Here is a 72089-nt window from a genome sequence, read left to right as displayed (position 1 = left end):
AGCGGGCTATTGGTCTTGATGATGATAGTATGCGCCAGGAAGTATGGGCGAAGGCGCCGAGCGGCGAGGACCAGAGCGAAGGCTAATTTTTCGAGCCCAGTGTAGCGAGATTCAGCATCTTTTAAAATGTGACTAAGGAAATACACAGGCTCCTCTCCGCTCGCCCTCACCAATGCTGAGCCGATTGCCTGCTCGGTCGAGAATAGATAAATACAAAGTGGCTCCCCAATAGTCGGCTTGGCCAATACCAGGAGAGAGTTCAGATATGCCTTCAAGTCTTCGAACGCCCGATCACATTCTTCATCCCAGTGAAACTTAGTGGCCTTGCGCAAGATTTTGAAGAAAGGGAGGCTCCGATCGGTAGTTTTGGAGATGAATCTGGACAAAATTGTCATCCGTGGGTCAATTACACTTCCTTGTATTTCTTGGGCGACATGTCTTGTAAAGCTTTCACCTTCTTGAGATTTGCTTGATTCCCGCTCGGTCACTATCTTGAAAATGCCCTCCTTTTGCTCGAGCAGGCACTTCGGGGATTGAGCTTGACTCCGTATTTGCGTGAGCGTTCGGAAGGTTTCTTCCATGTCCTTGAAGAGATTGGCCGCTCAGACGGACTTAATGAGAATGGCGTCATAAACTTCTAGATTCCATGGATGCTCTCTGAATACTTTATTCATCAATGATATGTGGCCCCGTTTTCAATCGAGCGGCATCACATTATAGCAATAAGTGCGTTAGGCATCCCGGTGACTTTTCTTGATCTTCACGGGCGTGACGCGGTGATAGCCGGTGGCGTCGAGCTTCTGATTAATTCATGACCGGTAGTAGAGTCCAGTGATCTATCCAGGCGGGGATAAAAGTCTTCCAGACAAGCTTTGTTGAGATCCACGAAATCTGTATACTCTCCACTTGTTGTCCGCTTGGAGACTAATACTACATTCGCCAACCAAGAATTGCACTTGGCGTATGGCGGCCTCGGCTTCTCCACCTCCTTGGGATGATGGCATTCTACTCGGTCTTGAAATCTCTTTTCTACGCTTTGCAGTCGGTGGACATGCAACTCGTCTTGCGCTATGCTCGTGAAATTCGGGCAGCTCATGTGTCGACCAGACGAAGACATCATGATTTCTTCGGAGGCATTGGATCAGCTCCTCTTTCTGCTTTTCCTCCAGATCGGACGCAATAAAAGTCGTGGCCTCCGATCGGGTTGGGTGAATCTGCACTTCCTCCTTTTCTTCATAAATTAAATAGGGTGGCTTTTCAGTGATGGCGTTTACCTCGATCCGGGGCGCCTTCCGAGCGGAATTGGCTTCTGATTTGCATCGCCGAGCTGCTAGTTGATCTCCCGTGCTTCTCCCACTTTGTCCTCCACGGGGAACTTGATCTTCGATGGAAGGTTGAGGCGACCGCTCGGAATTCGTTGAGCGCCGGTCGTCCCAAAATGATAAGGCGAGAGTCGACCACCACGAAGTTTGTTGTCCTTGTCCTCTGGCGGCTCTTCTCCCGGTGAGATAGTAGGATCTGTCAAATGGTGAACCGTCCAGTGAACCCGTGAGGCGGAGTTGTCATGGTATGACTCGGCTCGATCAATTTCGGTGATCGAGCGCTTCTTGAATAAGATGTTGGTGAGCTCCAGTGTCAACAATATACGGTGAATAGTGTAATTGGCTATTCAGCTTTGATGAGCGAGCATCGTGGTTACTTCAACTCCTTCCGGTCCCGGGCCGAAACTAATTCGGTCCTTCCGCTCGATTCTAGGCTACAGTTAGCTACATGATGGAGCTGTAGGACGCTTGCCTTTCTAGCTCGATTGGAGTCTCCCGGTATTCCGCCAACAATAACGTTGATCTCGCCTCGGGAAGTATTGCTTATTTTCCTCTTCCGGCGGACGATGGGAGACCGTTCTCTGGGCTTTCGGCGATTCTCACCTTGGAGAGCGATGCCGTCGGGGTCAATTCTGTCTGGCTGTGTGCTTCGTCCGATCGGCTTCATGAGTTCTCTCGTGGCTTTGTCGGAGGGAGACCGTCGTCCGCATTTGGGCGGGATGAGTCACGAAGGAAGACCGACAATCCCTTGTCTTGTGCGTATCCGTCCGTGGAAGGAAGGAACATCGGGGTCCATCTCTTCTTTGGCTTGGGCAGCGGCAGCCACTTCTTGGGGACTGGCGTGGGGATCGGATTGCTCGGGCCCTTGGTCCTCTAGGCGGTGATGAGCAGCGTGTTGTTTCCGCTCGGGGGGCCCGCTCGGTTGGAGTTTCTTTTTCCTGGCGCTGCGCTTCTTCCACGTTGATGTATTCGTTGCCCGGTGTAGCATGTGATCATAGTCTCGGGCGGCTTTCGGATGAGAGATCGGAAGAAATCATCCACTAGGCCTTGTGTGAAGGCATTCATCATGGTTTCCGGTGGCCGTTGGAATGTCCATCGCCACTTGGTTGAACCGTGGATGTAAGCTTCAGGCGATTCACGGGCTTCTTGCTTGACGGCAGCAGGCTCACGCTCGTTTTACGGTAGCGTAAATGGTGGAGGAAGGCGTTGGAGTCCTTGAAGCTTGTGATGGATCCGTCCAAGCCTCCTCGAAACCAGTTGGCGATCCAGGAAGTGGTAAGAAAAACTCGGCATTTTACTCCATACGTATTGATGGGCGTGGCGGTATCAAACTTACGGATGATCATCGGGTCGGTTGTCCATTATACTCGCCAAATCGTCGAGGCCGCGTAGTGCCGGCCGAGGGGCCTGGGGAAATTTCTCTGCACCGGCGATTGGTGGGCATTTCGATGACGCGCTGGGGGCTCGGGCGGGAGGCGGTGCTGACTGCGGGTGGCGGCGATAGAGGAACGCTCCTCCTCTCTCTCTCTGGCATGGAGGATCCCTCTCTCTGGCGGCGGATCCCTCCCTCATTTTTTCTCTCCTGCCGTGCTTGCCTTAGGATCACCCCAAAAACCCTCCACCTCCAATTACGCATATGCCCCTCTTCTTTCTCCTAATCCCTTCTATGCCATCACCTGTGATCCGGATCACAAGCCTCCCCTTCAAGTCTAGTCGAAGGAGGCGTGAGTCTGACTTACTGGACAGTCTATTGCAAAGAATTGAACCACTCTCAATGTCAAAGCCAAATCGCTGAACCAATAATATAATGTCGCTCGAGCGGTCGCTATAATAGTGGTGTCATAGGAGATGGTAACGATACCGAGCGGACCAAGTCTGTAATCGAACCAATGCCGAGTGCGCATCCGCAAAGATACCGACCGGACGATCGAAGTGCTATCGATCGGATGGATAGATGCTAGACGAACGCTGTCCTGCGAGCAATCGAAATGATGCCGATCGGATGGATAGATGCTAGACGAACGCTGTCGTGCGAGCGATCGAAATGATGCCGATCGGATGGATAGATGCTAGACGGACGCTGTCGTGTGAGCGATCGAAATGATGCCGATCGGATGGCTATGAAAGTGTTGGCTGCGCAGCCTCAAGAATAGTCCACAGGCGATCGTAAGGTGCCGGCCCAGCAATCGAGTAAAACTAAGTGGCTGATGCCGTACGGGCGTATCATGTGCAAACAGAGCTGGAGTGTCATGAGCCGAACGGACGCAAAGCCCAGAGATCCTGGTCCACAACCAGTGGGGGTACTGTCCGTGACCATCGGTAATAACTCAACCCCGAACGAGGGAGATAAAAGGCTCCGGTATGCTTCATGACACGTGAAAACCGCTCGGCCCCGAACGGGGGAGATAAATGCTCGCGACGATGGCTCGACCCCGAACGGGGGAGATAGATGCTCGCGACGACGGCTCGACCCCGAACGGGGGAGATAGATGCTCGCAACGACGGCTCGACCCCGAACGGGGGAGATAGAATATCTGATAAACTCGTCCATGTAGCAATCTTCAAGCCGGGGTTTTATAGTCGCCGGTTTGACTCTACGGTTTAATGTCTGGGCTAGACGGTCTTCAAGCCGGGGTTTTTATAGTCGCCGGTTCGACTCTACGGTTTAACGTCTCGGCTAGACGGTCTTCAAGCCGGGGTTTTTATAGTCGCCGGTCCGACTCTACGGTTTAATGTCTGGGCTAGACGGTCTTCAAGCCGGGGTTTTTATAATTACCGGTCTCACCTACTATTGGCTGACGGGGTTTATAGTCCGTCCGACTCTCACGGCTGCACCGGGCTAACACGAGGGCTAATTCAAACCCGCCGATCGGCTCGGGTTCACCATCGAGCCCGTGGGCGCCCACGGCTCAGATATAATCCTCGCGATCGGCTGGGGTTCACCATCGAGCTCGCACTGGATATAATCCGCCGCCCGACCGACGGGCCGGTCTTCGTCATCGAGCCCGCAGCTCGTATATAATCCTCGATCGGCTCGGGATCTTCGCCATCGAGCCCGTGGCGGCCACGGGCTCGGATATAATCCTCCGACCGATCGGCCGGGGTTCACCATCGAGCCCGCATGGATATAATCTGCCCGCCGATCGGCTCGGGTTCATCATCGAGCCCGTGGCGACCACGGGCTCGTATATAATCCTCCCACCGATCGGCTTGGGGTCTTCGTCATCGAGCCCGTAGCTTGGATATAATCCTCCCGCGATCAGCCGGGTCTTCGTCATCGAGCCCGCATCAATATAATCCTCCCTACCGATCGGCCTGGGTTCGCCATCGAGCCCGCGACCACGGGCTCAGATATAATCCTCCCGGCCGATCGGCGGTCTTCGCCATCGAGCTCCGCACGGATATAATCCCGGCCGACCGATCCGGGTTCATCATCGAGCCCGGCGCCCACGAGCTCGTATATAATCCTCCCACGATCGCCTGGGTTCGCCATCGAGCCTGTAGCTCGGATATAATCCGCCTACCGATCGGCTCGGGTTCACCATCGAGCCCGCATGGATATAATCCTCCTACCGATCGGCCGGGGTTTCGCCATCGAGCCCGGCTGAATATAATCCTCCGCCGATCGACTGGGGTTCGCCATCGAGCCGCGGACCACGCTCAGATATAATCCTCCTACCGACGGCTCGGTTCGCTATCGAGCCCGCACCGGATATAATCCTCCCAAATACGCTCGGGCTCGCCATCGAGCCCGTGGCAACAACGGCTCGGATATAATCCTCCCACCGATCGGCTCGGTTCACCATCGAGCCTGCAGCTCGGATATAATCCGCCCACCGATCGCTGGGTTCGCCATCGAGCCTGCAGCTCGGATATAATCCGCCCGGCCGATCGGCTCGAGGGTCTTTGTCATCGAGCCTGCAGCTCGGATATAATCCTCCCGGCCGATCGGCTCGGGGGTCTTCGCCATCGAGCCTGTGGCTCGTATATAATCCTCCCGGCCGATCGGCTCGGGGGTCTTCGCCATCGAGCCTGTGGCTCGTATATAATCCACCCAGCCGATCGGCTCGGGGGTCTTCTCCCTAGGAACTAATGCAAATCATACAACTGACAGAATAAATAACGGGAAAACTGACCGGGGTCATGAGAATGGCAGAACTCTCCGGCATCGTCCATCTTCACGTTCTAGATCAGGCGCGTTCCCACAGACGGCGCCATTTTGATCCTGTCCGAAAGCTGAGAAGACGAACCTGCCGGTATGACGTGTCTGGAGGGTTGACCGCATCCTCTTGACCCGGTGGTGAGCTGTCCTCTACGTTGACCAGATCGTCAGAAGTCCTCCGGTCAACTGTACCTGCAGCCAGTGACCGGGTTGCCCCGGTCTCTGGTACCTCGGTGCTCGAGGCGGATCCCACAAATGCATAAGTAGTCGCATAATAACATGATAATAACAGAATAGTGAAATAAATGCAGGAAAGGTAAGGTAACGTACCCTGGCCTCGGGGGGGGCGCCCTCGGATAGGTGGATGAGCTGACTGCGTCGTCGTGACCCCGAATAATAGATAAATGTCCACTAGGCGAATAGCTGGCCATGATGACTTGAAGCCGGGCGCGATATGGGTCCGCAAGGCAACACGCGGTCCGACTATAACCTAGGCTCGCAAGCCGACATACAACAGCGGCACGAAGGCCGAATACACTCTCGGCTCGCAGGTCGGCATATAGACATAGTACGATACCTGAGCCCTCGGCAGGCGACTGCTCGGAGGGTGACGGTGCTGCCCGGAGTTGTCGGCGGCTGCGACAATGGCTACCAGAGATGACGACGCGGGACGCCGGAGGTGCTGGCCGCCAAAGACGGCTGCGGCAGTGGCTACCGCAGGAGATGCCGGTAGCGGCAGCCTCCGGAGGAGGCACATGGCCGGCGGGAGGCGCTGACGGCCACTGGAAGTCACGGCCGGCGGAGGCACTCACTGCCGGCAGTATGGGAGAGGTGTCAATGGTCGCCGGTAGCAACGGCGGTGACATCCACAGCCACTGGAGGTGGCCTGGGGCGACGACAAGGGTCGCCGGTGGCAATGCCAGCAGCTGGCGCCTGCTGGAGGCGGCAGCGATTGCGGGAGAAGGCGGCAGCGCGTACGCTCGCTAGAGACGGCAGATCTTCCATGGCATCGGCGTCGGCGAGTGGAGAGGAGGGAGGAAGAGGTGGCTCGTCGGCAGCCATCCTCGAAGGAGGCGGCCATGGATGATGAAGAACCGGCTGCTCCTTTCCATGGCGGTGGAGGCCATCCTGCTACCGCAGGTGGTGGCGGCGGAAAAACACGAAGAAAACCCTCCCCCTGACTTTCACACGAACCGGCTACCAAATACCCCCAAAACCCTCCACCTCCGAAATGACGCATATGCCCCCTCTCTTCTCCCTAATCCCTTCTATGCCATCACCTGTGATCCAGATCAACATATAAAAAAAATTATTAAGTAGAGAGAAAAGTCGTAAAAAAGCTTTAATTTTTAAAAGTTAACTTTTTAATCTTTTTCTTTCGAGCTCTCCTAAAAGTAGCACTTAACTTTTCTTTTTTTTTTTCAAAAAAATGTGTTTAGCTTAGAAAAAAAAATCTTAGCTAAATACTTAACTTAAAAAAATTTCTAAAAAAACACAGCTAAATATTTAGCTTTAAAAATAATTTCTTTGAAAAATACTTAACTAAATACTTAGCTTTAAAAAGAATTTTAAAAAACCTTAGCTAAATACTTAGCTTTGAAAATAATTTCTTTGAAAAATACGTAGCTAAATACTTAACTTTGAAAAGAGTTTCTATAAAAAATACTTAGCTAAATACTTAGTTTTGAAAAGAATTTTTCTTAAAATTTTGAAGAAGTAGTTGAATTTGAAAGAGCTTAACTTATAAACATTCTTTTGAAATATAGCCCCAAAAGAAAACTTCATTTAAAAAAAATAACTCCTTATTTTTCTCTCTCTTAAAAAATTTAAGTAATTTGTAGGGGATAGTGAGCTTAAATAATTTAATTAATGACATGATTAATGATTATGACCTTAAAGTCTAAATATATCAAACATATTCAGTTTATGAGTTTGTGTGAGATGAAGTTAAGTTAATTTCTAAGTTGATTTTAAGTTTGAGAATATTATTTCTTCTTTTATAAATATTTAAATTTGAAATTTAAAACTGAATATTTAAGTTTAAATTTTGAACAAATATTTATTTTTGAATTTTAAAAATATTTAATTTTGAATAATTAAAATTTGAATTTTAAAACTTTTAATTAAGATTTGGAAATAGTTAAGATTTGAAAATGATTAAGATTTTGAAGTTTGAAATTTGAAAATTAATTATGATTTAAAAATTAATTAATATTTAAAAAATAATAATATTTAAAAATAATTAATATTTTAAAATTTAAATTTAAAAATTAATTAATATTTAAAAATAATTAAGATTTAAAAGTTAATTATGATTTTAAAATTAATATTTGAAAATAATTATGATTTTGAAATTAAAATTTGACAAATAACATTTAAAAATAATTAATATTTTAAAATTAAAATTTGAAAATTAATTAATATTTAAAAATAATTAATATTTAAAATTAAAATTTAAAAGTTAATTATGATTTGAATATTAATATTTGAAAATAATTAAGATTTTGAAATTAAAATTTGACAAGTAACATTTAAAAATAATTAATATTTTAAAATTAAAATTTGAAAAATTAATATTTGAAAATAATTTGAAATTTGAAATTAAAATTTGTAAATTAATTATGATTTGAAAATTAATATTTAAAAATAATTAAGATTTTAGAATGAAAATTTGACAAGTAACATTTAAAAATAATTAAGATTTTAAAATTAAAATTTAAGAATTAATTATGATTTAAAAATTAATTAATATTTGAAGATTAAATTATGATTTGAAAAATGAAACTTAAATCAGATTTGAAAATTAATTAACATTTAAAAATAATTAAGAATTTGAAATTTAAAAATTAATTAAGATTCGGTTTATGTTTGGTTAACTTTGATTAAGTTTAGGTTAACTTTGATTAAATTTAGGTTAAGTTTAATTAATTTATTTTAAATCTAAATCCATCTCACCCTTTTTTTAGATTGTTAATCTGAGAACCTTATCTATTTTGTGAGATGGTTAATTTTATCTTCAATTTAGATTCAAATCTAAGGATTGATTTATACATAAGTTAGACTAAGATTAAACAGTTAGTCAATTAAACATTCTTTTCAATAATTAGCTTCCAGGCTGTGACGAGACACTATGCTTGCTTGGATATTAGAACAACAACTATTTCTAGACAAAGTCTTTTAAAAAATTAAATATTTAATTTTCTTTCTGAGAATCCTAGGTCTAACTAAACAAGTGTCGATCAAACCTAAGTCCTTATTTATCCTAATCTAAGCATGTATAATGAAAAGGCAGTAAATCAAGTATCAATCAGGTTTATCTAATAATAAAGATAATCTTTCTATTGACTCTTCCTGGGTCATAACCTTGATAAGTTCTATTAAGGTATTGGATTTAATCCTTAAAAATTCAATATTGATCAAGTTCAACTTGATTAGTTAGGTTAGACTTGGGGACTCATGCTTGGACTAGGTTCTTAGTTGAATGAGTTGCTAAAGACAAGTAAGATTTGAATCGATGTCTAGTCTTGTACCCAAGTCTGGTTTGATTGTATACATCCCTTTGTTTTCCAAGAATCACCTCAAGGTTATTGGGTGAACAATTCTAACGCATTCTTAAATTCTTTGACTTGAGTTTTCATATTAGAATTTTCTTCCTCAAGTTGTTGGACTTGGGTCGAATTTTCACTTTGAACTGGCTCAGTCAAAGGACTTGGGTTAGTCTCCCCTTTAAGAGATTCAATCTCTTTTAGGAGTGCCTTGATCCAGATATTGGACCTAGTTAATTTTCTTGATAAGTAAGAAATTAAATTATGAGATCTAGTTAAAGAATTACTTATAGTGGATTTAGAACCTTTTGAACTGGATACGAATCCGTGGCTTCGCTCAAACTCAACTTTCAATTCTGTCTCAGACTCTGATTTAGTCTTGGCAACATGGGCTTGTATGGGTAGAGTAAGGAAGCTTGCTTGAGTTTGTTCTTCTTCATTCGACTCTTCCGATGACTCAGACTATGTTGCCTTCGACGCCTTCCTTCTTCCTTACTTTTGGTTTGGACATTCAGGCTTGTAGTGTCCCTTTTATTATTGCAGCCATAGCAGGTAACTTTGGACTTAGCCTTCATGTTCGATTGAGTCACCTTCTTGATCTCTCGTTTGGTGAAGCCCTTCTTCTTCTTGTATAGTTTTTGTACCAGTTTCATGAGCTCGATTGTGATTTCATTGTTTCGGATTTCGTTTGGCGCTTGTTCCTAGACTCTTTGGTCTTGTTTGTACCTACAACCAACGTAATACCTTTTTTGGCCAAAGGTGCATTAGTCTATTGGTGCAATTCAAATTATGAAAATAGTTCATCTAGTCTAATTAAAGAAAGGTCCTTGGATACTTTTTAAGCATCTACCATCGATGCCCACAAGGTATTCCTCAGAAAAGCATTTAACGCGTACCTGATGATGTTGCGATTCTCCACTTTTGTCCGATCTCGTGGAGGCTGTTCAGAAGATCTTGGATGTGAGCGTGTAATTGGCTCGCCGACTCACTTTCCTACATTTTAATGTTATATAACTTATTTAATATTAAGTCACATTTACTTGCTTTTGCATCAGAGGTGCTCTCGTGTAGTTCAATCAATTTCTCCCATAACTCATTAGCGTTATTGAAGGGGCCAACCCAGTATAACTCTTCTTTGGTTAGGCCACATTGGAGGGTACATGTCGCTTTTGCATCCGCCTCAATCTTCCTCTTTGATTGTGCTTCCCACTTGTCGCAGGGGATGAGTACTCCATCTTCGGTGGGAAATGTGAATCCGGTTTGGATTATGATCCACATTTCCACTTGAGTCTTGAGATGATACTTCATTCAACTCTTACAGTAGTAGAAAACTTCCTCGAAGAAAAGAGGCGGGCAAGCGGTACTGTAGCCTTCTTGGTGGGCCATTGATAGAGAATCTCACACATAAAAAAAATAAAACTTGTTCCAAGACTTAGTCTTGCATTAGTAGTGTGTTAGAAGAATAAGGCTAAAAATCGGCTCGAGTGGTGTTTGCACCAATTTTGAGAAAAAAATAAAAAATAATAATAATAATATTATGATAAATTTTGTCAAAAGGGTTATTTCACAAATTCTTACTAATGATGAAAAAATAAAAAAAAACAAGAATTTTTCAAAAAAAAATGGAGGGAAAAAAAACCAAAAGTGTAAGAATAATTTCTAATAAAATATGATATATAATTTTTTCTTTCAAAAATGAACTCATTGCTCGATTGGTGGATTCACCAATTCAGAGTGGCCTTACTCTGATACTAATTGTAGAATCATTACGCTAGAGGGAGGTGAATAGCACTCGTGGCTTTCACGTTCGTTTAAAACAATCGAAGAACAATCGAGAGAAAGAAGCAGAATAAGGAAAAGAAAACAAACGCAATGCTAACATGCTAAGATTTACTTAGTTCGGAGTCTGTGGCGACTCCTCCTCCAAGGCCTGCACGTGAGAGTGCTTTCGATGGATAATCACTAATCAATCGTAAAGAGTAAAAGTACAATTTCAAATGATTACAAGTAATTAGAAAAGTAAAGAATATTGATGCCTTTAGAGAATGCAATCTTCAGTGTAGTCGTCATCGGAGCAATTTTTCAGTGTCGTGGAGGCATTTTTGAGCAGCACACAAAAGCAGAAGTTGTTTGAAATATTGTGTTTGAAGTAATAGTCAAATCCTCCTTTTATAGCCACTCCGGGCACCTGGAATCTCCCCCGGGCGCTTAGACCGTGACATAGCCCCGTCAATCAATGCGCGCCAGCTTGCTGTGAAGATTTACTTTCAGCAGTCCGGGCGCCTCGAGAGACTCAGGGCGCTCAGATAGCTAGGGCGCTTGTCTAGGCGCCCCTCCAAGGCCCCTCTTCGCTGAACGCATCCCGGGTGCCCAGAGCAGCTCAGGGTGCTCGGACTCCCTCTGGGCGCTCAGACCATCATTTTCCACCCTTGCATTTTCTACAAAACAAGGTTACTCCAGGCAAAAGATGACAAGTTTTGACAGCCTTTGGACTGTCCGGTCCTGACTTTAAGTTTCGCTAAAACTCTAGGTCGGACCGACGCCTGTTGTTCCCTCTTTGGGGAACGCGTCCTCACCTACTCCTCTTAAGAGAAATTACCTTTTGTCAGACCAGTCCTCCAGTCTGTCTAGACTTTTATTCAACGTTTGAGACTTTAGGACTTCATGCTGAATGTCTGCTCCACGACCCGTCCAGTCTTCCACTTGGTGTCCGCGACCCCCAAGATTTTCACCTAGAGTCTTCGACTCTAGGATTTCACCCAAAGTCCTTGACCCACCAAGACTTCGCCCAGTCCCCTCGACTAAGACTTCGTTGCCTAATCGCAACTAGGACTTTCCATTTGCCTAACTACAATTAGGATTTTCCTTTGCCTAAGATCACTTAGGACTTTCCTGTACACTTAGTTCAACTTATTAGACAACAAGATAGCTGTAACGACCCACCTCCTACTAGCTAGGCTGTGAGGTCGGATCATCACATTATGCTGTGCTAAGCTACTCCATGACCATCACTAAGTCTAGATGCGGAAGCTGTACTAATTGAAATCTTTGCTGACTGCTACTAAATTCAATATTTACACTCAGATCACTATATATTTTTTTTATTATCAATTATATGCTAAGGAGTGTAATCTAAGCTGTACATGTCATATATTACATTCCCCCATGGTCAAGGAGTTGAACTAAGGGTTTACAGCTGATATCAGACCTCCCAATCGATCGATTAATCGATTGGAGTAGTCTGATCGATCCACTGATCGACTTAGCTCGCTACTGTGCACGAGGCTAGATCTGGATCGATCGGCTGATCGATTCATCTTGATCAATCGATCCAATGATCGATTCAACGTGCTACTGTGCACGGAAGTCCCGTCTAGATCGATCGGCTGATCGATCCAGCCTGGCCAATCGATCCAGTGATCGATTCCAGGGCTTTCTGTTCGCGACAGAACACGTCTGGATCGATCGGCTGATCAATCCAGCGAACTCCTGATCGCGACATTAGCTCCGATCGATCGGCTGGTCGATTGAACTTGGCCCAATCGATCGGCTGATCGATTCCAGAGCATACTGTTCGCGTAAATCAACCCTCAATCGATCAACTGATCGATTGAGGTCCCTCTAATCGATTGGTCGGAGTTTCTGATTTCACTGCAAAACTCTGATTTCAGAGCTCGATCATACACAACTCAATATAATAAACCTAAAATGCCTAGAGAACATTGTAATAGGTCTTCACTAACATTATGCATGATTTACTACTCATCAATATGCTAGCTAGTGTCCTAGGCATGACATAAGCATAGTTTCATAATCCAAAATTCTTAAACATTCTAGAGGTGCATAAACATTAAAAGAATAAAAGGTTCTAGTTCCTTAAATTTGCTAGTTCCCAAAGGTCTTCATTCTAGGTTCCTGCCCACACACATCTTTGTAGCATTGACCTCCAGCCTCCGCTAGTCCATCTTTCCCTTACCTTTATCTGCAGTATAAGGAAAAGAAAGTATCTGTAAGCTTGTGAGCTTAGTAAGAAACCATCTACCTCACAAAACATGCATACGATGCAATGTATGTTTTTTAAAACATACTATTTGAAACGTGTGCTGAACATGCTAAATCATGACATTCTGGCATGCAAAACATAGAAACCAAAAACTAATCATGGCTATAACTGAAATGTCATTAAGCAAAGACTAAAGTGAAACATACTGAGCTAAACTAAAGTTGAGCTAGAACCGATTTTAAAATATAATCACCTAACTGATTGTGAATTTGAAAGCTATTATCATACTAGATAAAATACATAATCATGCTGCTGATGGGCCCGGCAACTGTACTTACTGTGCGCGCATCCCTAACTAAACCCGGGGTTGTAAATTTTGAATCTAGTAGGGTTTACTAGGTTATCTAAACCTAGGGACGACTGTGGGAGCCCAACTCAATGGACATCTAGTCCAGTACAATGCCACTGCTGAAAATAAAATACTGGATATAGCTGAATTTTTCTTATCTTGTTATTTCTAGGTTATCTGAACCTAGAGCTAGGTTGTCTGAACCTAGAGGCGACTATGGGAGCCCACCCATTGGACCGTAGTCCTATATAAGCTGTAATAACACTGACTGCACTAATTAAATGCTTCTCTTGCATTTAACTAAGCTATTAAATGCCTAAGTTGCATTTTAAATGGGCTGCACATACTATCGAGCACTTGGTGTGCGCTATTGCTCACCCTATGTGCCAAGAATCCATATACTACTAAACTAAAGCATGAAATCATACGAGAACTACTTATACTGCAGGTGAGGGGTTTCTTACCTCCTGTGCTAGATTTCTTACGATTCTAGTCGCTCGTTTTCCGGTGGAGACGATTCCCTCGACGATCCTCTTGCGTCTATGTGCTCTTCTCGCGGAGAGGAACGCCCTCGTATCGGAGTCGTTGCCGGAAGGTGTTTTTGGAACCCTTGGGACGGAACCCTAGTCTCCCTTGGCTTGGGCGTCGAGAGGATGAGGGAGAGAAGAGGGTTCGGCGGAATTAGGTTGAGGAGAGGAAAAGTCACGATCCAAAATAACTCCTCACTTAATTATTTTCTTTATTTATATTAAGTGGTTAATTCGCCCAACTTAAGTATAAATATAATTGATTCTCTTTTCTTTCAGCACGACCCTGCTGGGTTCACTTGGTTACTAGAGTCCACCATAAGTCGTAGGACCCAATAGGTCTCGGGTTCATTACCCGCGTAGGCTATTTTACGTTCCTATTTGTTTTTGCTACTTCCGCTACTCTAAAAATTCTGTAAAAATATCCTAAAATTTCAGAAAAATACTAGGATATTTCTAATAATTATTTTGAGAATTTTCGGGTATTACAATAGCTTAACTTTGAACCCCTTTGATATTATCAAAACATAGGTTCGATCGTATGGTTCTCCTTGCACTAACAATCATCACGTTCAATCCACCTAAATTAATTAGCTTGCCAACTTAATCAATCGTTCGGATTGGACTCGTACCACCTTGATGCTCTCGTCCTTCTAAAATTACTCAACTTGATCAAACAACTAAGTCAATCATCCTCACCCTCGATTGACTCTCAACCCTTGTGCTTGACTTGATTTATTAGATTAGACTATTGGGTCACTCAACTGAACTGACACGTTCAATTAGAGAACTTAGTTTGATCTGCTAATAGTCGAATAATCTAGCTTATGAATAGGGCGGTAAACAAGTCAAACTGAGTTAAATTTTATGGCATTTAAGCTTGTTTGATAAGGTAACTGAGTCAAGCCAAGCTGAGCCTAAAATGAACTAAGCTATTAAAATGATTGTTTAAGTTTGACTTAGTTTCTTTTTATGAGCTTGAGCTTGGCTCATTTAGATGTTATTGAGCTCTTAATTCAAACTTATTTGATTGTTTGGAACTTTTATATTTTAAACTTGTTTGATTAGTTATTGAACTTGATAATATAATTTTTTTTGTTCATTTTGAAAGTTTTTTTAAATTTATTTAATAAGTTGATAAGAGTTTTATTGATAAATATGATTCATGAACATTGTTTACAAATATTGTTCATGAATACTGTTCGCAAATATTGTTGATGAGCGTTGTTCACAAACATTAATGAGCTAAACACATATATGTTTTAAGTTTGTTCGTTTAGTTAAATAAGTTGTTTAATTTAAGATTGTTCATTTAATTGATTTTGTGTATATTGAACAAACATAAAAAAACTATTACCAAGTCAAATAGTAAACTTATTGACAAACATTCAATTCATTTATAACCATTCACCTTAACTTAGGGTTATTTTAGTCCAATTATTATTATTTTATTAATAGATGCATGAAGATCAATGGAGAGAGAAAATTTGTTAATAGAGTTTTAAAAATGAGTAAAAATTAAAAGGTGTTCTGGTTGGCATTACCTTAGTGTTACATTGTGCATGAAACGTTTCTCGCCGAGCTCGCCTCCATGAAGTTACTTCTGTGGTAGTAACATAAAGCAATTACAACCTTTTATTGCACGCAAGTAACACATATAACATCCAAGTTATAAAAGGATCAGAAGAGGAAGAACACGGTATGTGATTCAAATTGGTATTTGGTTTGTGAAAGCTTGAAGGACTCTTCAGTTCATCTGTGATTACTCTTCTATCAGTAAAGCATGAAGAACACGATTTGCTAGCTATCATCGAGTAATGTAAGTGTTGACATTTGATTTCGTTTCATACTTTAGAACACGCTGCAATGGTATTAGAGTTAATTTAGATTAGCATAAATTGTAAAATCATGGTGAATACCTCTGTTTGATGTCGAAATAATTACCAACGGAGTATTGCTCCATGGAGTTTTGTCATCGCCAAGACTGTCAAGGACACCAATGACTACCCAAGATGGCTTGCGACCGACGTCTATGGCAAACAAGCACCGAGAACCATGTTAGAAGGCTGGCAATTGACCGACCCCCATGTTTGTCATGGGAAATAGGGCACGGTAGAAAAATGACGAAGCACAGTATTTTGATTTTATTAAATCAAAAAGGAAAATAAATAAATTCATTTCTCTCAAAATCCTTGTCAAAGAATTTTTTTTCATTGAGAAATTTTAATCAATTAATTAATTTGTTTAATCAATTTATTCAATTGAATTGATTAAATGAAAATCTGATCAAATAAATAGAAGATGAAGTTCTATGAACCCGTTTCATCAGGTTGGTCTAAGCAAATCCTCATCTGGTTTAAGCTATTAGTTGGTTTAACCAGATTAATTAGGACTGTTTAATTAAATGAGCTTAGATAAATAAAAAATAACTAAATGCCCCAATTAGATTAGTTCTAATGCGGACAAGGGACTAAGCTAATGCTTAGGATCCGGTTTCACAATCAACTTGTCCAGTGTGTTAGTCAACTAGAACTCCTCAAAGAAAATTTATTTTTCTTATTGCTGAAGTATCATATGTATGTGTATATTGAGTTAAACCGATTTTGTTATTGGTTTGTGAGTTTTATAGTTACATTACTATTTTTAATTCTAGATGTTGTGGATGATATACACGATGACCCGTCATGATGTGTGACAGAATAAGCTATGAGAGGAGATTGAGTATGATCTAGTTTACATACTCAAAAGGACACATTAGATGGCTTGATCGACTATTCTAGAAGCTCGAGCAATAAGAGTTTTCCATCCTTTATAATTACAGGATCTGGGCTTGGATTCGTTCACTGTCAAGGAATCCAAAGGTAGTAGCACACCATATATGGAGACACTTTGAAGGACGTATCTCATATGTACAATTGTGTATGAAACTATTTCACCATGAGTTCCCTAAAGAGGATCCTGAAGAATCCGAGGAGGATCTTGAAGAGGATCCAGAAGAATCTAAGGAGAATCTCGAAGAGTCTAAGGAGGATTTAGAGGAGGATTCTAATACAGACCAATTAGAAAATCCTGAAACTGATTTACCTAAGATTGCCTGAGCTAAATCTAGAAAGATAGGACTTGTGATGATTACTACTATGCTAGTGTCTTTCCTAGTGGGAGTAGTAATGTCCTATTAAATACAACCACCAGTGTAGTTCTAGTGGGAGTAGAGTTAGCTTATCTAGCAAAGTAAAGTTTAGTTGTTATTACTATCACTATGTATGAACAATTTTGAGCTTATATTAATAAAATTATGTAATAAAAACTGTTGTTATGTACAAACAATGCTATTTTAATGAAAAGTTATGTTATACATTAGTGAACTTGGAAAAAGAATGTTATGTGTTAATAGCCTTAATAGAATGATTAGTTCATTCAAATAATAAGTTCATTTTATGATTTGTTCACTTAATGATTAGTTCATTTAATAGAATGTGTATAATAATATTGATCAATGTTGGTTAGATTGGATTATACAAATGATGAGTGAAAACATAGTTGTCACTTGATTTTATAAACCAACTCAAATTAACATTGAGTCAATCATAAATTATATACATGTGAAATACACTGAATTACTAAATAATGTGTTTATTTATTATAGATTATGGCAACTAAGAACATCATAGCTGAACTCAATAAGGGAGAGAAATTATATGAGGATAATTATAAAATCAAGCACTTCAAGATACAATACGTTCTTGAGGAACAAAAAGTTCTAAAGACTATAAATCAATTCATGAAAGAACTTGCTGATGCTTCTACAATACAACACTAAAGTGACCTTAATGCCTATAAGGCATGGAAAAAGAAAGACTCCACTACTAAGGGAATATTAATTAGTTCAATAATGGATGACTTGATATTTGAGTATGAGCCATTACCATTGGCTCATGCTATCTGGGTAGCCCTTTAAGAGAAGTACAGTGGAGTAAGTCTTAGTAAGCTTTGCCAACTAACAATTAAGTTTGACAGCTATAAAAAGTACTAAAATGTTACCATGACCCAACATCTGAGGGAAATGACTAATATGATTCGAGAGCTTAAGACTGCTGGTCAGGAGTTGACTGATGAAAAATAGGTTCAAGCAATAATTTGTTCCCTTCCTGGTTTTTGGGGACGATGAAACCAAATCTTACATGATGAAACTATCAAGAACTTGAGGCAAAGAGAATAGAATCAACAAGGATTTCTAGTTAAGCTTTTGTAGCTGAAGGTTCTAGTTCCAAGAATAAGAAAAGATGATTTAAGAGAGGAAACGAAAAGGGAAAAGAAGCTAGTGTTGTTTCTAGGCAAGACCAAATTAAGAAGAAATAAAAGAAATATGGACAAAAACCTAAAAGTAAGCTGACTTGCTATAACTGTGACAAGCAGGGTTATTTTGCTCGGTATTGTACTGAGCCGAAAAAGGTAGATTCCTGTTTTATCTTCTTTCCATGAACATATGTTGCAAGTTTAGTGTTTGTTGATTCTTATCCTTTATGGATTATAAATTTAGGAGCAATGAACTATATAGCTCATGATCGAGCTACATATGTGAAGTACTATCGAGTACCAGCTGATAATAAATGGATATATATGGAAAACAATGCAAGGATTGAAGCAAAATGAATTGACACTTGCAAACTCAACCTACATGGCGGATGTACCTTGTTTCTATATTATGTCTTATATGCTTATGAAATTTGATAGAATCTAATTTCTGTTACTAGTCTTCTTGATTTAGGTTATTGTGTAAACTTTTATAGTCATTGTGTGGAATTTTGGATTAACTCTATGTTAATTAGGTATGTTTATGTAACAAATAGTTTCATGGTTCTTGATGTAGAACCAAATAATAATTATGAAAATAATGGTTATTTTTCAAACATTACTCTTATTAGTGATGCTGATATTAATGATGAAGTTTGACATGCTAGATTAGGACATATAGGATATGAATGAATGAATAGATTAGCTAAAGAGAGCCTGTTAGACTCTCATGCTAATATTAACTTATTTGTATGTGAGCATTGTCTTGCTGGAAAAGCAACTAGAAAACTATTTAGTAAGGTTATTAGAGCTGAGTCAATATTGTAATTAATTTATTTGGATATTTATGGTCCAATGAATATGAAGGCTAGAAATGGAAGTTCATATTTCATTATATTTATTGATGATTTCACATTATTTGGTCACGTGTATTTGATTTATCATAAACTTGAAGCATTAGATTACTTCAATTGTTACTTAAACGAAGTTAAGAATCAATTGAAGAATAATGTCAAAACCTTACGCACTAACCGTGGAGATGAATATTTGTCTGATCAATTCAAAATAATTTACAATAATAAAGGGATTATTAAATAACTCACTATCCCTAGAACTCCACAGCAAAATGAAGTTGCTGAAAGAAGAAATCGAACTCTTCTAAATGTGATTAGATCTACGATGACCCAAGCTAATTTGCCTATTTCTTATTATGGAGATGCGTTATTAGTTGCAACCTATATACTTAACTAGGTGCCTTCTAAATCTCTTCCATCTACTCCATATGAATGTTGGACAGCAAAAAACCAGATTTGAATAATCTGAGACCTTGGGGGTAAGCTGCTTACGTTTATGATAAGACACACAAATATGAAAAATTATGACCCAAAGGTAAAAGTGTATCTTTATAAGGTATTTCAAGACTTCTAAGGGTTATGTCTTCATTGGTGAGCAATTAGTTGTAAACATCTTTGAAATAAAGTCAAAAGATACTACTTTTCTTGAAAATGAGTTCCCAACACAAGGTACAATTGATAAAATGATTCCTCTATTTGTAATAGAGGAGGATAATATTCCTTTATCAATAAATAAGGTGTCAGGAGAGATGTCTGAATCTAGTCAACATAGTGGGAGAAATTTGCTAATAAATAAGTCAATTTCTTAACAGTCTAACATATGAAGAAGTAGTCATCAGATTATTTCTCGAAGAAGATTTGACATTGAGAATAAGACATTGATGATTCTCCTAGTTGACGATGAGGAACCTTGAACGGTTGAGGAAGCTTTGACATGCTCAGTTAGAGAAGAATGAAAAATTACAATGGATGAGGAAATGAAGTCCATGAGAAAGAATTAAGTTTGGGATGTAGTCGATCTTCCTCCGGGCTAAAGGACTATTAGGAATAAATGGATTCTCAAAATCAAGAGAAAGACATATGGATTGATTAATCGATACAAAGCTTGTTTAGTTGCAAAAGAATATACCCAAATAGAGGATATTGATTTTGAAAAGACATTCTCCCCAGTTGTTAAGTTTGTGTCAAACGTGTTATTATAGCTATAGTAGGATAATTTGACATGGAATTACATCATACGGATATAAAAATGACTTTCCTTAATGGTAATCTTAACGAGGAAATCTATATGATACAGCCAGAAGGTTATATTGCTGAAGACCAAGAGAATAGATTATGTAGACTTAAGAAGTCGCCTATATATGAGCTAAAATACGCATCAAGATAATGGAACCTAAGATTTAATAAAGTTATTTTGTCTTATAGTATTGAAATGATCTATGAGGATTATTGTATTTACCTAAGAAAGAAAAAAGGAAAGTTTGCCATTTTATCATTATATGTTGATGATATACTAATGGTGGTAAGTGACATAAAGTATATGATAGAAGTTAAATTGTGACTTTCATCATAATTTAATATAATAGATATGAGAGAAGTTAAGTACATCTTAGGAGTGAAGATCATTAGAGATTAATCAAAAAGACTTTTGGGGTTGTCTTAAGAGGCTTATATCACTAAGGTGCTATAACACTTTAATATGTCAAATTACAACATTGAACAAATACCTGCAATGAAATGTACTATTTTGAGCAAAAGTATGTATCTCAAGACTCCTGAAGAAATAGGCGAAATGAAGAAAAAAATTATATGTCATTGCTATTGGTAGTTTAATATACATTATATTGTATACTCGTCCTGAAATAAACTATGTTATTGGTTTAATTAATTGTTTCCAGTTAAACCCAGGATCGAGACATTGGAAAGCGATGAAGAGGATATTTAGATATCTCAAAGGGACAAGGGATTATTGTCTCTGTTTCTAAGGATCAAATATGAGCTTGAGTAGTTACATAGATACATATTGGGTGGGGGACCTTGATGACAAAGAATCCATATCTAGCTAAACCTTCTTGCTAAATGAGGTGCCATTTCACGGAATGTCAAGAAACAAGCTTGTGTAGTGCTGTCGACAATGGAAGCTAAATATATAGCTTGTGCAACGGTTGTGCAAGAGACTGTCTGTTAAGAGGGTTCCTAAAACATCTGTAAATTGCTGAGAACAGTGGGAGTCCTATTATAGTGTGCTATGACAATCAAGCTACTATAGTTTTTTCTAAAGATCTCAAATATCATAGTAAAGACAAATATATAGAAATTAAGTATAATTTTGTAAGTGATATTATTGACAAGAAAAAAGATAGTTCTTGAGTACATCCCTATATGTAATATGCTTACAGATCCTTTTACTAAACCATTGACGAAAAGTTATTTCAAGGACATGTGAAGTCTTCAGAACTTCGAAGAATGTAACATTATAAAGATAATTAAATATATGAAAAATGTCATGATCTATTCAATGTATATATTTTTGTTATATTTGAATAAAGTTTCGATAAGCATATTGGCAGGTTGAAGTTGGTCCACTCACATTGACAATCATCTTTATTTATTAAGTATAAATAGAGATAAGACTGTTACTTATAGGATAACATATATAGCTGTGAATAGAGACATACTCATAAGGTTACCATGATAATTGTATCAAGATGATATTATTTCTATAATGATCGGAATAAATAAATTCATTATTAATTAAATCTGCTTAAGGCCAAATTGGAATTCATATGTTGAATTCAGGATTAGACATTAGGTATGTCTAGATTGAGAAAAATATACACTCTTTTTAGTAAAGAGAAAAATATCGTAGCATATGATTCATACTATATGTGCTATGACAACAATAAGATAGTAGGAGAATGGATCCTTTCTTGTCTACTACGTGAGATCCTTGAGATTATAAGTTAATCTCAATCTTACCCTAAGTGACTATTTAGCTGTCTACTTGAAGTTTTAATCAATGTTTGTTACTTTAGCATATTTTTTATTGTCTATGAATGTTTTGGTCTATGAAGCATAATGTAGGATCAAGACGTGCTAGAGGGGGAGGGGGCGAATAACACTTGTGGTTTTTTCATGTTTTTCGAAAAACACAGAATGCACAGTGGAAATAAAGAAACACAATCGTAAACATAAGTAGTTTTACTTGGTTTGGAGCCTTTGACGACTCATATTCCAAGGTCCGCGATTGTTGAACGTTTTTATTGTCAATCACTAATAGCTCGAATAATATTACAATTTGAAGTCACTACAAGAAAAAAACTAATAGACAATGCTTTTAAAGTGTTGTCTTTATGCCTGAAAAAGTGTTGTTAAAGGCACTGTTGTTAAAAGTCTGCTCAATGACAACGCTTTAAAGCGTTGTCATTTGTAGCGAAGACAACGCTTTTCCAACGCTTTTAAAGCGTTGTTTTTGGTAGAAAAGACAACGCTTTTGCAACGCTTTAAAAGCGTAGTCATGTTTTGCAAAGACAACACTATTACAACGCTTTAAAAGCGTTGTTGTTTTTTTACAAAGACAACACTTTTTGCAACGTTTTAAAAGCGTTGTCGTTTTAAAGAAAAAAATAAAACAAAATTATTTAAAAATCATTATTTTTATATTTACGAAACTATTATTTTTCTTTTACCATGTCTAGATTCAAATTTTACATATAATCAACTCAGCTAATGATTTCAAACTCATAACAAAATAATAGAATTCTGACATTGAAGTAATATTAGTATTTAATTACATGAGAAGCTAGTAAATATCAAAATTAACACTAATTCTGTTTCAAAGTAGATAGTGATATTCACAAATAAAACAAAAGAGTACAAAATAACTAGCAGACCTCGAAGCCAACAATCTATTTACTTCTACTAGCTACACTAAAAAATTATTATCGGCTTGAGAACGGGACAAAACTGTTGGTGCAACCTTAGGTCAAGGTTGACCTGGTTAACCCGACTCGAGGTGACTTGACTCGAGTTGTATTTTGATGTTTGACTTGGAAGATTGTCGGTGCAACCTTAGGTCAAGGTTGACCTAGTTGAGTTGCATGTCGATGTTTGACGAGAAGAGAGTTGTATTCTTGATGTTTGACAAGAATAGGTGTTTGGGAAATTGTAGGTGCAATCTTAGGTCAAGGTTGACCTGGTTGACCTGATTCGCGAAAAGTCCAAGTATGGAGACTTGGCACTGGAAAAGTCCAAGTACGGAGACTTGGCACGGGGAAAAGTCCAAGCAGGTAGCTTGGCACGCGGAAAGCCCTGGTGAGTGAAGCCAGGCAGTGGGAAAGTCCTAACTGGGATGTTAGGCAGTTGGAAAGTCCTGGTGAGTGAAGCCAGGCAGTGAGAAAGTCCTAACTGGGATGTTAGGTAGTGTGGAAAGTCCTGGTGAGTGAAGCCAGGCAGTGGGAAAGTCCTAACTGGGATGTTAGGCAGTTGGAAAGTCCTGGTAAGGGAAGTTGACAGAAAGTCCTAATCGGATGTTAGGCGGTGTGGAAAGTCCCGGTGAGTGAAGGCAGCGGGAAAGTCCTAACCGGGATGTTAGGCGGTTGGAAAGTCCCGTGAGTGAAGCCAAGCAGTAGGAATGATGTTAGGCGGTGGAAGTCCTGGTGAGTGAAGCCGGGCAAGGGAAAATCCAGATGGATCAGGGATGATCAGACTTCTGGTGTTGGAAAGTCCAAGTAGGTCAAGGGAGTGATTGGATACTTGGCACGAAGAGGGAAATCCAGATGGATCAGGGATGATCGGACATCTGGTGTGGAAAAGTCTAAGTGGGTCAAAGGGATTGACCGGACACTTAGCGGGGAGTGCTAGCAGGTCAAGGGAGTGACCGGATGCTAGGCATGATGTACCAACAGGCCAAGGTTGACCGGATGTTGGTGTGGAAGCCTTAGGTTTAGGGCTGAGAAGTTTGGATCGGGCTGCAAACCGAACCAATGATACATGGCTCATCTGATCGGTCTGGTGACCGATCAGTATGCTACTGATGGTTATCTGATCGGTCTGGAGACCGATCAGAAGGAGATCAGTGGCAAACTAGCGGAGAAGAGAAGCCTGATCGGTCTACGGACCGATCAGGAGGTTTCCTGATCAGTCCATGGACTGATCAGGGACGGAACAGAAGCGAAGGCTTCTTCCCTGATCGGTCTGCAGACCGATCAGGATGTTGCCTGATCGGTCCACAGACCGATCAGGGTTCTAGCCGTTGTGACGCAACGGCTAGTTTCTTCGCTGTTTCTTCTTCGCAGGTATAAGAAGACGAGGGCATCTTCTGTGCAAACTCTCTCTCTCTTTCTTTTTTCCTGCTAGAACTTCTGTTCTTCTGCTGCTGAGCTTTGATTGAGCTCGCCTCCGAAGCTTCGCGTGAGCTTCCAGTCGTCGACCAGCTGCTGCGTTTGGGTTGTGAAGTTGCTGCTTCACCTCCAGTCGACAAGAAAGCAAGCAATTGGTAGAGTGCTATTGTATTCATATTGTATTGCTTTTCTTACTGTTCTTGTACTCTTTGTTTGCTGTTGCAAACGTTTGTGGCGAGGTTTCTCCACCCACAAGGAGTATATTGTATTAGCCGGTTCTCCGGGGGCTCATCCACCGACGGATTGACTGGACTCGTCCACCTTACGGACACGCCGAGGAGTAGGAGCCCTAATCTCCGAACCTCGTTACATCCTTGTGTTAAGGTTTGGTTTTCTTCTCTTTCGTTTCTTTGTATTTTCCGCTGCGCTAACACATTTTGTAGAAAGAAACGACGATTTGGGGTCGGCTATTCACACCCCCCTCTCTAGCCTCCGTACGAAGGATCCTAACAAAAACAATACAGTAATTACTACCACAATACTGAAGAAGTAGCTTGTCTTTCTCAATCTAATACAGGAATAAGCAATTGGATTTTGTCTAGGATCTTTGTGAGCTTCGAACAGATTGAACAGTTGGCCTGAAATATAAACAAAAAATTACAGTGAAATATTTTGAACTAAAAAATTACTTCTACTAGCTATTTTCTATAAATGAACCAAAACTCATTACTCAGAAATGAAATGCTTGCAGAAAGAAAGAAAGAAAGCTTGCAGAAATGCAACGTTTCTTCAAACTGCAAAAAGAAAGCTTGCAGAAATGAAACGCTTTCTTCTCTACAAACGCTTTTTTGCAAAAAGCACTGTTGTTGCAGAAATACAACGTTTCTTGAAACTACATAAATAAAGCTTGCAGAAAGAAAGCTTGGCTTGTAGAAAGGCAACATTTCTTCAAACTGCATTCTAAAATGCATGCAGTTTCTAATATGCATTCTAAAATGCATGCAGTTTCTAAACTGCATTCTTCAAACTGTGCAGTTTCTAATATGCAGAGAAAGCTTGCAATTTCTCCATTCTAAAATGCATACAATATTTCTTCTTTCTAAAATGCATATAGTATTTGCAGAAAGAAAGCTAAAATGAAACGTTTAGAATATGAGCAATTTCTCATCAATTACTGAATCGAGATGCTCCTTAGTGTACTGATCTCGACTGTCCTGTATCCCCTACAAAAGTAGCAATAATATGTTTCAAGTCCATACATGAGCATTACTGTATTTCCAAGTGATTGCAACTATGATCTCCCAAATCTGTAAAAACATGGACGACAACAAGCATTGAAGAACCACCTCCGTCGCACCGGGAGGCGAAGAGGTTCATCATACCTGCCAGAACATAGAGAAATAATATCGTAAATATCACAAATTCCAAATAACTAGAGGGAAAGAGTAAAAAGGAAAATCCAAGAAGTTTAATATCCAATACCATGTGGAACATGTAGCTGTAGAGTTCTGGGGAAAAGGAAAAGTGGCTTCAGTCACCTAGCTTTAGAGTTAAAAAACAGTCCTGAAGACCATGCCGCAAGTCTCTAACCTTTGCAATTTGTAGTGCAAGAAATGACATCCATACAAACACAAGCAGGCCGAGCTCCTTCCAGTATATATTTTAAAGAAGTGGAACCTGCATTTAGAGACATGAAGTCCAGTAAGTTAGAGTTAGCAAATTTGGAAGATGGAAGCATGGATTTCACAAATGTGCTGACATACTGCCTCCAGTTCTGTTGTCACTGCTGCACCTTTTTGTTCAGTGTTAGTAGGAGTCATAGGAAGAGGTGCATACTCGATGTCTTCCCGCTCTTCAACAAAGATGATTTTCATATTGAGCAACCTGCCTTCAAAACCAAAGAACATTGTATCAACATTTATGTATCCTTACCCCATTGGGTACCAAGCGTTTAGCAGCCTCCTGAAATAATCAACAAACAGATGAGAGTTAATGAGTTGCACAATATTGATTGAGAATTAAAAGGATCTTACCCTTTTAAGAATTGTCTCCAGTTTCCATGTGTCAACACCTTTCATGAAAGCCTTGGTCGAGGTCCCTAAATTGTTCTAGCCAAAGGACATCAGGAATGACCTTTCATCTTTAACTGAAGAGAATGATCATCCACATTGAATGATAAATTACCGATAAATAGGACAATTAGGAGGACGGTGACCATCCAATCAGGAAAGACACCATTAAAAATGACGCCGATGCTGATCCCTAGCATAAGCATGGGTTGAATGAGCAAAGCTAGATCATAGTCAATGACGGCCATATGTAAAGATGGATGCCTCAACTTAAGGTTGTAGTAAACAGTAGAACCAGCTGCACCCATAATCATGCCTGCCCATGAACATTAAGATTTCATTACTCAAGAATGAGTTCATCTTGTCACGTAACCATACAAAAACTTGGCCTCAGTGGCATAAAAAACACACGCCACAAAAACACATCGATTAACAATGAAACAAAAGGAATGCATAGAAATCCAAAATACATGAATTTAGGGGGTAAATTTTCTTACACTTTGAGATTGCTGTAGTAGACTTGGGATCAAAACCAACGATGAGAGCGAGCATGGGCATGAAAATTCCACCCCCACCAACTCCCCCGACACTACCAAATGCTGCTCCAAAGAACCCAATCATGGAACCTACCACAATTTTCCACCCGAATTCCATGGGCTATCGCCAAAAAGTGAGGGAAAAAGCCTTCATTAATCACAAAACCTGATCGATCTCATGCGAACAACCAACCAGAGAAAGAATGCAGAAAGTTTACCGGCCAAACAGGTTTGTAAGAATTTTTATCAATCTGCCATAGAAAAAGAAGCGAGTTTGCAATATAATTAGATTCAATATCCTCTTCCTGAACAGTATGCTTTGTCCCCCTCAACCCCTCAATTCTAATGCTCCGCTCCGACGACACCACCGCTAATGATACCAAGAGGCAAACTAATCCAAGCACGGCCTCCGACCCCAACTTTCCCATCCATTTCCATTCCATCTGCACGGTTCCTCACCTTTGCTCGTTCGTCGTGAGCTTTGGCTACGAACGCAACGAAAGATCCTAGCTTTCGCTTTCTTGGCAGGTTATATCAAATGCCTAAATAAAAACATCAACGTTATGGGATTGCGACCAATTTCGACCCTTCCATAATAGCAAATCGCCGAGCAAGGAACAGAATAAGGAACTCAGCCAGAAAGGGAGGATAATTAAGAAGATGGCAGAGGCCAGGCGACACCCTCGGGGAGCGAGCAGAGAGGTTTAAATAATTAAAGTAGTTTCTTGAATATGAAATCAGCAAAACCAATGGAAAACCTAAAGAAATGAAAGTTTGAGACGTACCATCTCCGATTCTTGCGGGCGACGTCCTGGACCTTGCGCTTCTTCTTCTCCACAGTGTTCTCGAACCACCTCCGTATCTTGCACTCCTGGAGCACCCCCGCCTTCATCACCTCCCTCGTGAACCTCCACAGCAGTGACTCATCCGGCTTGTCGTCGGGGATCACCACATGTGCATTGTAGTTCCCGCCCTTGGCGTAGAGAACGTTCTCCCAGGCCAAAGCAGGGAAGCATATTCCGACGATTGCAGCCTCTCCCGTCGACGAGGGCCGAACGTGGGCGGCGCTGTTGATGGGGCGTGGGAGGAAGCCAACATCTGATTGGATCGAACGCAAAGGAAGGAGAGAAGAGAGGAGAGGAGGCTGAGGGGAAGGGTTTTTCTTGGTGGAAAGTGGAAGCGGCGGCAGGGAAGAGAGGAGGCCTCAACACCGGGATCTGCCGTGGTCGATCGCCTCAGCACCAGGATCTGCCGCTTGACGAAGGTGTGGTCTTGACGGAGAGGAGTTCGGAGGAGTGGTTCGCGGAGAGGGGTTCGCTAGAGAGGGGTGCCGGAAAGGAGTTGGATGGAGAAGGCCGCGTGAGATGAGGAGTTGGGAGAAGGGGTCGGGATAAAAACGATCGAAAGATAGGAGTTGGGAGAAGGGTTCGGGTTTTCTACTCCTTACCTAGATCTAACGGTTTGTATTAATCAAGATTTAGATGAGAACTTAACAATAGACAATACTTTTTAAAAAACGTTGTCGTAGACACTAAAAAAAAGTCTAATAGACAACGCTTTTTACGAAGCGTTGTCTTTGACCCGTAAAAATCACTAATAGACAACGGTTTTTAAAAAAGCGTTGTCTATTAATAAGAAAATAATGAAATAAACAACGCTTTTCACTAAAAGCGTTGTTAAAAAAAAATAGACAACACTTTTTATAAAAAGCATTGTCGTTTAAGTGTTGTAGAATCCCAATTTTCTTGTAGTGAGTATAATTGCTATAAAAAAAATTTAGTTACTGACAATAAAAGAATAAGAAGATGTTTGTCAATTGTTGAAGCAGCGGTTAGATGTTGAATCGTTTCAGAGTAGCGCATAGGAGCTCTAAATTGTTGTTGAAGTGCTTGGTCGAGACCCCCTTTTATAGCCAAGTTGAGCCTAATCCAGATCCACTAATCTCGGGATTAGGTTTGACTCGACGTTGATCAGTCGACTGATCCTCTTGATTGGTCGACTGATCCCCCTGATTGGTCTACTGATCTCGCTTGAATCTGCCCAGCTTCCCATACAAATGCTGCCACTTCAGATAAAGTCTTCGTTTAGTTGAGCGATCCCGCCGTTCGATCGACCAAACCTTTGACGCTCCTTAGCTTATCTGGTCCGATCAACTCGGTCTTAAGTTTACCCATCGTTCGGTCTACTGAACCAGAGGTTCGATCGACTGATCCCTCAGTCTACACTTTATCGCGAGCTAAAATATGATCTTCTAGCTTGGTGGTTCGATTGACCAATCTGGACATTCGATCGACCAAACAAGGCACAATCCGAACCTATAAAATTGTTAGTTTCATGTAAAATAGAGTTAGAATAATAGGCAAGCAATACATAAAAAGTAACTTTGATAGTCTCTGGACTGTTCGGTCCTGACTTTGAGTTTTATTGAAATTCTAAGTCGGACAGACACCTACTGTTCCCTCTTCGAAAAACGATTCCTCACCTACTCCTCTAAAGAGAAATTACCTTTTGCCAGATTGGTCCTCTAGACCGTCTAGACTTTTGCTCAGTGTTCGAGACTTCAGGACTTCATGTTGAACGTCTGCTCCACGACTCGTCCAGTCTTACCTGGTGTCCGTGATCCCTAGGATTTTTACCAAGAGTCCTCAACTCTAGGATTTCGCCCACAGTCCTTGACCCACCAAGACTTCGCCCAGTCCCCCAGACCAGGACTTCGTTGCCTAACCGTAGCTAGCACTTTCCAACTGCCTAACCGTAGCTAAGACTTTCCTTTGCCTAAAATCACTTAGAACTTTTTTGCACACTTAGTTCAACTTATTAGACAACAAGACAGCTTAACTTTGAATCACTTTGCCATTATCAAAACATAGGTTTGATCATTTGGTGCTCCTTGCACCAATACATAAATAGGAAAGTGACTGATTAGAATGAATAGATTATAGTTAAAAAGAAAGATTAATATTGATTTACATCTTTGACATTTATTCACTATCAACCAATTACATTTTTTGTTGAGTACTTAAAATATGATTATGAATAATTGTATTGATTAGAGATGTGGAATATGTTCTCGACATAATAATTATTATAAGGGATTGAAGATATTTATATTGATGTAATGATTAATCTAGGGTAAAGGCAAGTTTTTGATGTCTCAAATTCATTTTATAGAGCAGTAAAGTTAAGTGTAACAATTTTCTTAGCAGTAATTACTCATTGTGTTTGCTATTGCACGAACCATTTTCCCTGAAGTATGAATTGAATGTTCTTTCATAGTCTTCGTTGTTGGGGTTGCAATGTTATAAATATAGTCCCACATTAAAAACACATAGGAAAGATCATAAATTTATAAGAAAAAGATATCTCTATTGGTACGAGACCTTTTGGATAGAGTTCAAAGGCAAACCATGAGGGATTAGGTCCAAAGTGGATAATATCATACCATTATGGAGATATCTAAATTCTTTTGGTCCTGACAATTGGTATCAGAGATCAAATTGCTAGAAGGTCTAATCACCGACTGTGCACAAGAGATATGGTCTAATCGAGCTATGTGAGTAAAATATTAACTTTGAACAAAGAAAGTGGGAGCTCTCATGTCTAGATCAAGAGGACCCGACACCAGACAAGAAGTCCCAATTGCGACTAAGCAAGGAAGTCCTAGTAGGTCGATTGGATCTAAGGGCAGAAAGTTCTAGTTGTGCCTAGGCAAGGAAGTCCTAGAAGAAGTCCTAGTTACGGTTAGACAAGGAAGACCTAGTATATCGGTTGGACTGAGGGGCAGAAAGACCTGGTGGGTTGAGAATCGGATGCCAAACGGATAGACTTTCCTCTTGAGGGGAACCCTATAATCCTTCGTTTAGGGGGGATTGTTGGGATTGTAAGTCCCACATTGAAAATATTTAGGAAAGATCATGAGTTTATAAGAAAAAGATATCTCCATTAGTATGAAGTCTTTTGGGTAGAGCCCAAAAGTAAAACCATGAGGGCTTAGGCCCAAAGTGAATAATATCATACATTGTGGAAATATCTAAAGTCTTTTAGTCCTAACATTTGGAGGTCAGTTATATGGATTATTTTATACCATTGAGCTCTATTTCCTACTATATCATCATCTATAATTAAATAAATTTTATTTTATTTTATTGTTACTAATCAAGTCTTTTTTTGTGTTTCTCTTTCTCGTTTGATATACATATTTGTCATAGTTTCAAATCGCCTAACTGGAGTATTTATTAATCGTCTAAGTACATGTCTATAACATCTTAAATGTGTCTCTCAGAGTATTACTACGATAGTAATATAAGGCAATTACAATCTTTTACGGCATGTAAGTAAAGCATATAATATCCAAGTTATAAAAGGATCAAAAGAGGAGTAAAGCATATAACATCCAAGTTATAAAAGGATCAGAAGAGGAAGAACGTAAGTAAAACATCTGACATCCAAGTTATAAAAGGATCAAAAGAGCAAGAACGTAATGTGTGATTCAAAATCAGGATTTGATTTATGAAAGCTTGAAGGACTATTCGGTTCATTTGTGATTGATCTTCAGTCAATAAAGCACGAAGAATATAATCTACCGGCTGTCATGTACGGGTTTACATTTGATTTCGTTTTATTCTTTAGAACATGCTACGTATGTTTTTAAATCATGAAAATAATATTTTTTTTCATTAATAGAGTTTTAAAAATGAGTAAACATTAAAGTGTTTTTTAAAATCATGAAAATAATATATTTTTTCATTAATAGAGTTTTAAAAATGGGTAAAAATTAGAAGGTGTTTTTTTAACCATGAAAATAATATATTTTTTCATTTATTGTCATCAAAACAATCAAAACGACGTATCATTTCATCTCAATTTATTTTTACGATTGATCAAATACAATATTTATATTATAGAACTATAATCGTTAAAATATAATATTATTAGTATTGATTCCATATTAAAATGTCCACGTCTTAGCTACTATGATTCTTGTAACTAATATTAAGGATATTTTTTAAAATATAAATGTGCTAAAATGGGCTGAAATGTTATTTTGATAATAATAAAAAGCATCTTTTAAGTATTCCAATAAAAAAGGAAAGTTTTTTTTTTTATTTTCTTAAAAATAAATATGCTAATTGCTTATTGTACTTAAAAAATATTTTCTAAAACAGCCTTATTTGTGATTAAATAAATAACTCTGGATATAATTCCTTTGATATTTCAGGCCTTATCCATTTCGCCAATAAACTACCAGATACTGTCAGAGCGCATAGTAATTACTAAATGAATGAATGAATGTGAAGTTGAGTGGGTTCCACCTCGTTATTATCTTTTAAATTTCCAGATTTTCACACACTAAAAAAGGGATTTTTTTTTTATCTAAAGCCAAATTTAGATATATATATTTTTATTACTAGATGGCCCACTAACGAATTTATGTAGTGTTTTAGTGTGCTAGAAGTGGCCCATTTAGTATCACGGTGGCGAACCTGTAAATATGAAGTTTCTACAGGGACTAAATTTACGGGATCCCAATTGAAAGGGGAGCGAGCTGCCTCGTCGTGCATTTTGATTCCGATCAAGTCGGAGTTGCTTTTCGTTGTGTGTGTATTTTGTTCGTGCTGCTCCGCTCGTCGCCGTCGTCCTCCGTGTTCTTTTCCGTGATCACCTCGAGGCTCGTAGGAGATGTGGCGTCGCTTCCTGCCGCGGAGCTCCTTCTTCTCAAAGAAGGCGTCGTCGTCGATCGGGGCGACGCCCAGATTCCTCTCCACCAACTCGGTACTCCTCTCTCGATCTGCGATCCTTTTGATGCCATTTTGGTTCTGATACCGGATCTCAGCTTGACAAAGGAGCCTGGTGTTTTTAGGCCATCCGCTTTGCATGGCTCGTCCTCGCATTTGATGGCGGAGGGAAGAAAAAAAATGTCACTATTGCTATGCTTTTCTTATTCGATCTATGCTCACCGATCCAGTATTAGACGCCGCAATTTGCCACTTTGTGCCACTGATTAGGGATCTGTTCATGTATTTTGATCCAATTTTATGTAATTTTTGATAAAATAATTTTACAGTATATTTCTCCGAAGCTTTATTTTAATCATTTTTTGCCTTTACATTCAAGCTCTGTCCGTTAATCTTGTTAACTGGTTTTCCTATCACCAATATTTGTTAACAATTTATGAGATTGATATTCATTTTCATAGTAATACTGAACGGTTGCCTTTTGATGAAAGGTTGGGAGTTCTTCATACACTATCGTAGATCACACATATGATGCAGTCGTTGTGGGTGCTGGAGGTGCTGGCCTAAGAGCAGCCATTGGACTCTCAGAGCATGGCTTTAACACAGCTTGCATTACGAAGCTCTTTCCAACTCGTTCTCATACAGTTGCCGCACAGGTGCTTAAAGCTAGTACTTCATCCTATGTTTCTTAATTTGTAAATCAGAATTTATCCACTATGTTCAATCTTACATGTTGTTCCATTTTATGCATGTATTTGTAGTTATACGGATGGAATAACTACAATCAAATCCTTGCTAAATTGCTCCAGCATATCTTAATATCATTGGTTTGGTGAGCCATTAGGTCCTTGTTAGTAAGTTACATTGCCAATTTGTAAGATGGTAAGAGGGATTGCGACAATATAAGTGAATTAGCTAAATATGTAGGTGCAGGTCCGACACAACATTTTTTTTTAGCTTATCAAAGGAACTAATTATGTGGTTTGAGATTATATGATTTATTTGCTTCTGAAGTTATTTCCGTTATCAAATGCAACAATTCCTGTGTAATCCATTTTGCCGGCTTTGGACAAACTAAAACAATTTTGAGAGCTAATTATTTAATAGTTAAGAGAAACCAGTTCTTTTATCTATACCCCAAATCAGATGAGATTCCAAGTGTGAAGGCATCATCCTTATTATTTTTCTAATAGGATTGGTTGCTTGTACTTGAATATGGGTTTTTAATCAGATTTACTCTCGCTATTAGTTTGGAGAATAAACTGAATCATGGCGATAAATCATATACAGGGTGGTATAAATGCAGCTTTGGGTAATATGTCCGAAGATGATTGGAGGTGGCATATGTATGATACTGTCAAAGGAAGTGACTGGCTAGGTAACTAACTTGCTAGAGCGATCTTTCTATTTTATTTAATCTCATAGCATGTGCTGATATTTTCCAAATTTTCTACTTTGCTTTGGCAGAGTAAATAGAAAATAATAAATCTTTATTTCTAGATGAGTCCAGACTTTTTTTTATCTTTAGTGTAATTTGGTGGATAGTGAGATGCTATCACTCTTTTGTCTTTTGGCTCGCTCACTCCTACATCTCTGTGCCATCCTGATGTGTTGCTTGTTGACTTCTGTCAGGCGATCAAGATGCCATTCAGTATATGTGTAGAGAAGCACCAAAGGCAGTAATTGAATTGGAAAATTATGGATTACCTTTCTCTCGGACAGAAGATGGGAAAATCTATCAACGGGCTTTTGGAGGTCAAAGTTTGAATTTTGGAAAAGGTTTGTAACTTAACTCACATGATCATGGTGAAAAGTTCTGCAGATTTCTAGTGTCTAATGACTAATATACCATTTCAATTGGTTGACATATCAATAGGTGGTCAGGCATATCGTTGCGCATGTGCTGCTGATCGAACTGGTCATGCCCTGTTGCACACACTATATGGTCAAGCAATGAAGCATAATACTCAGTTTTTTGTTGAATACTTTGCTCTGGATCTTATCATGGGCAAGGATGGTAAGTATATTTTTTTAATCTTTTTTTTGAGATTCTTATAAAATAAATTAATTTGGATATTTTCATTTTTAGTTCTTTACAATTAGCAGACATTTTCCATGCTCTGTTTGTACTTTTGTTTGGGAACTTTAGTTAACATTAATTTTGGTTATTGATTGATTTCTTTATGTAAGGAGATATTATAAAACTCATAGAAATCTTATATTTTTTCATTTATTGTTTACTCCTGAGCATGTTAACTGGTGTACTTTTAATTGAAGTTTATGCACAAAGGCCAGAAAGATGAAATTATGAAGGAAAAGGAATGCATATTAATGCAGGTCTGAATTCTGCCTTAAAACTGTGATGAACTGTAGTGTATGGCTCCTCCTGTACATTCTTATATTTTTTCTAAATTTGTGTTTGGAATACAACATACTGGGCATAAAGTCCCAGCTATTTGGGTGTTATATAAAGATTTATAATGTAGTTTGGGATAATGAATTTTAAATAACCAAAGTAAGCAGAGCAGGAAGGAGATTGTAAAATTTTGAAAACTGGATGATTGAACTCTCTTTATTTTGGTCAACATGCAAACAACATCCATGGAAGATTTGGTCATTTGCTCTTAATGTCTTGATTATTTAAAATGGTCACTAAAACGCCAGAGTTTCTCATGCAATTTCTTTTTTGATAATGTATTAGAAGCAAGCCTTCATTTTGGTTAAGGCATATATTAAACCAAGGACCTTGGAAACAGCTCTTTTACCAACTTTGTAAGCTGCCTTCAAGTTTCTCATGCAAGCCAAGGACTAGTTAAAATTTCCTTTGCTAGTTAAAGGTCTAGTAGGACAAGTATTTTATGGCTTCAAGAAGAAATAGCAAACACAAGCAACAAAATTGATTGGGAATCATAATTCTGACCCCCTGCTGAATTTGGTATTGGATCTTATGGAGAATGGTTTCCATGTATATCTCTTCTAGTTTAATGTGTAGGAGCATTCCTAGTAATCTTGGTACCATTGGCTCATCCACTGGAATTTCTCTTGTCAAAGGAAATGTTACAATCAACAGCACAAAAGGATATCAATTTAAGGATTTAGCACAGGAGGAGGATTCAGTGAATTCCAGTTTCAAGCACAGGAGAGATGGAATATGGTGCTTGTGGCATAGAGTAATTAAGAATTGGTTCCTAGCTGTGTAAATGGAAAATGTTTAACTTTTCGGATAAGAGTTGTTGAAAGGTGAAGCGCCTTGGAAGTTCTCACTTGTGGTTTTTTTAGGATCCATGTCTGCATTTCAAATGATTAAGACTTTAGGTGACATTTGCTGTGGATGAGGATATGCAGAAAACTCATAGAGATGGATGGTCCCTTTTACATTCAGAACTAAGTACTAATTCTCAGGTCTTGGGAGAGGAATATGCATCTCTAGAAGACTTGTTTTAATGTATTCCTAATTGGGGTAAAATTTTAATCTACCTCTTATTTTGAGCTTTAAAATTATTAGCAGAGGGGTTAGTGGAATTAGGATTGAGTTCCTTGAAGAAAAGAATCAATTTTGCTTTTGTATATTTTGAAATTTTTGCTGATCTGAGAATCCTGATGATCTTGCTATCAGACTTAATGATGAAGGTTTGCGTCAAACTTCAGTATGATTAGAAGCCGATCCAGTGTAGTTTTTGTTTGCAAACACCGTTAGTCAAATACAAAAGCCTAATGTGGGAAGATCTAGGAAGAATAAAGGAAATGGGATTTTTGTGGTCAAGTGCTCAGCTGGTTGGATTTAGGGAGGCCGGCCCTTGATCATCTTATGTCTACGTTTGCTTGATGGGTTATTTTTTTCTGAATTGAATATGTTTTGAGGAGTTGCTTCTGCATTATTTTTCTCAGGAGTGTGTTTGACTGATGGTTGTGATGTCTTGTGTCATAGAGATGCAATAGTGAACAAGTTATGCTTCATGTGTCATGACTGGTTATTGCTCACTATTTCTCAGACTTGGAACTTGAGTTTGAGCTACACTGTCTGAACAAAGCTAATTATTTCAGATTTGTAAATGTTGTTAGCATGTTGTTTATCTAGAATTTTAGCTTGGAGATAAGAGCATTTGCTGCTAATGTTTGCTGGGTGTTAGCTTCATTAAGGTGTAACTTGGAATGCTTCAACCTGATCCAGTTTCTGGAACATTTGTTGTTGCTATTGAATATGAACTTGTATCTCTACTTGAAGCAATAGTGTTGATAAAAAAAAGGGTAGCTCGGTGCACGAACTTTTATCATGCGGGGTCCTGGGGAAGGATCCATTGTACGCAACCTTGCCCTGCTTTTTGCAAGAGGTTGTTTCTAGGATTTGCAATAGTGTTGAAACAGTTGAAGAAAATAGCAAAAGTTTTGCTTGATGCAATTTTCTTTGGGATTTTTTTTGCCAGATTATACTTCACTCAGAATAATAGTTTTGCCAATTTTGTTTGGTTTTGAGGATGGAGTTAGGTTGTGAGTTTTATTTTGCGTTTGGATTTTTTTTTTTCTCTATAATGTATGGAGCTGAGATCTATTCATGTAAATATATTCTTCCATTAGTGCACTTTTCTATAGTCTTGTGCAAAAAAGGAAAAACTAGTTATTTGAAATTTAAAGAATAGAACAACTTTACTAGTGAATAATTGAAAATATGACTTGTTTTATAGATCTAAACAAATAGCGGAATCAAAATCTTAAACTCGTTGAACTCTTAAGGCTAGCAATTTTATCTGCAGCATCTTTAGTTAACTTGTGCCTACTTCACAGCATATGTAGTGCTAATTGCGCTTGACTTGATGCTCTCATATGCTTGCTAGGATTTTGTAATTAACTCTTGTCAAATTATTTTCAAATCTAGGAAGAAATTTTCTGGTGTAGGTTAGTTAACTATGAAAAATTTCAGTTGTAGATTAATGATATCTACATGGACTGATTTTGATATTTGGTTCTACTGACTCAATCTGATGTAAAATTGACCTGGTTGCTTTAACTCATGAGCATAACAATCTACTTTTCTTAGGTATTGTTATCTGTAAATAGTGAGATATAGTTGTCTTGATGTACTTATCTGAAATCAGGGAACTCATGTATCAGTTTTTCTTTGGTTCATCAAATTGTCATTGTTGTTTACTATATATTCCTTTCTGATTGATCCCAAATGGTTAGGAGCCAAGGCTTGTTTGGCTTCTTGGTGTCATTATTATGTTCTTTTCTGATTCATGCAATTTATTAGATATGCAATTAATTCTTAGACATGTGGCTGTTATCAATGGTGCAGGGACTTGTCATGGAGTGATTGCTCTTAATATGGAGGATGGGACACTTCATCGCTTCCGTGCAGCAAACACCATTTTGGCCACTGGGGTACTCATAGTTGACTTTGTGCCCAAAATGCCATTTTCTTCTCACTGAATTCAATTATAAATTTCTTAACTCAGGGTTATGGTAGAACCTACTTCTCTGCAACATCAGCTCATACATGCACTGGAGATGGCAATGCCATGGTTGCACGAGCTGGTTTACCCCTTGAGGTTATTATGATGACTATTGTATTCTAGTACTATTCTATGTCTAGCACATCTGGTGCTTGTGCTTAATTTTTATCCTTCCTGTAGGATCTTGAGTTTGTCCAGTTCCATCCTACTGGCATATATGGTGCTGGTTGCTTAATTACTGAAGGTATTACACTGTTTTATCTCTTAATTTTAAGCAGTCCATGAGTCAAAATGCCCCAATTTTGATTCTCAACCTTCACTACACACTTAAAAGTGACTGTTTTCTTTTCAAATTTGACATTCAATGCATGTTAGAACTTTTTATCCATATTTCTTTGTGATTGTTTGATCATTTTAATTGCAAAATTTAGGATCTCGAGGAGAGGGTGGTATTCTTAGGAATAGTGAAGGTGAACGGTTTATGGAACGATATGCTCCTACTGCCAAGGATCTTGCATCACGTGATGTGGTTTCTAGATCTATGACAATGGAGATACGTGAAGGACGCGGTGTAGGTATGAACTGAATGATTGCTTGCTGGTTCATTTTTTTTTTTTTTGAATGCTGATTCTTATATGGACTCAAGCACATGTTATTGATATTTTGTTCTTTTGGACATACTTTAGGACCACTCAAGGATCACATTTACCTTCATTTAAATCATTTACCTCCGGATGTTCTCAAGGAAAGGCTTCCTGGCATATCTGAAACTGCTGCTATTTTTGCTGGTGTTGATGTCACTAAAGAGCCCATCCCTGTTTTGCCCACTGTGCACTATAATATGGGTGGAATACCGACAAACTACCATGGGGAGGTAATTTGGTAGTGGTTATGATACTGATTCTGAGAGTACCTCGAGCTCTCTATTGATTCATGTGATTGGTTCCTCAGGTAATTCATATAAAGGGTGATGATCCAGATGCAGTCATTCCTGGTCTGATGGCTGCTGGAGAGGCTGCTTGTGCATCTGTTCATGGAGCAAACAGGCTCGGTGCAAATTCACTCCTTGATATAGTGGTTTTTGGTAGAGCATGTGCAAACAGAGTCGCTGAAATCTGCAAAGCAGGTATTCTTTAAGCTCATCTCCATGTAAGCTAGAACTTAGTGAATGCCGCTTGCAAGTAGAATCATCCTATTGAATGGACAGGCCAGAAGCAGAAACCTCTCGAAAATGATGCTGGAGAAAGGACCATTGCTTGGTTGGATAAACTAAGGAATGCTAGTGGTTCATTGCCAACATCAAAAATACGTCTAAACATGCAACGGGTAATGCAGAATAATGCTGCTGTTTTCCGAACACAAGAAACGCTTGAAGAAGGTTATTTGTGTGCTATATAATAGTCAAATTCAACATAGTAATTTTTTTTTTATGTTTTGTTTGCCATTTGTGATGTATGTTACCTGAATTTCTTTTAGGTTGCCAATTGATCGACAAAACATGGGAAAGCTTTCATGACGTCAAAGTCAGTGATCGGAGTTTGATATGGTTGTTTTCTTGTGCTTCAAATTAGCAAGTTTTCAATGACCTTTCTGGTTCCTAATGCCTACTTGTGCCTGCAGGAACTCTGACTTAATTGAAACCATTGAGCTAGAAAATCTTTTGATTAATGCATCCATAACCATGCACTCGGCTGAGGCAAGAAAGGAAAGCCGAGGGGCTCATGCTCGTGAAGATTTCACTGTCAGATTCTCTATCTGCTGAATATTTTATTTCACTAATGTTCTAATTTCTTGATTGTAACATAGTGTGTTCTTGCAGAAAAGAGACGATGAGAACTGGATGAAACACACATTAGGGTGAGTATTCAAGCTCTTTCATGTTAATTGCTTCTCAAACTTCAAATATGATGTGCTATCTGAGCCCATTAAACATGTATATGCATAAACTTATGAGTTACCATTTGAGTGGGTGAGGAAACCAAGAACAAAACTCAGATTCCATCTGCCAAATTAAAAACTTTAACACGCTGTTTTCCCTAGTGGGGTGGAGAGGAAAGGAGAGAGGAGACATGAGTGGGAAAGAATCCTTTGAGATTGTATACCATTTGTTGAGTGAGGTGAAGTGAGTAAAAATTATAGGGAGGTGGATGAGGAAGTGGAGGTAGGATATCGTCTTCATAACCTTGGATGCTAGAAACCGTGAGGTTCCCTAGAACTTGCCCCACTGTGCGCTCGCAATGCTTGGATGGGAGGAAGATGAGGGTAAAGCTGGGATTCATCCCATTTTGGCTGCTATAGTGCTGCATCTGGCCTGTTTTGGTTGGAGAAACAGTACTCCACGGAGAGTGATTTCGATCCCTCCCTGTGGTGTTTCCGTTGGGATAAACAAAGTAGAGCTACTCATTATTGGAGCTCTCCCCTCTTCCCACACAGATTTTGCTGGAGTAAAAAACAGATGCTTAGAGCAATCCAACGAGCACTGTTATAAGAAAACAAACTAGACTGATTTTACCAACACGTCCGCAACTGTGTGTCAATCAGTTGGTTGATCAGCAATAACGACACCTGCATTACCTAAATTTCCAGTTTTTGCTAAACTTTACTCAATTGAATTGGCAAAACTTTGGAAAGAAGTTAGAAACTAAAATCTAAGATCAAGCACTCAGATCATTACCATAATGTCTCTCTTGGTACCTCGTGTATTTTATTATCTTGTATCCGGACTTCAGTAATGTTCTATCCACAAGATGCTTGATTGTATTGCCTCTTCTAGTCATTGGACTCTTTTAATGTGAACTATTTTCTACAAAATAACTCGAAGGAACCAATTAATCAGATCTTAGTTCATTTTGATCAATGCTAATCTTATTTCTTAATTTGACAGGTATTGGGAAAACGAAAAGGTGAGGTTGGCGTATAGGCCCGTCCACATGAACACCTTGGATGATCAAGTGGAGTCCTTCCCCCCAAAAGCACGCGTTTACTAAGCTTGAATGGAAATTTTCTAAAAGGCGAATAATTGGGTTTTAATAATGAAACAATCTCTGGAAAACAGTGTTAAATATATCAGTGGAAAATGCTGATATAATTTGCCTGATGTGACAGAGAAATCCTGAAATGCACGGAGGACTATAGCCGAGCTATCTCTATGCCTCAAATAAGGATGGACTTGTAATTTAACACAGTTTTGCTTCTCATTATGTTCTCCGAGCCTTGTATCATTTCTTGAACTGCATGAATTGTAAGATGGTCATAGGGTTTTGCTAGTGTAACAATGCACTTTTTTTTTCATTCTTGTTTTCTTGTTTCAAGATTGAGCTTGTTCTAAATTTCAATAGATTTTTAGGAGCAATTGCTTTTGGTTGAAGAAATTTGCACTCCATCTAATCATGTGGTTATATATATATATAATTACTAATATGGTAATGTTTAGTTAATTACTTTTAATTTACATTTTTTAAAAATAAATTAAAATAATTAAAAACAAAAATAACTGTTTATGAAATTATTCACCTGTAATAAATTTAAAAATGTTAGGCTTCCCATTACACGTCAAGAAAACCGACATAATTGGATTCTTTATGAGATTATGTAAAAAAACTTGTATCGCGCCAGGTAGGGATCGAACCTACGACTTTCTGCTTAGGAAACAGACGCTCTATCCACTGAGCTACAGGCGCTCTTGTTGTTGTAATGGCAAATGTTTTAATAACATATAATAAAATTATTAATTGAAATTTGAACCCCAATTTACCCAATTCATACTTTGATATGTTGGTTGCGACCCCTCCATCCATTCAGCTAATTAAATATTCTTAAGCTTTGTTTACCGAGGGTTATGGAGAAGAAGAGAGGAGACGCATCAATCTTAATTTAGAACATTTAAAATTATGGAATTTTTATGAGGCTTATCTAACTTTCAAATTTATGAAAGGATGCATTTGTTTTTCATTTTATCCCTTCCACCAACTACTATGGAGTTGTATTCAAACTTCAAAGAATAACACCACAGGTGCTGCTATATTTTATAAAATAATATCACTATGGGTGCTGATTTTAAAAAATTACCATCACTTTAGTGCTATCTAAATTTTAAACTCAATATCAATATAGTGTTAATTTTTAAAATCCAACACAACAGTAAGATTGATCTTTGAAATCTAACAATACAATAGTGTTCTTTAAATGTGGTTGGCTAGAGAAATAACACGAGAACAAATGCACGGAATGTGAAAGTCAGATGCGTCGTTTGTTAAATTTCATAATTTTAAATTGTCGATCTTAATTTATTGTACTAATTTAAAGTTTTTTTACCCTTTACCTTTTCACTTAATTTCTTTGCCTTTTCCCTGAATGGTAAATTAATGACCTTTTGCGTGGAGACGACGGAGCTAACGAGATTAATTTGGAGTGTTGGGTACATTGTAACTTAGTTGTTGGTTGACCTTTGATGTATTTATTTTTGTTATTAGTTGTATTGTTGTTGACTTCTTTTGTTAGTTAGTTGTATTCATTTGGATATGGAATATGTTTGGATATCATTGATGATAAATATGTTTGGTAAAATGTTATTATTGTTTTGTATTCATTTTTATAGTATCGTGTGTGTATTGTATATATTCTATGTGTGTGTGCATTGTATGAATATCAAAATGGAATAGTCCCATTAAAAAGTTTTAATTTTTACAATAAATTTTACAACAAATAAGGTTTTGTAGCAAATTTATCATAATTCACTTTTTTTATTGAAAATTTGCGACAAAACAAGAAATTCGTCACAAATTTGTGACAAATCTAGGTTTTCATCATAAAATTTGTGATGAATTATAAATTCATTGTAAATTTGCAACAAATATGGTGTTTCTTCGTAAATTTTAAAATTTCAATAGTTTTCCGATGAATTTGTCTATTGTCGCATATTTGAGACGAATATATTTATTCGTTACGAATACATTTTGTCATAAATTTGTAATGAATCAGAATTCGTTGCAAATATGGGACGAATATATTTTTTCATCACAATATTTGCGACAAAATTAATTTTCATGCCAAATTTAGTGTCTGACAAATTATTGTTTTCGTCGCAAAATTTGTGACTAAATTTGCAATGAAAATGAAAATTCATCATAGATTTTGCAACGAATTTTCATTTTTCATTGCAAATGTTAGCATTGGCTTATTTGCAACAAAAAAATTTTCTCACAATTTTCGTTGAAAAAATATTTTGCTTTTTAAAAATTCGTCATAAAATTCATTGCAAAATACTATATTTTTTTTGTAGTGTAATAAATTTTATGCTCAATTGTTCATCACTCTTAATCACACAAAATATTTGAGATTGATTTTTATTAATGCAGTAGATATATATCGTCAGTATATACTATGAATGTGACGTTCTCAGTGAAATCTAATATATTTAGTTCGGTATATTGATACTTGAGATCATAAGTGCTAGAAAGAATAGAGGTGTTCATAACTCTCCATTCCACATGAATCTTCTTGACAATGTAAGTAGAATGATATTACACAAAATAAACATGTACTTTATTCTTTGATATTTATTCCTCTAATTCATGGAAAATGCCTCATTCTAGGTATGGAATTTGTGGAAAGATGGTGAAGTATTGATGTTTGTCGACGAATCAATTGTATTTCGTTTGTAGCAAGCCAGATATTGAGTTGATAGATCAACGATAAATGCAGTACAGAAAATACTAGACACTGATGTTTCACTTTTGTCGGAACCAAGTCTACTGGGATTTGTAAATTTAAGAGGTTCTATAGAGTCTGAATCCTCGATAAGCAAATCATACTTCGCAATGAATGATATTTTATATACAATGCTTGAAGGCCATTGATGGATGCAAAACTAGTTTGGAAATCCTTTTACTCACAATATTTTAGTGAATATTGTTGTTTGATAGTTTGGTGATACTATTTAATTGTGTATTTTAACAAATTATGTCACTTGGAGATCAAGCTTTGACTATGAATATTATAAGTTACGTTGAGTAAAGGGTTGACATTTATTTATTCACTTAGGTTACGTTTGGTTGGACGTAATGTAATTGAGCTTGTAATAATGTAATCAAATTTGTAATGTAATGTAATGTAATCTTGATTACATTAGTACGTTTGGTAATGAAATGTATGTAATATTTAATTACAAAGGTGATTACATTCTTTTGTTTGGTGTCCATTATTTTTATAGGGAATGTAATTCGTATTATTATAAAATGATAAAAATATCATACGACTTCTACCGGCGGGCCGCTGCCGCCGGTTGCTGGCCGCCGCGGTGGCCGCTGTCGCCGGTCACTGGCCACCGCTGGTCGTCGGCGGCCGGCCGTCGACGGCCGCCGCCCGCCGGCCGGCCGTCACTAGCCGCCGTCGGTCGTCGGTCGCCGGTGGTCACCGGTCGTCGCCGTCGGCCGCCGGTCGTCGTCGGTTGCCAGGGGCGGTGGTGGGCGGTGGCGGCGGGCGAAGATGGGCGGCGACAGATAGGGGTATATTTGACATTCAAATTTTTATTAAAAGATGACCTCATAATGTAATCGGATTACAATGTGTTTGTTTTGTAATCAAGATTACAAAACTTCATTACATTTTGTAATCTAGATTGTATTATATTACGAGTTAAAAATGAAACCAAACAAAATAATCAGTCTTGTAATGTAATCTACAAGACAGATTACACCCTATCAAATGTAGTCTTAATGGTACATTTAGGTTGGAATATACTTTTGTAGAGCTTAGACTTAGAAATCATATATGGATAGTCATTGACCTGTGAAAAGAGGCAAAGATATTTGAAAATTTGTATTCGATATTGTGTTGTAGTTTTGGATTTATTTTTAAATAAATTGTAATAATTTTGTGATTGCTCAAGTAAAAATTAAATTTTTTAGAGGTCCATTGTTAAACTCATGTAATACAATACTGAAAATGCTACACAATGATGTTTCTTTTTTGCCACCTAGATTTGTAAATCTAAGAGGTCCTTTGGAGTCTTATTCCTCATGGATTCCTAGAGTACCACGGATCAATTCTTAGTTGGTGTAAGCACTTAATTTGGAAGAAAAGACTTGTTTTGAGGGATTCACAACTCTAGTACCCAGTTTGGGGAACACACAATCCTATAGTAATGGATGCCATGTGGAAGTCAGCTATCGACGCACTATCACGAGCGCTTTTAGATTTACTCGGTGGATGAACAAGGAGGAAGGCCACCCCCCTCCATAACTAGTCTGGTCTGCAACACCTGGATTAAGGCCTCTCTTCTCTCTCTATATTTTTTTTTTGTTTGAGTAAGATATCGCTCACGGCTCACCCCAAGCGGTCCAATATTACTAGTTTCATGACAAGATACAGATAAATAAATCACAAGGGATATTTTTCCTAGTACAGTGGCTCTTTACATAAAGGATGTCAGACATCTAACGAAATATTTTACATTAGTTAAAAATTTACCTCAAAATATATTGGAGCAACACTTATGCAAATATCAATAGAGTCAACCCATGATTTACTTGGACAAACTATATGAAACAGACTAGAAGGCTTCTAGTTTCTCAAATAATTACCTGAAAAAAAAGGGGCAAGTCTCTCTTCAATTGCGTTGTGATTATTTCTTCTATGTGAGTAAGCTGAGATATTCTAAGATATTGTCAAGAAACTGAAGAGAAAATTAGAAAGAAGAGATGAACATGGATGTAATGCAAGAATCAACTAGAAGATGATCTTAGCCTGGGCCCGCTGCATACTTTTCCACCTACTATCTCAATCTCGCTGCACCGAGATGGCTCTGCTCATTTATATTCGATTCCACCAGAGTCGTCGGTGCTAAGCCCAACGGTGAAGTCACTATTGGAAGTAGCCGAAGGAAGTAGGAGGTGCTGCAGGATTCAAATTCAGGCACCGATGACATCCGTGGATAAAGAGAGATTTCTTGAGAGACGAACTCATAGGACTTTAATTCCTTATGAAAATAATCTCTTGGATTATGGAGTGTGTCACCCCTACATCGTTCTCCTTGGCAATTAGTGGTGGCATGTATGGATATTTGATGGAGCTCGGAGATTACGACAAGGAGATCCTTTATCACTTTATTTGTTTAGCATATGTGTTGAGGTTCTTAGCTTATGGTTACACTATCCCACATCTAAATCAAACTTCAAGTTTCATCCTAATGGCTTAATAGATGTCTTACTCTTATTTTTCAAAGGAGAAGCATCATCAGTGAGGATGCTAAACATGTTCTTGCAAGAGTTTGAAAATATGGTCGGCCTTCAGGTGAACTGGCTGAAACTCAATTTGTATATGTCTGGGATTGATGAGTGGAGCCAACAAGAACTATTCTCCATCATAGGGTTCTAGGAGGGTATTATATCTTTCAGTTATCTTGGTATTCCTTTGAGTTTAGAAAAGCTTCGGATCTTAGATTACAACCTATTGCTGGACTCTCAAGTAAGGAGGAATAATTCGTGGCTATGGAAGACACTGTCCTATGCTGGGAAGACACAACTTATCATCTCAGTACTTCAGGGTGTAAAGTGTTTCTAGCTTCTATCCTGCCAATAATATATGATCAATTATACGTTAGAAGAGGGGTGAATAGTGTGTCTTTTTCTCATTTCATTCTTATCAATAAAGTTAGTATGCAGCGGAAGTAGAATAACTAAAAACAAAATAAGAACAACATAAAGACAAATTGATTTACTTGGTTCACCATCCTAGGGTTGCTACGTCTAAGACTTATGCATAAAATGTCATCCACTATTATTTTCTCCTTTTCGGGCACCTTCCGACGGTGAAGACACCTTTTAGAAGCTTTGTAATCACAAGTACAAGCACAAGATAATAATGTAAATAATGAGACAATGAACAACCAATTTACTGATCTCTTCTAGAAACTTCCTAGATCGCTGGAAGAACTTAGAATATGAGAGCAAGAATGAGTGAATGATTTATTTGATTGATGAATCTTTGAGCCTCTGTCTTCCTTTTATAGAGCCCTGTTAACACTTATCTAGTCGCCAAGAAGTTCTTTCGGTCATCGGAACCTTCACTGACTCGGTTGCAAGTTCGATCCACTTCAACTCTGGAGGAGGATCAGAGCATGACAAAGGTATGTAGTGTAAGTCTTGGTCAAAGGATCCGCAATGTTAGCATCAGTCAGTACTATGCATATCCTCACATCTCTATCGATGATCTCTCAAATGAGATGGAACCATAGTAATATCTAATACCCAGCACCACCATTTAAGAATAATACATAACTTAACTACGATCTGGAATCATCCTTGTCAGTTTGGAAGCTTGCATCGTTGTAATCCTTTATAGCGAGGTCTTCATCACCTCCAAATATTAAGAAATATTCTTTCATTCTTCTCAAGTACTTAAGAATATCTTAACTGATGTCTAGTAACTTTCACCTAAATTTGATTGGTATCACTCATAATGCTTAACGTATACGAAACATCAGGACGAGTACAAAGTATGGCGTACATAATAGATCCTATAGCAGGCACATAAGGAATCTAATCCATGTGATTCTGCTCTTCCCTAGAAGAGGGGCATTAAGTCTTCGACTCACATAATGTTATATCAGTAGAAATCCCTTCTTAGAATTCTGTATGGCGAAACGATTAAGCACCTTGTTAATATATATACTTTGACTTAGACCAAACAATCTCTTAGATCTATCTTTATAGATCTTGATGTCTAAAATATAGGCTACTTCACCTAAGTTCTTCATTGAAAAATAATTCTTAAGCCAAGTCTTCACAAACTGCAGTGTAGGGATATCAGTTCCAATGAAAAGTATGTCATTTACATACAATATGAGAAAGATGACTTTGCTCCCACTAACTCTTTTGTAGACACAAGGTTCATCTTCATTCTTGATAAAACCAAACGCTTTAATTGTATTATTGAATCGAAGATTCTAGTTTCTAGAAGCTTGCTTTAATCCATAAATGGACCTTTGTAACTTATATATATTTCCAGCATCCTTTGGATCTACAAAACCCTCATGTTATGTCATATACACATCCTCGAGTAGATTTCCATTCAGAAATATAGTTTTGACATCTATCTGTCAAATCTCATAATCATGGTAAGCTGTAATAGCAAGCATGATTCGAATAGACTTAACCATCGCAACTGGTGAAAAAGTTTCATCATATTCTATACCATGAATATGCTTGAATCACTTAGCTACCAATCGCCCCTTATAGGTATATATATGACCATCCATGTCAGTCTTCCTCTTAAAGACTCACTTACATCCAATGTGTTTGATCCCTTCAGGTGGATCAACCAAAGTCGAAACTTGGTTAGTGTACATGAATTCCATTTTGGATCTCATGACCTCTAGCCATTTCTCATAATATGGGCTCATTACAACTTCTTGATAGGATTTAGGCTCGTTGAGATCAACAAGCATTACATCACCGTGGTAAGATAAGAGAAAAGAATATCGTTCAGGTTGACGACGTATCCTATCAAATCTGCGTAGAGCTTGATCTACTCGAATAGGTTGTTGCTCCACAACTTCTTGTGGTGTAACATATTTATGATCCACAATACTTTGTGGTGTCTGTTCAATCTGCATTAAGGCCTTAGTGCTAGTTTATGTATCTTAAAGTTCTTCAAGATTGACTTTACTCCCACTAGCTCTTCTAGAAATAATTTTTTTTTCTAGAAAAATACCATTTATGACAACAAAGACTTTATCTTATGTGGGATTATAAAAGTAATATCCCTTTGTTTTCTTGAGAAATCCTATAAAATAGCACTTGTCCAATTTGAGTCCTAGTTTATCTGAGACTTGTCGTCGAACGTAAGTCTCACATCCCCAAATATTCATGTAAGACATCTTGGAACTCTTCCTAGTCCATATCGTATATGGTGTCTTTATGACCTTAGATGAAATATGGTTAAGTGTGAAAGTGGCCGTCTTTAGAGCATGCCCCTATAAAGAAGTAGGAAGATCTGTTTAACTCATCATCGATCGCACCATATCTAGTAAAGTCCGATTTCTCCTTTCTGATACACCATTCCACTATGATATTCCAGGTGGAGTGAGTTGAGATATGATTTCAAATTCAATAAGATGGTCATGAAACTCTTGGCTAAGGTATTCCTCACCTCGATCTGATTGAAACATATTAATAAGCTTTCCAAGTTGGTTTTGTACTTCATTCTTAAATTCTTTAAACTTTTCAAAGGATTCAGACTTGTGTTTCATGAGATACACATAGTCATATCTACTGAAATCATCAGTAAAAGTAATAAAATATTGATAGCCTCCTCTAGCTGCTATATTTATGAAAGTCACAAACATCAAGATATATGAGTCCTAACAAATCATTAGTTCTTTCGCTATGTCCACTAAAAGGAGTCTTTGTTATCTTGCCTAGTAGACAAGATTTGCATGCATGATATGATTCAAAATCAAATGAGTCCAAAAGTCCATCCTTATGAAATTGCGATATGTGATTCTCATTTATGTGACCCAAGCGATAATGCTAAAGATATGTTTGATTCGAATTATTAGATTTGAATCATTTGGTATTTATGTTATAGATTATATTTTCAAAATCTAGAACATAGAGTCTATTCATAAGATGTGCACTACAATAGAATATTTCATTGAAATAAATAGAACAACATTTGTCCTTTATTACAAATGAAAAACTTTTCTTATCTAAACAAAAAATAGAGATAATGTTCTTAGTTAAAGTAGACACATAATATCACTCTTCAAGTTCCAAAATAAGCCCATTAGGAAAAGATAAGGAATATGTTCCTACAGGTATAGTAGCAACCCTTACATCATTGCCTACTCGTAGGTCTACTTCGTCCTTCACCAATGATCTACTATTTCTCATCCCCAACACATTCATACAAATGTAAAATACACAGTTGGTATCTAATACCTATGAAGAAGAAATAGATAGATTGACTTTTATAACATATATACCTGAGGTAAAAGTTCACTTCTCTTCCTTTTAACTTCCTCTAGGTACAATTTGCAGTTCCTCTTCCAGTGACCGACCTCACCACAATGGAAGCAGGTTCCTTCCTTAGTCACTCCACCTTTAGGTTTCAATGCACGAGACCTGGCCTTGCCTTTAGCTTGGGTCTTACCCTTACCTTTGGGTTGTTGTTTTCCTTTTCTTACTAGACTTTACCTTCTTAAGGTTGAGTTCAACAATTCTCAACATGCTTAACATTTCAGGCAACGACTTACCAATTTTATTTATGTTATAGTACATAACAAATTGATTGTAGCTTTCTGGTAACCATTACAAAACAAGGTCACCAATCAATTCTTGGTCCAATGGAAATCTCAATCTTTCAATATTCTCAATATACCCAATCATTTTGAGTACATGAGTTCCTATAGGACTTCCTTCTTGCATCTATAAGCATCCTTATCCGCACGAGTAGTAGTAGTGGCGCATGATTCAGGAATAGCTTACTCTAGGACGTATAGGTTTCTTTCTTGTTTGAGGATAATTCTCAAGTTTCTATACCAGTTCAGGAAATTAACTCCATTGAGCTTGTCCTTAATCAAGGACAGATCGTAGAGAGAGTGTATTCGACGTATTTGATGACATGATGTTCTACAACAAAAAAAATATAGAAATAAATATCATATTCGGATCATTTAATTAGCCCTTTAATTAAATGATTCTCCCATTGAATTCTAAAACTTGTTAGGAGCAAGTCACTACTAGCTCCAAACCCAGAAGTAAAGACATTCAAGTGGGACAAGATCCATATTATACCTCATCTTGAGTTAGTTTTAGCTAATTACCCAAGACTTGTATAATTTAGGAAGGCAACATGTATCAATTGGACAAGATCCATATTATACCTTATCTTGAGTTAGCTTTGAGTTAGTTTTGGCTAATTGCTCAAGACTTGTATAATTTAGGTAGACAACGTTTACCAATTATATCATATGTAACTCTTGTATAGTTAGGTGAATAAGACTATTTACTCGTTTTCCCATCTCATGAAATCTATATTATAACTCATCTTGAGTTAACTTTGGCTAATAGTCCAAGACTAATATAATTGAATTACATCGTATGAGATATACCTCTAAGTGCTCAATCAATTGAGGTAACTTAGTGTAATGTCTCTAATCTACTTTAATTCAAAACGCCTCTTCCTCTTTAGTATATATCTTTTTATTTAAATTTTTATTTAATTATTCATTTAATTTCTAATAATAGGAAGAAAAAGGTACATGAATATCCCGAGAAAGCCGACTAAGTCATAAACAACTAGTAGTTCTTATAGAAAATTTACTGGACTAAATCTTTTATTACATCATTTCAATTAAAAGCGGAAACATAAACTAGGGGGGTCCATGGGTTGTGTTGTCGTCATTCTGAGCTTGCTTGATTGTCAAAGCCTCTTGTCTCATCGGTTCCGCCTCCTATATTAAACAATATAATGAGTCTAAAGACCCAGTATGTTCAAATTGTTGGGGTTGCAAGGTTGCAAATATAGTCCCATATTGGAAACACATGGGAAAGATCATGGGTTTATAAGAGAAAAGATATCTCCATTGGCATGAGGCCTTTTGGGAAGAGCCCAAGAGCAAAGCCATGAGGGTCTAGGCCCAAAGTGGACAATATCATGCCATTGTGGAGATATCTAAATTCTTTTCGATCTTACACAAATCATAATAGACAATAATCAAATCCACTAAATTAGGTTAGACAAAAAAAAGATGTAGGTCGAAAGCTTGCATACCGTAAACATAAGGAAAAATATTCTAATAACAAAATTAACTTACATACTTTCATGACATAAATGTAACAGTTCTAGTAGAGTTCAATTCGATGAAAGTGGTCACGTAACATAATTGTTTGATCAAACATTTATCCTAGCGCTAGGTTGGAAGGGATCCAAACCTCGGAACGAAAACTCCTACCCATACATGATTCTTGGTGAGCTCCCCAAGCGTAGATTCCCGGTTCATAACTCAACCCATACATAATTTGGTAAGCTCCCCGGGCGTAGGTCCCCGGTTCATAACTCAACTTATACATAATTTGGTAAACTCTTCGGGCGTAGATCCCCGGTTCATAACTTAATCCATACATAATCATATTTGGCCACAGTCAAGTCACATTCCTCAGATAAATCTCTACCATACATGATCATAAAAATATGGCCGAACTCCAAAAATACTGGCCGAGACCGTCAAGTACTTGAGCAACATAAAAGTTTAATGCATAAACATGCTTTTAACATGATATTTACATACAATTAATTAAATATGAAATAGCTATGCAATACTTGTTAAAGTCATATAGTCATTAAAAACATAAGGTAACCGAATGCAGGATTATAAATTTCCAATTGCATGTGATGACACTAGGTAGATTGCATCCATTATGATAAAACCTTTTTACTAAAATTGTAATACCCACTAAGCTTGTAAGATAAATATATGAATATGGGATTTTGCCTTAGAAAAAAATAATAGGAAGTGAGTTGAAGCAAAAAAGAAATAAAATGAAATAAAAAGAAGTGAAGGTCAAGGATTGAACCTTGAACCTCTTATATTATAATTCATAGAATTAATTAGTAGAAACCAATTGGGATAGAGAGAAGATGTTGATAGCAAAGGAGGGAAATTCATGATAAGGGTGAGAGTAAAAGCTAGCCAAAAGAAAATAAGAAAAGAGCAAGAGAAATGCAACTTGCCTTCCTCCCTTTCTCTCCCTCTTCCTCTTTACTTTTGCCGAAAATTTAAAGAGGGAATTAAAGAGGATTCAATCCCCCTTATTTCATCATGAATGGTAAGAATAAATGAATAAATAAAATAAATAGGAAATAGAAAAAAAAAGGCTAAGGGAGAAGGAAAGCAAAAATCAAGTTTGCTACCTCTTCCCCCTTAACATAAAAGGGAGCAAGAAAAGAGAAGTTTATTTTTCTCTCATTTTCTCTCATTCTTCCTCTCCCTCACCGAAACCATCAGTCCCCTCTCCTCCATCTTCGGCCCCAAATCCAAGGTTTTCTCCTAAGGAAGCCTAAGATACAAGGAGGACTTAGTAAGGGAATCAAGGGAAAGGAACTAGAAGAAGAGGCTACTTCTTCCATCACCATACCTTAGATCCACAAGCGAAAAGGATGTAAGCTTCCCCTCACCTGTGGTATAAGGCTTTTTGTGTGATTTTCAGATTTTATGAGGATTAGAAAACCTAGGAAAGAATTTAAGAAAAATTTGGCTAAAGAAAGGGTTTTCAAATCTAGGAAGGTTTAAACAAGTCCTTATTTCATGATATTTTTTCTATGCTATGTAGGAAGGATTTTCTTCATGTTTTTATAACTAAATGATGCTTGGTCAGAGGAGTATCTAACCCTAAAAATTTCGGCCAAAAAATATTTTAAAGAGGTTAGGAAAAATATTGTTTAACCAAACTAGTACAAAATTCCTTCCATGAACTACTAAGGGTCTTCTATTGGTTTTCCTGCTTGAAAGTCACTTGGAACCAAAAGAAAACCACCTATATGCTTCGGCCAAGAAAAGGACTTAGGGTTAGGAAGACCTTTAAATTTAAGTAATCATGTTTGTATGATAGAATATAGAGTTCTCTTGAAGAATTTCATGTTGAACATTGCTAGAAATTCATGAACCTTTATTGTAGATTTTCGGCCATGATAAGATGGATAGTTTAGAAAAGCTTAAACAAAATTCTAATATGCTCAAGACCTCTGTGATATTATGATATGAAAGTTGTTTAATGCTCTCATGTTTAATTGGAGTATAGAAAATTAGTTACATGATATATGACATGTAAGATCACAAGGGTCCTAGCTTGTTTATGAACCAACTTTGTATATGATGTTCTTAGTAATTTTTGCCATGAAACTTACTTAGGTCTTTCATGTTTTAAGCCATCTAAAACCTAGTTTAGAAATTGGTAAGTTTCGGTCATAAGGAAAAATAAAAGAAAAAGGGAAAGAAACCTAGGAAGCCTAAGACACAATTCACATGTATGTCTATTATACTTGTCTTTATACATGTTATGAAACTTGTATGACTTCTTATGCTTTTAGGCTATTTGAAACAAGTTTATACACTGATAAGTCTGGGCCAAGTAGGGTTTAAAGGACCTAGAGGCCTTAGAAATGAAACCAAATGTGTTAAAAATGCTTCTTATGGAAATATGATAATGTGTTGATTGTGTCACATGCTTGTATAATTTTTCCATGACCTAAATGGACCATTGTATGTTTCGGCCATGAAGGGATAGATGCCCTAGAAACCCTAGAATAAAAATTAAATATGCTTATGTCACTTTACATGGAATATGATAAGTAGAAAGACAAAGTTTCCATGCTATATGTTGTTTAATGACCTAATTGAGGCTAGGGTAAGTTTCGGCCATACATATTGTATAATGTCTTGTTATGAATTTATACATAATGTTAGTTCAAGTTCACATGCTTGTATGTTTGTTTTCAGCCCTAATGAACACTTGTTAAAAGTTTGACCATGACATATGTTAAGGGCTTGAAGGACTTAGGAACTAGTTCAATATGCTTACTATGTTACTTGGAAAAAAAATGCTATAAATATGGTTTAAGGTTTCTATGCTTTCATGACATTTGGGACCTTGTTTATATACTGATAGGGTTCGGCCACATGAAGTTTAGGGACTTGGAGAACTTAGAAACCAAGTTAATCATGCTTATAATGCTTCCTATGAAATTGATGTGATGATAATTTAGGTTCCACACGCTTGGAGGTTGTTTTTCATCTAAAATGAGATCTAAGGGGTTCGGCCATGATAAGAACCCAAGGGATTAGGAAGCTTAGAACCCAAGTTAACTATGTTACCATGTTTCTTATGATAGTATAATCACATGATACACCCCTTATTCTTAAACATGTATGCTTGTGATTTATACTTTCCATGATATGATATGTGCTTAAATTATGCATGCTTTTATAATATGCTATGTGGATAGAAATATGCATGCTTTGATGATATGCTATGTGCTTAAAATATGCATGCTTACATGATATGTTATGTGGTGAAATTATGCATGCTTGATGATATGCTCTATGCTTAAGATATGCATGTTTTTACAACCTATGCCTAAGTAATGTATTCTTTTATATGATGTATGCCTAAGTGATGCATACCCTTATGACATGATGTATGCCTAAGTGATGCATACTTTTCTATGATGTATGCCTAAGCGATGCATACTTTTATGATATGATGTATGCCTAAGTGATGCATACTTTTATGACATGATGTATGCCTAAGTGATGCATACTTTTATGATATGATGTGTGTCTAAGTGATGCATGCTTTTATGATGTATGATATGTATAAGTATGACATATACTTTACTTTATGTGGCTTGTACCAAAAGGGTGGGCTCCTTACGTGCCCCTAGGTCGAATTACGGGCCTAGTAAAGGGTGGACTTCTTACGTGCCCCTAAGTCGAGCTACGGGCCTAGTTTCCTAGTAGGTTCAAGACTAGCTACCTTGGGTCTACTTAGGATGCGCGCATTATGTATGTATGTTGTACATAGCCGGGATCCCCTTTATGTTGAGATTATGTTCAAGTATATATGTAAGAAGAAATGGTTTTAAAGATCATGGGACATACACATGTTTTTCGGATACATGTTTTCAAAATCATATTGCATATAATTTATGATCATGTTGTGATGATGCTATGATTTATGTTATGTCATGATTAGATATAACTATGTTATGTTTCATGCTATGCTTTAAGAACTTGATATGCTATGTTATCTTATGATGATGCTATGATTTATGTTATGCCATGATTAGATATAACTATGTTATATTTCATGCTATGCTTTAAGAACTTGATATGCTATGTTATCTTATGATGATACTATGATATGTCATGATTAGATATAACTATGTTATGTTTCATGCTATGCTTTAAGAACTTGATATGCTATGCTACCTTAAAATGATACTAGGATATGTCATGACTAGTTATGATATTATTATGCTGCATGATATGTTTAAAGAGTATGATATGTTATGCCATGACTAGTTGAGATTATGTTATGTTAAGATATTCTTTGATCATGTGATGATTTTCGGTTTTAGTGAGTAGGAAAGGAACTTACTGAGCCATGAGTGCTCATAGCTTACTTTCCTTGTACCACAGATAAAGGAAAAAGCTGGATAAGCTAAAGGAGCAGCAGGAGAGGCAAGGAGATGTGTGTGACGGTGGCTAGGCAACCAAATAAGAACCTGCTTTAAGAACTTTTAAGAATTTCACTTTGGTTTCATAAATTGTAGTACTATATGGTTGTCTTGATGTTATGTTTTTATTTAACTTGTTATCATGTTATGGAAACCATGTTAGTGTAGTTCGGTTTTTTATTAAACTAAGAAAAATGATTTTAAGTCTTCCGCTGTAATATGTACGTAGAGTATCGTAGCTCCGTCCCTTAGGGTTAGCAAGGAGGACGGGCGTTACAAAAATGTCACATTGCCGACATATTCGTTATACGCTGACACAGATTTCTTCATATATCTGTAAATTTCATCATATATGTCACATTGTCGTAAGTACTAAAATGCATGGCAATTATTATTGTATTACTTAAAATAAATTAAAATATTTAATATGCTTTTCAATTGTATTATGTAAAATTTATGAAGTTACAATTTAGCTTACATTATTTTCAATAAACTTAATAAGAATTGAAGTTACTCATAATAAACACGGTCTTTGAGATGATAATAAATAACGAATAAAAAAATATTTATATTTCCTATAAATAAACTTTAACATATTTATTTACAACTTTCTAAGTGACAGTTTTGCTAATAATGCAACAGTGAACGTTAACTATAATGATATATTTGTGAGATCAATTCGTAGAGATATGGTATACAATCAAGATTCGAGGTAAATTACCAAAAAAATCAAATCATTGATATATATAGTGTATAAATAATATGATGTTTGCTTCTATAGGGGTGTTATGGAAAAGATAATCATATCGTCATACCAAAATAACTTCAGCATGTCCCTATAAACTTCATAACATTTATGTATGTTACTAAACAAAACTAGAACAAGAAAGAAAATATAGAACGTGCATATAAATTTAGTGAACATACGATTTGATTAAGGTAAAAAAAATACAAAGTTATTGAGCGTGCTCTGACTAAGGCATAAACAACACGGAGGGAAAATAATGGATTTGACATAATTTGTAATATGTTTGGATCATTAAAAAAAATGATCAACCGTGGAGAAGAAACAAAGCATAACTTTTCTTTTCAAACTCGTATCGAAACACTCTAACCTATATCTCTATCCAACAATCATTCAATCCAGAACTCTTTCTTTTGAACAACCTACTTTAATAGATTAATTATTGAACTAAGGTGGTAAAAACGTACTCTTTTTTTTTCTTTTGCAACTAAACTCTACGACACCCGGCGGCTCTTCTCTCCCAACGGCGACTATCTCACCCTCTTCCTCTCTCAGGGTTCTTTCTTTTATAATTGTTACTTATGACTTGGTTCAACCACTAAACCATTTATTTCCAAATCAAATATTCATTACCATACTTATTAAATCTATGGCTCAAAATGTTCAATTAAATCTACTTTTTATTTATCTCATGAATCAAATAATCCATTACCATATTTATTAAATCTATTTATGGTTCAAAATGTTTATTCACAAATTAAATATTTTATCATCGTATGTATACTAATTCTAAACCATGCACTTCCTTAGCCATGTCATATATATAATTAAATTCTATTCATGAAATTAATTTATCATGATATGGGTGTATTCAATTTAATTAATTTTTTTTATTTACTAGCCTACCTTAACTGAATTATTAATCTCTTCCTTATCTATGTCATTAATTATTTTAACTTATAAATAGTGAATGAATTTCAGGTGCTACAATTCTCCCCCCCCCCCCCCCTTAAATAAAATTTCGTTCTCGAAATTGTGACTTACCAAACAAGTCTGGGTAGCGACTCTTCATGTCTTCCTCTGTCTCCCAAGTAGTCTCCTCCTCAGAGTGATTGCGCCACTTGACTTTGACCATTTTTATCACCTTGTTCCGTAGCTTCCTCTCTTGTCGGTCTAAAATTTGCGTAGGTTTTTCCTCGTATGACAGATTAGGTGCGAGCCGCAGAGGTTCAAAGTGCAACACATGCGATGGATTTGACAAGTACTTGCGAAGCATAGATACGTGGAAAACATTGTGTACTCCCGCAAGGTTAGGTGGTAAGGCAACTATGTATGCTAAGGTTCCAACTCTATCCAAAATTGCAAATGGCCCAATAAATCTCGGACTGAGCTTGCCCTTTTTACTAAATCTCATAACACCCTTCATGGGTGCTATTTTCACAAATACGTGGTCTCCAACCACAAACTCGAGTTCTCTTCTCCTTTTATCACCATAGCTCTTCTGTCGACTCTAAGCAGTTCTCATCCTATCACGGATTTTAACTACCAAACCAGTGGTCCGTTGAACAATTTCTGGCCCTATTTCTGCCCTTTTTCCGATCTCATCCCAGTAAATAGGTGATCTACACTTTCTTCCATATAATGCTTCATAAGGAGCCATACCTATAGACGACTGAAAATTGTTATTATAGGTGAACTCTACTAGGGGTAACTTTGATTCCCAACTCCAACCAGCGTCTTTGGCGCATGTTCAATTCCTTCTGAGTGAAGAAATATTTAAGGCTCTTGTGGTCGGTGTAGATCTTGCACTTTTCTCCATACAAGTAATGCCTCCAAATCTTTAAGGCGAATACAACTGCTGCCAACTCTAAGTCATGAGTTGGATAATTCTTTTCATTCTCCTTCAATTGTCTAGAGGCATATGTAATTACGCGGTCGCGTTGCATAAGAACAGCACCTAATCCGAGTTTAGATGCGTCAGTGTATAACACAAAATCATCCTGTCCAGATGGCACTGCTAGAACTGGTGATGTAATAAGAGCTTGCTTTAAATTATCGAAGCTATTCTGGCAGCCTGAGCTCCAATTGTACTTTGCATTCTTCTTTGTCAATGCGGTAAGCGACACTGCTATAGAAGAAAACCCTTTGATAAACTTCCTATAGTAGCCGACCAAACCTAAGAAGCTACGTATTTCTGATGCATTCCTAGGCACTGCCAATTCTTCCACGGCCTTTACCTTTGATGGATCTACCTCTATGCCATTACTCGAGATGATATGCCCCAAGAATGCCACCTTCTCTAGCCAGAATTCACATTTACTAAATTTAGCATAAAGTTTTCGGCCCTGTAGAATCTCTAATACCGTTCTCAGGTGTTGTCCATGATCTTCTCGACTTTTTGAATATATCAGGATGTCATCTATAAAGACGATGACAAACTGATCTAGGTATGGCTGGAAAATATGATTCATAAGATCCATGAAGATCGCTGGGGCATTAGTTACCCCGAATGACATCACTAAAAACTCATAATGTCCATATCGAGTTCTGAAGGTTGTCTTGTGCACATCGGTTTCCTTCACCCTTAATTGATGATACCCTGACCAAAGATCTACCTTTGAGAACATTGTAGCTCCTTGTAATTGATCAAATAGATCCTCAATTATTGGCAGTGGGTATTTATTCTTAACTGTCACCCGGTTTAATTCCCTGTAGTCGATACAAAGCCTCATGCTACCATCTTTTTTCTTGACAAACAGCACTGGTGCGCCCCACAGGGAGTAACTAGGGCGAATGAAACCCTTATCTAGTAATTCTTGGATTTGTTCTTTTAATTCCTTCATCTCTGCTGGTGCTAGTCGGTATGGTACCTGTTGGTGCGGGAAGCATCCGGCGATCGAACTCGTGTTTTGATAACGGCAAAGAATTCAAAGTTAAGATGTTTTGTAGTCTAACAAGTCTACTTGAGGATTTCAGGAAAGTCCTAGCTGCGGTTAGGCAAAAGGAAAAACCCTAGGGGGTGGTAACCTTAGGTCATAGGGGGTGGTAACCCTATGAGGAAAGTCTTGGCAGGTCGATGGCTTCAGGCAAAAGTCCTAGGGGGTGGTAACCCTAGGTGAAAAGTCCTGGTGTCGCGAACCAGGTGAAAGACTGAACTAGCCGGGGAAGCGGATGTCCAGCAGAAAGTCCGGAAGCATCGAGTGCTGAGCAAAAGTCCAGTCGATCTGGAGGATCGACTGGCAACAGGTAAATCTCCTGAGTGGAGTAGGTGAGGACGCGTTCCCCGTAGAGGGAACAGTAGGCGTCGGGTCGACCTAGGGTTTCCGGTTGGAAACCCGAAGTCAGACTCGGACAGTCCGGAGACTGTCTATACTTCTTTTATAATGTTTATTGTGCTAACTTTGTGTTGCAGGATAGTGTTTGGGACTAACGCATCTTGTAGGAGCAAAGGAGCAACCTAAAGCCTCGGATGAACAGTTTCCGAGGCGCCTCCATGGAGCTTGGAGGCGCCTCGGGTGCAAAGGCTGAGCTGGCTGCGAAGCACCATTGGAGGCGCCTTGGAGAAGGCAGAAGGCACCTTGGAAGGCGCCTTGAGAGGGATATAAGGCGCCTTGAATGGATGAAATTCGATCAGGTCAGGTTTGATCCACGCGGAAGACCAGGCAGCATGGAGGCGCCTTGAACAGCCTTCAAGGCGCCTTGAACACCCTTTATAAGGGGGTTTCGACCAACACTTCAAGGAATCAAGTTTGAGGCTTTCCTTCTTCAACGTGCTGCTAACAAAATCATTCCGAAGTGCTGCTACAACATTCCGACAACCCGGAGCTCCGCTTTCTTCTTCTTTAAGTTGTCGGTATAACTTTATTATAATACTTTCTTTGTAAGAAGCTTGTAATTCTTATCGAGATTATAGTTGTTGCCCACCGGAAGTGATCAAGGATCGCGGTCCTTCGAGTAGGAGTCGTCTTAAGCTCCGAACGAAGTAATTCCCTGTGTCTCTGTGGTTGATTGTTTTATTCCGCTGCTTATTACTCCGATAATTTGATAGATTTCCGATAATCGTAGAATTTAGCCACGAGCGCTATTCACCCCCCTCTAGCGTGGTCTCGATCCAACAGCACCTTAGAGATTGACATTGCACCTGGCATAAGCTCAATAGAGAACTCCACTTCTCGCTCAGGTGGGATACCAACAATATCGTCGGGAAAAACATTAGGGAATTCTCTAACAACTTCCACCTCCTCCAATGATGGACTACCTACTACCAGGGTCGCCATAATACTCACTAAGAATGCCTGGCAGCCCGTGCGTAGAAGTTTCCTAGCCTGCATACAAGATATCATTCGCGGAAACTGCTGACATCGACCCGGCTCAAATGCAAACTGCTCCATCCCTATTGGTCGGATTAATACCGACCTCCGTTGGAAGTCAATTATTACTCTATTCACCATCAGCCAATCCATACCTAGAATAATGTCGAACTCTGGCATTGGCAGCACAATGAGATCAGCTTGCACAGTATGACCCTGCAACTCAAGACCAAGATCTTTAACCACACAAGTAGCTAACAACTCCTCCCCAGATGGAACTGTCACAGAGTAACTCACGTTGAGCCAGGCCGGTTTGATGTCTAAATAGCTCACAAAAATGTTTGATATAAAAGAATGAGTAGCCCCCGAATCTAACAAGGCTTTGGTAGCTACTCCTGCTATATGGATTCTTCCTGTAATAATTAAAGGTATCACTCTACATTAGGATCTTAAACTCGTAGTTTTAATTACTCCAAAATCAAAAATTAATTTCTAACCCAAGGAAAATTATTTTTTTTATTTCTGTGCTTAAATTTGCTATTTCAAAACTAAGGTATGCAAACCTAGCACCTTATTCCAATAATAGAACACTAATTAAAGCATACCTGTAATAAGAGTAGTGTCTGGATCTACCTCCCCATCTTGCATCACAAATACTCTTCTCGGAATGGGCTGTTTATTCTGAGGACAATCCCTTATCATATGTCCAGGAGCCCCACACTTATAGCACTTTCCTGATCCCACCAAGCAAGGTCCTGGATGTTTGCGCTGGCACTTTGGGCATACTGGATAATCGTTAGGCTTTGGGGCAACTCGCATCTGAGGTTGCTGGCCCTTGACTTTCGATGGCTCAATAAATTTCCTCTCGTTCTATTGTTGAGGTTGCTAGTGAGGCACCAAATATGGCCTTTTGCCCTGCCTATCAACTTCAATATCCCTCTGATCCTGCTCCGCCCTCAAGGCCCTGGTCACAGCCTCTGTAAACTCCTTAGGGTCAGCCACCCTTATATCACGACGCAAGATAGGCCGCAAACCATCAATGAAGTGACTCAGTTTCTCTTTGGGATTATTAGCTATCAAGGGCACGAAGTGACACCCCCGATCAAACTCTCGGACAAACTTGGCAACGAAATGGTCACCCTGCCTTAACGTCATGAATTCCCGAGTCAACTTTGAATGTATATCCTCGGTGAAGTATTTAGAGTAGAACACCTCCTTGAAGCCCTCCTAAGAAAGTGTATTTGGATCGACGGATAGGGATGCTCCTTCCCACCATAACAAAGCATCATCCTTTAGAAGATAAATAGCACACCTTACCATATCAGCATTGATCCCGTCCGGAAGCTAAGTCGGATGGAGGCGAGCCGCAGTGTACTGGAGGTTGACGGAAAGTCGCTGCAGCGTCTGATCAACTTGGCACCCTTCGAAAGGGCTCGCATGGGCGAATGACGAAGGGTGATGACCAGGATGATGATGCTAAGGCTCTGCGCACACTCAGACGAGCCCACAAGTCGTTAGAGACCATAAACCAGGGGAAAAGTCCCCGGGTTAGGCCCTCCGACGCTCAAGTCAGGTACTTTTTCCCCAGAAAATACAGAGAGAAGACGAAAAGTAAAGACTAGTGAGAAATGATGAGTGAGCGTACCTGCATAAGGGACAAAGCATCCCTTTTTAAACGGCAACGGATGTTTCTGGGGTCTGGCGGGTGTCAGGGAATGTCGGCTGTCAGACTTTATCTGGCGGTGAATGACACGCGACACTTCCTAATAGGTCGGCGGCGAAACCAAAGAAGTAGTGAGCCCCGACTATTAGCATATTTCCTGACATACTTATTATTCTCTGACATTCTCTGATAGACAGTTACGATTCCCCGACTTATTTGTCCTGTAGTGCCTGGACGCTGGGTCTGCATTCCGAGGTCTATACTCCGCCCTGCTTCTATATGTTGTTATCCGTGGTTCGTATATCCCGACCTGTGCGCTAGGCTTGTATCCCGACTTGCTTTTGTCAGCTGTTATCCATGGCCTGTACGTTCCAATCCGTACGTTAAAGCTGTATCCCGACCTGCCTCTGCTGTTATCCAGGGCTTGTGCGTTCCGACCTGTACGTTAAAGCTGTATCCCGACCTGTCTCTACTGTTATCCAGGGCTTGTGAGTTGACCGTACGCCAAGCCTGTATCCCGACCTACTTCTGTTGTTATCCAGGGCTTGTACGTCCCGACCTGTGTATGTCAGGTCTGTATCCTGACCTGCTTCTGCTGTTATCCAGGGTTTGTACGTCCCGACCTGTGTATGACAGGTCTGTATCCTGACCTGCCTCTGCTGTTATCCAGGGCTTGTACGTCCCGACCTGTGTATGTCAGGTCTGTATCCTGACCTGCCTCTACTGTTATCTAGGGCTCGTGCGTTCCGACCTGTACGTTAATCCAACCTGTACGTTAGAGCTGTATCCCGACCTTCTTCTGATGTTATCCAGGGTGTTAGAGTGTATACTAAAAGTCTAGCTTTTGTATAAATATTTATTTAGAAATAAAGAATTACAGTGGTCAATATCTACATTTATTTGTTAAATGTAATTTGTTCAATTAATTTATATAGTAGACAACATGGTGTGTGGTGTCACACACAGAAGATCATGTTGTCGGTTCTTTATAAATTATAAACAGTTGCTTGCGACTAAGATGGAAAGGAGCAAACCGTTGAAGTAGTCGTAGTGTAATTAAGTATTAGTTTATCTTAACTAATAAATTACACTGATACACTCCAAGTGTATTGAGTAGGACCATTTTAGGTAAGTTCTTTTTGTATTGAATTTATAAAAGAACTACACCTTAGTTGTTATGGAAGTGTGTGCTCTTAATCCTAATATAATAACATACACATATATTTAATATTTATTTCTTTGACTTATCAATGGGTGAGATTTAACTCGATAAGTTAATAAGCCCGATAAGTTGGGAAATGATATTACTTATAGTGTGTGTTATTGATTATAGAAGGAATCTATGTCCTAGTTATCTAGGTTGAGAATGTCCTCAAGAGGAGCTCATAAGAATTGTCATGTTAAACCCTGCAGGTGGACTTAGTCCGACATGACAATGAAGTTGAGTGGTACTACTCTTGGAGCTAGATATTAATTAAGTGAGTTGTCAGTAACTTACTTAATTAGTGGACATTCGTTATCTTAAACACAGGGAGACTAACACACTCATGATAAGAAGGAGCTCATAATGTAATTTGGGATTTGTGCGGTAGTGCGATAATAACTCTCTAGTGGAATGAGTTATTATCGATGAACTTGAGTTGTGTGTTCGGGGCGAACACGGGATACTCAAGCTTATCGGAAGGCCAAAACCAATTTCTCCTCTAGGTCCCTGTCGTAGCCTCATTAAACCCTCAAGTCCATCCAAATGTAAGGCTCTTCTTGGTGTCCAAGAAGAGGGCCGGTCCAATGCTTGGTGACCAAGCAAGGGCCGACCACATCCTCTTTATAGGGGCCGACCCTATTGCTTGGTGACCAAGCATGTAGGGGTCGGCCAAGATTAATTCAAATAGGAGGGTTGTTTTGAATTTTTAAAATCTTCTCTTTGTAAAAAACTATTAAGTTTTAAAAGAGAGATTTTAATTTTAAAACTTTCCTTATTTGAATTAGGCCACATATTTTAATAGAGTTTTAAAACTTTCCTTTTTTAACCATCCTCATGGTTTTTAAAAAAAAAGGAAGATAAGTTTTAAATTAAAATTTTCTATCATCATGTTAAAAAAGGAAATTTTATAAGAGAAGTTTTAAATTTTAAAATATGGTTTTAATTTTAGAAACTTTCCTTTTTTAACTCCTACTTTAGGAAAGAGAGCTTGTAAATTTTATAAGAGAATTTCTTCTTGTAAAATTTTAAAAAATATATTTCCTTATTCTTGATGTGGTGGCCGGCCACCTTGCTTGGAGCCCAAGCAAGGGGCCGGCCAATTATAAAAAAATATCATCATCTAATTGATTTGGTGATTGATTCAATCAAGAGGAAAGAAAAGGAAAAATTAAAGGGGAAAAGGTAAAATTAGAGGAGGACTTTTATTTCTTCCCTTATTTGCCTTGGGCAAGTAATATAAAAGAAGGGGTGAGGGGGCTTCATGAGATACAACTCTTATTCTCTAGCTTAGAGATCTCTTGGTGTGGCCGGTCCTCTCCCTTCCCCTTTTCCTTTTGCCCTCTTCTCCTTGGTGGTGGTGGTGGCCGGATTTTAGAAGAAGAGGAAGAAGCTTTTGGGTGGTGTTCATCTTGGAGGATCGTCGCTCACACGACGTCCAAGGTGAGGCGAGGAATACGGCAGAAGATCTCGAGGTTATTAGCATACAGAGAGAAGGTATAATTAGTAATTGTTTTCCGCATCATGCTAGTTGTTTCTTTTTGTAAGAATTCTAAATACAAGAGGCAATTAGATCTAGTTTATCAAATTAGTTTTTCGAGTTTGTGTTTTCTTCTTTTTCGAATTTGTGATTCGATTGTTCCTTTTGGTTAACCTAGAGTTATTTAAGGAAATTAAATATTAGCTTTCCTTAAAAGGCTTTGTCTAGGCGGTGGTGGTTGCTCCCATATCCAAGAAGGCCATGTGCCTCGCCATGCAGTCCTGGAAGCCAATTTTGGAAATTAATATTTAATGAAATTAATAACGTAGGTGGATTTGAATCAATAGTGTTAAGTTCCGCTTGCGATTCAAATCTAAACCATTAAGAACAGATAAGTTAAATTTGGAATCAATGATGTTAAGTTCCGTCTGTGATTCCTAATTTAACTTCTAAAGAACACAATAGGTTATTTAAGGAAAGGTTCGACGCTTGTATAAAAAAATTTTGTACAGTGGAACCAGTACGTTTTCCTAGGACTAACCAACACAGGGCTTGTACATCCCGACCTGTGTATGCTAGGTTCGTATCCTGACCTGTGTTTCGCATGAGGCCTTTCCTTCAACGCCTTTATCTGGCCTGTGGGCCCACTTCTCAGCTATACCCAGCCTGCGGGTCTAGCTCTCAGCTGTACCCGGCCTGTGGGTTCAGTTCTTGATCGTTATCGAGGCTGACTCTTGTTCGATTTACCTCATCAGCTGAGACTTTGACCCTGGCCACGCAAACTTGACTTCGGACCTCCCCGTAAGCTTGACTTCTGACCAGCCATGGCAGCTGGACTTCTGACCTCCCTGACCTCCACGTAAGCTCGCCTTCTGACCATCCTGACCCCCACGTAAGCTTGACTTCTGACCATCCTGACCCCACGTAAGCTTGACTTCTGACCATCTTGTGGTCTTGACTCCTAACCACATCATCTTACTGACCCCCACGAACATGCGCTGTATCACAAGCATTTCCCTCAAGTCTAGTCGAAGGAGGCTCTAGTCCGACTGACTAGACCCAAGTCCTTTTGTTACCTGACCTGGTTCCCGCGTCCTTCGCCGACCTGTCTTCCACCTGTCTTCTGCAGAATTTCTCACCGTCCTAGGAGGTGAACGGGCTCCTTCTATGCGTATGTTGACTCCTCGACTTCTGAGCATACTCTTTCCCTATAAATGTCACACTGTTCCCCAAGCATCAACTCGAATTCTGAGGAAATCCCTTCACCTTCTTCTTCCTTATAAAAGGTCCAAGCATCTGATGCCTCAAGCTATCCTCTTGTTAATAAAGTATCTCGTCCCCATGGAACCTACAACAGAACCTAGTGAACTTGCTTCTTTACTTCAACAAATTACCCATCTGATGGAGTTATCGGCCCAGAAAGAGGAAGCCTCGCTTCAGCAAATTGCCGTTCTGACGGAGTTACTGGCTCAAAAAGAGGAAATCCTGCTGGAGATGACTTCGAGCCGAGATCTTCAAGAGTTCCTTACTCATGAAATGGAAAGCCTCTGGCTGGACACCAAATCCAGAACTCGGGCCGAAGTTGCTCTCAAGCTGAAAGCTCAATCCGACTTCTAGAGCCAAGTTCACTATATTATCTATTTGAAGATGAAACATGAGGATGAGGTGGCTCTCTTGAAAGAGGAAGGACGGATCAAAGATGAGACTATTGGGCAACTGAAGCGCGCCATCGATCTTATTAGGGAAGATCTGACTAAAGCTCACGCTCATCTGGCTAGAAAGGATCAAGTCTCTGGATCTAGTAGCAATGTAAACCCTTAAAAAATGTACCTCTGATTAACGGAATAACACCTATTTCTTGCATTCCACTCATGGTGTAGCCCCACACCCTATTGTTTGGGTATCATTATGCTTCTATAAAATACCTGCTCTTCTCTAATATTTCTAGCAAAAATAATAAAGATAACTTGCTTACCCCATCTTCCTCTTACCTCCTAACATATGAGCCCCAGCCAGGGTAATTGAGACATTTGAGGATGTGCCCACGACTTGAGAATATGCCTGCGAAATTTCATATTTAGTAAAAATCCTTGAAATATGACTTATTGACCAGTCAGGCATGAGAACTTGGCTTGTTGCATTTTGCTCTGGCGAAGATAAGGAATATTGACCAAGAAAATCATTACCCCGACCGGGAAGGTCGTTGGGCGTGAGAGCATAGCTCACTTATAACTCGCACTAGGGTGAGAGTCTAGGACCCGACCTGGGCGTGAGAGCATGCTCACTTATAACTCGCACTAGGTCGAGAGTCTGGGACCCGACCTGGACGGTCGTTGGGCGTAAGAGCATGCTCACTTATAACTCGCACTGGGGCGAGAGTCTGGGACCCGACCTGGACGGTCGTTGGGCGTGAGAGCATGCTCACTTATAATTCGCACTAGGGCGAGACTCTGGGACCCGATCTGGACGGTCGTTGGGCGTGAAAGCATGCTCACTTATAACTCACACTGGGGCGAGAGTCTGGGACCCGACCTGGATGGTCGTTGGGCGTGAGAGCATGCTCACTTATAACTCGCACTAGGGTGAGAGTCTGGGACCCGACCTGGATGGTCGTTGGGCGTGAGAGCATGCTCACTTATAACTCGCACTTGGGCGAGAGTCTGGGACCGCCGACCAGGAAGTCTTATGAAAAACCCGTTCGGGATCATATGTTGTTGACCTGGGGGTGATTTCCCGACCAGGACAGAGATTACTGACCTGGGGGGTGAGTTCCCGACCAAGGATTGCTCGAAGGAACCATTTGGACCTTGTCTGCAGTCAAGAGATATATAATATCAAATGTATTGTGAAGATAAAAATATTAAAATCTTACTCAGCCCTTGATAAAAGGATGTCTTGTGGCTTTGCCACATTCGAATTTATTTCCTGCCACTTTTCTTTGCCACTTCTCGAGAAAATCGCGTGGTGGACAGTTCCGTACACCCGTTTCATCTTATGATTTCCTTATCACGTCCATCATTAATACGCTTCCTAGGGGGGCGACACCTGTCCCACGCCTTTATTGCTTACGTCGTATGACGCCGCCGACTTCACTCCTTTTTGTACATGACTTCCCATAAGAGCATGTCGCTCTGTGATCGGACGGCCTTGGGTGCTTTACCCAAAAATATACTCGACTTAGCTTTCGATATTCCCTAGGAAAACCCCCTTTATAAGCCCTAAAGGCAATCCACCGTCATTGCCTTGAGCGTTTCGACTACCTTCGTCCCCTCGTCGCTTCGCTGTCTCTGGTGTTTCAGCCCTTCCCCTTCTCGACTTCTTACGCCTGGTGCTCTCCCTCCTTTCGACTGACCTCTCCTTCAACCTTACTCACCGTGATAATGGCGAACGGTAAGGCCTCCTTTTGGTATTCGTGTTACATTTCTGACATAGATGACCATGACCTGTCCGTGATTCAGTCCGACTTGAGACTTAGTGAGGCTTACGAACTTTGAATTCCCACACCCAGCGAACACCCGCAAACCCTCCTGAAGGCTTCATGACTGTTTTTAAGGACAAGCTTTTAAGAGGCCTTCGTTTTCCTATACATCCATTCATCTCCTCACTGAGCCACTACTTTGGTATATGTCCGTCTCAATTTGCTCCCAACTTCTTCAGAGCTGTGTGCGGCACCGTCATTCTATGTCGCATATATCAAATCCCCTTGACCGTTTAGATATTTCATCATTTTTATTCCTTCAAACGCTCTGAACCAAGTGTATTCATGGTACAGGCTAGACCTGGTTATAAGTTCTTTTCTGACATGCCCTCTTCCAACAAAGGGTGGAAATCTCGTTTCTTCTTTATTAGATTCCTTGCATCTTCACCCTTGGTCGAACCGACCCAATGGCGCTCTGACATTCCTTCCAACCTCCCTGTGCACCAACATCAGTCTTCCTGCGACGCCGCTTCAGAAAAACTTCAAGGCGTGAGCGTTCGCTTGTCTATATTACTGTTGGAAGGTTTTTTTATATTCTTTTGGGCTCAGCCCAGTTCAGGCGGAGATAGGGGCTCCGTTAGGTAAGACCCTATTTTTCTTCTCATTACTCTTCGCTAACTGAGATATTTTTCTTTTACTTTGCAGAAGCTGCCATGCTCCGGGCTTATTCCTCATATATAAAAAGGTCAATCTCTTGCAGTTTTGAGAGCCGTAAGCTTGGAGCTTAAACATGGTTTGGCAGCTTCCTCACAGTATACCCCTTCTGCCTCACAGTCCGCCCCTTCTGCCTCCCAATCTGCACCTTCTGCGCCAGCCCGGGAGGAAGCTACCCCCACTCATCCCTTGGATGTTGCTTCAATGGAAGACCTGGCCACATTAGAGCAGGCCGAGGAAGAGCGAGCTGCTTCTCCGCCCCTGCTAAACGACTACGCCTCTAGCGCAAAAGGAAGAGGGTTATTCCTGCGGTTCAGGCGTCTCCTCCGCCTCTTCCTTCTGGCCATCACTCCTCCGCCGCTTCTCCATCTTCCGAAGCCAAAGCTGTTACGCCCGACCGGGAGATTGCTTTAGGACCAAATGTTCCCATCCTGTCGCCCCGAATATCTGCCCCAACACCCGGTCGGGCTTTGACTCCCGAGCAGACCCCTCTTCTTGCTCAAGCCTTCTCTCCCGGGCAGATCCCTTTTCCTGAAACAGACCAGCCCGGCAGCTCAGTGACTCTGCCCGCCTCGCTTCCTGTAGCCGCTCCGGCCTCCACTTCTCGACCCAGGGGGAAAATCTCCAAAAAATATGCCTTCATCGCCTTCTGGCGCCTACCCTCTTCCACCGATCCTGATGACACCGAAGAAGTTGCAGAAGATGCTCCTTCTGCTGTCGGCCTGGTTCAATTACAGGGCGAGTTAGCCGCGTCCTAGAGGGCAGGCAATCAGAAATTTTGGAACAATCCGCCGTTGGAAGGAATGGACCAAGCTTCCCGCCAGATAGTTTCTGTGAGTTTTCTCTTATCAGGGCTCTTCCTCGGGAATTTCTTATAATCCTTCCTTGTATGCTACATGCAGGCCTGTTCTGCCAGTCTCAGTGCGATTCAACACGCCGCCCACTTGCAGAGGGAGAATGAAGTGTTGAAGGCTCGTCTTCAAGAGTTGGAGTTGCCACTCACACCTCGCGATCCACTCAACCCGACCCCCAGGGACCTGGCAGGATATTTACGCTTGATTGGGGAGTCTGCAGAGTCCGCCCGAAACATCTCCCACGCGGCTTTTGACAAGATGGGGACCTTAGAGGCGTCTCTGCAGACCAGTGAGTCCAAACTGGCTTCTGAGGCGGAGAGGCGTCGCTTGCTGGTAGTTGAGTTGGATGAGAAGGACGCCCGGTTGACCACCCTATCCTCTGATCTGAAGAGTCTACAAGAAACCCAAGAGACTCTTCAGAAAAGTGTGACAGATGTTCAGGGTCAGCTAGCTTCTAGTGTCGATCGGGAGAAGGCCATTCAAATTCGCTGGGAGGCCAGCCAAGCAGCCCTCAAATCAATGCAGGCTGATCTTTTGAAAGCTCAAGAGAACGCTTCCCAAAGTCAGAAAGATTTGACTTTGGCCTGAGCTGATGCTGAGAAGGCCCGAGCAAAATTGGCAAATTATAAAGCAGGAGAAGTTGATCATCTGAGAGCGTATAGGTTATCCTATGTCTCATCTCCTTTCTTCCTGAGGAAGATTGGAGGTTTGATGAACCTTATGTTATGTTGTGGCGCGACAGGCGGGGCCCGACAAATGTTTGAGCAGGGTCTGCTTTACTCCGCCCCTTCAGAAGACTTCTTAGACAATGCTCGCCTGATGAACGAGCTTCCGGCTGGGTCATTTCCTTCCTTTAAAGATGACGACGACTTATTTCTCCTTCCTGAGCCTCCTGCTGATAATGAGCCTTGATGTGACACTGTATTCTAAACTTAAAAAAAAATGAAACTGTCAAACTTTCGCTCAAACTATTTGCTTTGTAATTTCGGATTCGTCTTTGCCTTGGACTATCTAACCTTCTTATGATATGACATGATTGCTTGTTTTTTATTTTTTCCTTAGCTCATTAGCTTTTTGTCAGCTGCCTTGTATGTTTCCTGATCAATATGAACCGTGGCAATATGGAGGTATACTTCGACCCTCTGGTTCAAGTTTTATCTAGCCCCGGTCGGGATTCCTTCTTTTACCCCGACCTGTTTTCCTTGCCTTTTTCTGCTGACTGCTCAACTTGGCTTAGCAAATCACCCTGGTCTGCGTTTATATCCCGACCTGTTTAA

The 72089-nt window shown here is 39.1% G+C and overlaps 1 protein-coding gene, 1 non-coding gene and 1 pseudogene across 2 annotated transcripts; 1 reads left to right on the top strand and 2 right to left on the bottom strand.

The window, feature by feature from the left end:
* Positions 1 to 25773: 25773 nt before the first annotated feature.
* LOC122050344 lies at positions 25774 to 27445 on the bottom strand (annotated as a pseudogene).
* A 5072-nt stretch (positions 27446 to 32517) lies between these two features.
* LOC122051726 (succinate dehydrogenase [ubiquinone] flavoprotein subunit, mitochondrial-like) lies at positions 32518 to 41478 on the top strand. Its single transcript, XM_042612977.1, has 16 exons — positions 32518 to 32774; positions 33229 to 33393; positions 34028 to 34115; positions 34370 to 34516; positions 34614 to 34754; positions 38031 to 38116; positions 38191 to 38283; positions 38368 to 38431; positions 38619 to 38762; positions 38874 to 39061; positions 39139 to 39313; positions 39395 to 39565; positions 39664 to 39733; positions 39808 to 39928; positions 40007 to 40044; positions 41072 to 41478. Exons 1-16 carry the CDS (start codon positions 32682 to 32684, stop codon positions 41172 to 41174), a joined length of 1887 nt encoding a protein of 628 aa, XP_042468911.1. The 5' UTR covers positions 32518 to 32681; the 3' UTR covers positions 41175 to 41478.
* A 316-nt stretch (positions 41479 to 41794) lies between these two features.
* Positions 41795 to 41867, bottom strand: TRNAR-CCU. Its single transcript has one exon. It is a non-coding gene; the product is annotated as a tRNA-Arg (tRNA).
* Positions 41868 to 72089: the final 30222 nt, after the last annotated feature.

The sequence above is a fragment of the Zingiber officinale genome, chromosome 3A, assembly GCF_018446385.1.
Source record: "Zingiber officinale cultivar Zhangliang chromosome 3A, Zo_v1.1, whole genome shotgun sequence".
Classification (NCBI taxonomy): Eukaryota; Viridiplantae; Streptophyta; class Magnoliopsida; order Zingiberales; family Zingiberaceae; genus Zingiber; species Zingiber officinale.
Note: the sequence above shows the minus strand (reverse complement) of the source record. Positions and strands in the feature narration are given on the sequence as shown.

Excerpts from the sequence above, each read along its gene's own strand:
- LOC122051726 (XM_042612977.1), top strand. The coding sequence starts at position 32,682 with ATGTGGCGTCGCTTCCTGCCGCGGAGCTCCTTCTTCTCAAAGAAGGCG. Across the intron at positions 38,284-38,367 it reads GAGCTGGTTTACCCCTTGAG|GATCTTGAGTTTGTCCAGTT; the intron begins GTTATTATGATG and ends TCCTTCCTGTAG. Across the intron at positions 39,734-39,807 it reads AGTGATCGGAGTTTGATATG|GAACTCTGACTTAATTGAAA; the intron begins GTTGTTTTCTTG and ends TTGTGCCTGCAG.